The 72,089-nt window shown below is 40.6% G+C and overlaps 3 protein-coding genes across 4 annotated transcripts in view; 1 reads left to right on the top strand and 2 right to left on the bottom strand.

Moving 5' to 3' along the window:
* Positions 1-3,688, bottom strand: part of LOC115385656 (retinol dehydrogenase 12-like) — a 7,922-nt gene extending 4,234 nt beyond the window's left edge. Inside the window, exons 1-4 of the mRNA XM_030087729.1 lie at positions 3,578-3,688; positions 3,283-3,398; positions 1,452-1,607; positions 1,273-1,377 (exon numbers count right to left, since the gene is read on the bottom strand). Of these exons, the coding sequence (XP_029943589.1) occupies positions 1,273-1,377; positions 1,452-1,607; positions 3,283-3,398; positions 3,578-3,588 (388 nt within the window). The 5' untranslated portion in view covers positions 3,589-3,688. The remainder of the gene's footprint in view (positions 1-1,272; positions 1,378-1,451; positions 1,608-3,282; positions 3,399-3,577) is intronic.
* Positions 3,689-37,033: 33,345 nt separating this feature from the next.
* Positions 37,034-43,562, bottom strand: LOC115385649 (carbonic anhydrase 1). Its single transcript, XM_030087723.1, has 7 exons — positions 43,387-43,562; positions 42,924-43,121; positions 41,231-41,349; positions 40,676-40,768; positions 40,528-40,590; positions 40,284-40,439; positions 37,034-38,402 (listed from the first exon to the last, which is right to left on the bottom strand). Exons 1-7 carry the CDS (start codon positions 43,418-43,420, stop codon positions 38,283-38,285), a joined length of 783 nt encoding a protein of 260 aa, XP_029943583.1. The 5' UTR covers positions 43,421-43,562; the 3' UTR covers positions 37,034-38,282.
* A 2,268-nt stretch (positions 43,563-45,830) lies between these two features.
* Positions 45,831-50,040, top strand: LOC115385650 (ribosomal biogenesis factor-like). 2 transcript variants are annotated; one of them, XM_030087724.1, is made up of 4 exons: positions 45,831-45,952; positions 48,887-49,002; positions 49,109-49,225; positions 49,315-50,040. In XM_030087724.1, exons 2-4 carry the CDS (start codon positions 48,892-48,894, stop codon positions 49,381-49,383), a joined length of 297 nt encoding a protein of 98 aa, XP_029943584.1. In that variant the 5' UTR covers positions 45,831-45,952; positions 48,887-48,891; the 3' UTR covers positions 49,384-50,040. The 2 variants fall into 2 exon arrangements, with proteins under 2 accessions (XP_029943584.1, XP_029943585.1); XM_030087725.1 differs by having other exon boundaries at positions 45,924-45,943; positions 48,876-49,002.
* Positions 50,041-72,089: the final 22,049 nt, after the last annotated feature.

Genomic DNA, 72,089 nt, shown 5'->3' with positions numbered 1-72,089 from the left:
AAGTCAAAGGAATTGTCTGTAGACCTCCGAAACAGGATCGTGATGAGGCACAAGTCTGGGGAAGGGTACAGAAAAATTTCTGCTGCTTTGAAGGTCCCAATGAGCACAGTGGCCTCCATCATCCGTAAATGGAAGACATTTGGAACCACCAGGACTCTTCCTAGAGCCGGCCGGCCATCTAAACTGAGCAATCGGGGGAGAAGGGCCTTAGTCAGAGAGGTGACTAAGAACCCCATGGTCACTTTGTCACAGCTCCAGCGTTCCTCTGTGGAGAGAGGAAACCTTCCAGAAGGACAACCATCTCTGCAGCAATCCACAAATCAGGCCTGTTTGGTAGAGTGGCCAGACGGAAGCCACTTCTTAGTAAAAGGCACATGGCAGCCCGCCTGGAGTTTGCCAAAAGGCACCTGAAGGACTCTCAGACCATCAGCAAAAAAATTCTCTGGTCTGATGAGACAAAGATTGTACTCTTTGGTGTGAATGCTCGGCGTTTTGTTTGGAGGAAACCAGGCACTGCTCATCACCAGGCCAATACCATCCCTACAGTGAAGCATGGTGGCGGTAGCATCACACTGTGGGGATGTTTTTCAGCAGCAGGAACTTGGAAACTAGTCAAGATAGAGGGGAACATGAATGCAGCAATGTACAGAGACATCCTGGATGAAAACCTGCTCCAGAGCGCTCTTGACCTCAAACTGGGGCGGCGGTTCATCTTTCAGCAGGACAACGACCCAAAGCACACAGCCAAGATAGCAAAGAAGTGGCTTCAGGACAACTCTGTGAATCTCCTTGAGTGGCCCAGCCAGAGCCTGGACTTGAATCCAATTGAGCATCTCTGGAGAGATCTGAAAATGGCTGTGCACCGGCGCTCCCCATCCAACTTGATGGAGCTTGAGAGGTGTTGCAAAGAGGAATGGGCAAAACTGCCCAAAGATAGGTGTGCCAAGCTTGTGGCATCATTTTCAAAAGACTTGAGGCTGTAATTGCTGCCAAAGGTGCATCAACAAGTATTAAGCAAAGGCTGTGAATACTTATGTACATGTGGTCTCTCAGTTTTTTATTTTTAATAAATTTTCAAGAATCTCAAAAAAACTTTTTTCATGTTGTCATTATGGGGTGTTGTGTGTAGAATTTTTAGGGAAAAAATGAATTGAATCCAATTTGGTATAAGACTGTAATATAACAAAATGTGGAAAAGGTAACGCGCTGTGAATACTTTCCGGATGCACTGTACACACTGAAAGAATAATTGTTAACGATGATTTTACTGACCCAAGTGATTGACACCAATCTGCATCTCAAAGCCATCGGCGGTTTTCCCATAAGGACACACCATCACGCCGGCGTTGTTGATGAGGATGTTGAGTTTCGCCTCATCTGTAGAAGAACGAGGAAAAAACAATGTACAACTAATTTCCTGTTTATACTTCTTGAGGTTTAAATTATTTTACCTTGATTGATGCCTTCAGCAAATTCCCTGATGGACTTGGTGTCTGACAGGTCAAGCTTTTTGCAGAGGACGTTGTCGTTTCCGGAGCTCTCGATAATTTCCTTGACAGCTGCCTTCGCTTTCTCCATGTCCCGGCATGCTATGATGACCCTGGCTCCTGAACGAAATGGATCAACAGCAGTAATTTGTAACAGTAAAGCTTTAATACATACTGGCTATGTGTACGAATGCATGGACAATCTTTGTCAAGTACATTTGACCAAACTAGGAATTTAACAAAAACAGTTGGAGTTCTGGTGTGTGGGGGACAAAGAAGACACAAGCAGAGAGCATTCTACTCTTCAATCAGGAGATGTTAAGGACAGCAGTGTGCAGATCTGTAGGCTAACAGCACCCCCTCATGACAATATGTGTACATTACTGCATGCTGCACAATGACAAAAGACAAATATTCTGTAAGAAACTTTAGACAACAAATAACCTCAAAGTTCAAAGTCAAAGTCAGCTTTATTGTCAATTTCTTCACATGTACTTGACATACAAAGGAATCGAGATTACGTTTCTCACTATCCTTATGCGTTTAACATGGACAACAGTAAAAGTGCAAGTGCACAAGACAAATTCTAAGTTAATAAATAAATAAAATGCAGTAGCTAAAATTCAAATATAAATGTAAATATAACAGTGATAGTGATATTCTCCTATCCATCTATTTTCTAACCCGATTGTTCCTTCTCTGGGTAGCGGAGGGCTTAAGTCTGTGCTTCTGTGCTTCAACTTTAACGACTAAATAATAAGGTAAAACAGAACAAATTAACTTAATGGGATTAAAATCAACATTTGAATGTATTTCATGGATTAAATTAAGGAAACTAAAAGCCATAAAGATAGAACCTGAATTAACACATTAAAACACCATCAGTTGTGTGGAAGGGGAAGCAGCTGATTGCAAAATGATGTGTCGACAGTAAAATAGGATTACCAAACTTACTCTAGCAGAACAGTGATGGAAAAGGGTTAGTTAATGAGAGTAAAGAGCCCCACAAGTTAGGAGAGCAGAATTTTTTTCATGCACAAGGCGAATGAATTTTGCAGTGAAAAAAAGGTAATGCTACCGAACCACAACTTCTCAGGATTTGTTTATGTTTTTCTGTAAATAGATTTTAACAGTTCTGTTGTCCCCAAAACCTTTTCACTTTCCACTTGCAATGGAATGAAGTGGCCCAATATGTCTGATTTTGCAAGTCAAAATTAACATTGACGTCACAAGAATCAAGTGTAAATGTCTCATCCTGTTAAAATGTTGGCATTTCATACTGTTGTAAATCATGAAAAAAGTGTTGTAAGAAATGATTACTCATACATCTCCTCTTACCACATTTTGGGGAATAGAAATTCACTTCCTCTCAAATACACAGTTTTATCTTCTGTCTGGACTTCAATTGTGGTATTTAAACAACAGAATTCAACAGGACAAGTTAGGCAACTTTAATTTTTACCCATTACTCCAAAATGTCCTGATAGTCAGGCTTCTCAGTGGTTTTAATTGTGTTGAACTGGGATTACATGAACTAAGGTCTCCTTGGTATGAAGCCAGGGCTTGTGGTAAATCAAGAAAAGACAAGACCAAACTGATCAGATGGGACAAACAAGAGTTCAAGTGGTTCTTCGGATTTTTCTGGGTTCACTTTGTGTTTCATATCTGCTAATTCAGAAGAAGATAATAGTATTAAGTGGAGTGCTGGGCTGTACGCATCAGAAGTCATCATCACAGAGTGCAAGCCACCATGACGAGGCAGAAAAAGATAAACACACCGACAGGAGACACAGACCTCTCTTGGACAGGTCGATGGCTGTCTCCTTCCCGATGCCGGTGTTGGCTCCGGTGATCACCACGGTTTTACCGTCCAGCCTCTCCTCAGAGGACCAGGCTGCCCGGAACATATTACTGTAAGATTCAGAAACACGTGTCAACCAAAAAATACGGATGTTATAGAAACAAACAGTCTTAACGCACAAGAAAAAAAAACCCACGAGTTTGCACCAAAACAAACCAACCCTGTCACATAAAAGATGTCAAATAACAGTTTAAAATGTTTTATGAATAAACATATAAAGCTCTCTCACCTGAATGGCATCGCACCGAAAATGTATATCTAATATTCAGGGTAGAAGACAGTCTGGAGAAAAACATACAAGAATTAAAACTGATCTTCCGGAAATGTTTTTAAACCCACCGGACTGCAATCTTTTGATGGGCTTGACTCACAGCCAATCACGGCCAGCTGCGTCAGCTCACGGCACCGCTGATTGGCTGATATGCAATTTGATCCCGCCTTTGAATGTGAGTAAACTCAATTATGAGTACGGGATGGGCCAGAGGGGCGGGGACTCTTGGATTTGCGACAACAGGTTGGGCAACTTAAAAAAAAAAGAAAAAAAAAGAAAAGAGAAAAGATTACCATAATATCGAGCGCATTTTTGTGTATCATTGAAGAGCAATATATTTTTATTGATGACCATTTATTATTATGGGTCGGAGTTCTAGTGTCGGATAAAGGTGAATTTCCCCGAAATCAAGGGAGATTGCAGTTTATCATGCTACTATTTCTCCCTCTTGTTGAAGAAGGTTTAATGTCATAAATACTTAGACCAGCAAAAACAATATTCAAACGTGTATGAAAAAGTTGAATTAATTGATTTAATATACAAAGAAGTTGCAGTTTGAAAACAGTGGTCAACTCAGAAATGACAACATGGTGAACCGCAATCTTAATAAGCATAATTAACAGCCACCCATAAAAGCATATAGCTCTACAATGATTGAGCAATTTTGAAGGGAGTACAAACATTGAAAATAAAAACGTTGAGCTATATGATTTCTTCTGAGGTGAACTTGAATTGAATGTAAAATACACTACATTTAAAAGTCTCAGCTGCACTCCAGCTGCTGGTATACAGACCTGTTTAACACGTGTTGGCACACAAACAAGTTATGCAATTTATTTATTGCAGATAAAAAAAAACTCGTCACACACATGCAGCTTACAACTGTTCACCTTTGCACTCCAATCTGTGTCTGACACAGGGACTGATTAAATTTACCAAAGTGATTGACTCCAGTTTACATCTGAAAGCTGTAGGCAGTTTTCCCATAAGGACACACCATGTGTGGCTGAGGATGCTGAGTTTCGCATCTTGTCTGTACTTATTTGAGGTTTAAATGATTTTACCTTGACTGATATTCAGCAAATTCCCTTATGGGTTTTTTGTCTGATGGCCCAAGTTATTCTTTGTTTTCTTTCTTTCTTTCTTTCTTTTTTTTTTTTTTTTTTGCATTTTTTCATAATTAAAACTGAGTGGATGAATGGATGGATCATCCGACTGATCTTCACAAATACAGCAAAAATCACCAAACATGTAACTTGAAATTCAAATTCAGCTTTATTGTGCTTTTTAGAATGCAGCTCTCTGCACAGGGAATGAAATATCAAATCAAACTGAACTGCAGGTCAAAGTAGAACTGACAACCACTGATAGCAGTAGACAATAATTTCCAAGTGACCACGAGCTTTGGATATATATTTATCAATCATTTAGAATCACCAAATGTCCTCAAGTACATGAAGAAACAGGTGTACATGGAGAAAACCAATCATGCACATCCAGAACATGATATCTGCACTAACAAATACTAAGCAATAATTTGTATTTGTTTTGTATTGCTATCTAAATTTGACGCCACACCCAGCAAAGCAGTAAAATATAAAACCACTATCAGTGGCTTTATTCTACATGAACATGTCATCCTGCACAGTGCTGTGTGTGTTTGTCCATCAGGTGGCAGCATATCTCCATCTGGCAGCTGATCCCTGGGGCAGCTGATCCATCCTGTTTCCCTCTAAGGCCGGCCCTGTGTCACTGTGTTGTGTCTCTGGACAGATTAACACGTTGGTATTTGGGTAAATCTCGTCCTTGGCGTGAATTTCAGTCTTATTGACAAATCATTTGCAGTATCCCTGCTTATCCGCCAAGTCTCCCCAAAAGCTTATTATGAATGGCCCATTCATACATTGCAGACATTATTACAGCAGAAACAGTGAGTTTAAGCTGTGGACAGAAGGTCATTGGAACAGGAAACTTTGTGCCAGTCATCAGCTGATTGTGTGTAAGCAAACATTTCCTTCCCTTTTCTGTTGGATCAGTCAGCAAAGTACAGTGTGAGCGTGTTGTACGTTACTCATGTTGTCAGGACCAACTAGATCAGTCACATCTCCAATGTCTCCGAAGATAAAAAAAAAGCAGCAAGAAGGACTCCAGGAAAATGATGTAAAGTGTGTGCATACATTATGTGTGGATTATGATCAAGAGTAAAGGCGGACTGGGGTGTGTGCAAATGAATTACATGAACTGAGTGGAAGTCATTCATGTTTCAATTCAACATGTTAGACAATCAGCTTGATTACATCCCTTTGACTTGTTTATTTAACCATGTGAATGCAAGTCTGCAAGGAAATGTCTGTTGACGTGCTTTTGTATGATAACATGACTTTGTTGTGATGGTTGTGCAGTAAATAACTTCAGTGTAAACAAAAACAAAATATATACATCAGATGGTCCATCACTGAATTGTTTGAAGATATTTATGAATTGTTTTCCTTTATTTCTTGTTTTATCTTTGTGTAACAGTTGAATGCATGCACTTTTCAGTTATTTACCTTTATTTCTTGTGTGTTTTGTTGTTATTGACAGTGTACTGCTTTGCCATGAGACATAACAGTTTACCTAAGATGTTACCGGCGCCGCATTAGCAGCTTCCCAGCAGCCAAAGACAATGGAGAGGCAGGAGGATGCTCTGAATAAACTATGAGAACAATCCATTCGTTATAATGGGACTGTTAACTTCACTTTGGCACGCGGAAAGCAAGAGGATGCAAGATTTATTTTTATGTATGAGGCAAGAAGACATAAATAAACATCTGTAAGCAGAAGGAGATTCTCTTGAATTGATGAGGTGAACAACATCACTATTGTTCTTGACTGAAAAGTCATCGACCTGTTGATTTTAAAGAAGATAAGCTGATATAAAATGTACCTTTTGTGTGTGTAAAATGCAGTTAATAAGAGTGTAGTCACACTTTTTATTTACTCGTTCTTAAAAACATGGAAAAACAGTGTTTTCTAAGTTACTTGATATTCGTCAGTAAGATTTAAAACCATTGTTTCAAGTGCTTTTGATTAATTTGATCATTTTTACTTCTGATAGAAAGAACAAGGGAGATGATATGTTTCCTAAATGAAGGCCTAAGGTTGGTATTTTTAAAGGACGATGAGGTGAAGGAATTAATGGAACACTGGTGTTTTTACCAAACGACTGTAACTTGATACACAATAACATTAATGCACAAATATAATTCTTTCTACTGAAATGTAGACACTTTTGAAAAGCAAACCAAAAGTTTTTGTTCCCTATTCCTAGAGTAAAATTGAAATATTCTATTAACTCCAAAGAACAAAAAGCACATGCCATATATTTATTTCCACTGGTGAATTGACGTTGCTTAACTGCAATGACTCTTTTGTGCTACAGAGGGCGCTAAAAGGCGCTTTAGAAATTACAAGAAAATAATTTTCTCCCAACTCAACTAACCCTAACCTAACCCTTTGTTTCATAATGCAGCAACATTGTAGCTAAAACATGAGAAAATGTCTCCCATTACAATAAAATGTACGTAATGCAGCAAATGTTTTAAGGTAAATCAGAAATATGTCTGATCATAATTAAAAGTGTAGTCAAAACGAGTGCGTATTTGGTTGCTGTTTGATGTCAGCTTGACTCTTTAGTTTTTTTTCTGTCTGCTTCTGTTTCATCCTCTTCTCTCTTGCCTTCACATGCAGCTGAAAAGCCTCCACCTCTGAGTCTGAATTTCCAAAGGGAGTTTTTTTTTCCTTTCCACCGTCGCCTGCGCTGCTCATGTGGGATTGCTGGGTTTGAAGTGGTTGAAATGAACACACTCATTTAAAAACAGGAAGAAGAAAAAAGCAAGCATCAGTTGAGTGTAAAACTCAAAGTACTTTCATAGGAATATAAAGAAGTAACTGGTCAAACATCATTGTGAACAAGAAGAAATTTACTTGTCAATCATCGTGAAAGCTTTGAATCACGGATTCTTTTTTTTATGTGGAATAAAAACATTTAAGCTCAGCTTGGGAGGTTTTCAATGAATGAATGGAACCCTGTGATTTGGAGGATAATTATGTTAACAAGAGAACGAGTATGAATTCTCATTTTGTGTCCTTCAAAGCAGATCAGAGGCGAAGTTGGCAGCAGCCACAACCCCAATGTTTACATTATAACAGTATCTTTGTAAGGTCACGTCCCGCTGTCTCTCCTGACCCACACACGCAGGCGACCAGCAGTCTGGCTTCAAGATTCATCTACAAAACCTGGAATTATCTGAGGCTGTGAGTGGTGATAAACATCTCCAAGTGTCCCCATCTTTTGCCACCACCTTCAGTGTACAGACAACACTTTGCTGGCTCATCTTCTGTTTATCTGTTTAGTCTGGCCCTTTTTTTTTTTTTTTTTTTTTTTTTTTTTTTTTTGGCTGCACCCCCTCTCGCCTCTGTATTTGGTTTCTCACCCTCTCAGCCTCAATCGCCTCTCTGAGAGGGGGTTGCATAACACATAAGCGATGCCATTCATCTGTTCAAACCAGTCCTCCTTGCTGATCCAATCTCTAGCTTGTAATGGCCTTTTGACTGCAGCACCATTTCCCGAGATACCAATCTATACTTTGGTAATTAGTCTTTTTTTTTCTTCCTCTTTTTTTTACAAGGGAGGTTATACACCAGATGTTAGACTCCTTCATCAGCAGTCCTTTGCTGTTGACTGAAACACACTGCAACGTTTAACCGCAGTACAGGTCCCTTTGATTTGGGTTATTTTTCTCACTGGCTAATTTTCTCTGGAGAAATCAGACAAGTAAGGTCATGTTAAGGTTGTTCTGGTCTTGCTCAATTAGTCCTACGGGGAATGTTCAGCATTTCCTACCTCCTATATTTAAACTATACAACATGTTTGGGGTCAAAAGGAAAACAAAAACAAGTGTTATGTTATATAACAGCACTTATATTGGGACCTTATGCAGTGTTCTGTGTTCCCACACTGATCATATGTGGACCTGTAGACTATAATGTACTGTCAATCAAAAATTCAAAGCAAAACACAAAATCCATGTTTTTCCAGATCATATTATCATGTGTAATTACGTTAGTATTTTGTCAGCTGTGCTGAATATATTCGGGTTAAAGACAGTTCAGATCACACATCCATTCTTCCTGGAGGATAGAGTCCTCCTCCTATGTCACTCTTCTTGAGGCATCGTTATCCAAAGCTTCCTGATCTGAATCTAGAGGGGAAGAGCAGTGAGCACTTCAGGGTCCGCACATTATGAAGTTCACTGTTTGTGTTACATTATGTTAGGGGATAGAAATGAAACTATCTTCATTGAGTTGATGTGATTACATTCTAGTGGAATCAATTCTCTTTCTTGGTTACAAAATAAAAGTATGAGACAACAAATTTAGAAATATACAAACATACAAACAAACCAATCAAGTAAGGAAACAATAAATCAACCAAGCAACGAACATATTAACATGAGATTGATGCTCAGTTCAGAAAAATGTTTGGAACAGAGTCCTTCAAAAACTTTATGTCTGATTCAACTTTAAAGAAATATGACTGTCTGAAAAGCAAAAGATGTAATAAAATAATTATTATTCTGTTCTTTCACTCTGGAATTTCATAATGGACATACACTAAAACACATTTCTTATGCTGTCCTGCCCAAAGCCGTTGCACAGTAGTAAATGTCTTTCTTTTTATCCTGAGAATAACATTGGAGAATATCATCAATGGGCTGTACAATCAAAACACAATGTACGCACATCTATAGATGGACTTTCTTGATCAGCATCCGTTTCTACAACAATGAACTCCCTGCTTCAATAACAAGAGACAGTCTAAATATAAACAGTCTACCTCCAGCACACAAATGACACTGGTGTGGCTAATGTCCATTGTTTCTTAATGACTTTTCAAGCTGTTAGCAAGAACAGGAACACGACGACTGTGGTGATGCACGAGCCTTGGGTCTGTTTCCTTTTACTCATTCATTCACTGTTTTTTTTGAGTTTTCCTTTGTATAATCTTTTAACCTAAGTAAGTCAGTGGGAAGGTTTATTTATATGCAACCTTTCACAACAACTAAAGCAGTACAATAAAAACTGAAATAAGTTAAATTTGACTGAAGTTTACTCTTCAGATATTTGTGAAGCAACTTCAAAACGAAACAGATAAAGTTTGTCAAAGTTGTTAAATATTCAAAAAATGTGTCAAAAATTACAAATCTATACCCAGAACACACCTTTATCATGGAGTCTATTTGGAAAACAATAAGGTTTAACACTTGTAATGATATAACTCTTGAAACATGTATACTTTTATATCTTAGTAACAAAAATGTAATCAGCAAACTTTCCTTAAGTTTGATAAATAGGAACTTTTTCCATCACAGTTGCAAAAAGAATATTGATGGCGGATACCCCTTTAGAAGCTTTACACCCACAAACTCAGTTTATCTGCATTCCTCAGCACATCATGGGTGTAGTTTAACCACAAACAACTGACACTGTCGGCCACTTGGAAAAGAACAAACCTACTATCGTCTCATCTTGATCTGAATGCTGCGATGTCCCGTGCGGTCATCGTTACGCCCTCTTCACATCTCCCTTTAGCTGTTATCATGATGGCATCATGTGTGGCTGCAGCAGGACTCACGGCTCAAAGTCTGATGAGCTTTGTGTGTTTCATCTCTGCCTTGATGACATTACTGCTTTCCTCTCTGTGTCCATCAGAGAGATGTCTGGAAGGAAGGTGACTCTGTGGTGTGTGTAGGTCGTGTTGTCCTTTGAAGGTGAGCAGACAGTCATTAAGGCCCTGCCAGGAGGCCCAAGACACTGTGCTATTTATAGAACTGTCTGAAGGAATCAATACAGTAAGCGGAGTGTCAGCAGGCCTCTTTCAGAACAACAGTGACAGCTTCATGACATTTACAGCAACGTGAAACGCAATATCATCTTTTCATTATGCAATATGTACCGTATGTGGACATGAATCAAGAACAGACCTGTCATAAGGTGTTGTCATATAGAACATGATGTTATAATTTGTCTTTTCTTCCAACTTACAGACTTGACGGGTGGATTGGTTAAACTTTAATAGAAAGAAGAACTTCCTCTGACATCCACTGCTGACCGAGGAATAACCTTGTCAAACATTTTCCCATGTTCATATTTCACAATGACATGATTACCCTCAGTATCCGAGCTGCTTAAACTCCACACGGCCCAGGGAAAATTTCAAATACTAAAATACTGGGACACTTGAACCCTTTACAACAATTCTGAAAATCAGTGTTCTTCCACTGAGATCTTCTATTGCTTGATGATATTACCTCAGAAAGAGATCTGGTTGTTTTTTAGCGCTCTTCACACACCCTGTCTTCTCACATCGTTCCCTCATGACACATTTATCGTCCCTGTCGTACTGGATGCCGCCTTAGCCAAATACTGAACCTGCCTGTAATGTCATTGAACCATATATAGCTCATATATGATTTCACCCAACCTTTAACATACTGTATATTAACTCATTTGGATGGTAGTTTTATCAAAATCTCTTACTTTCACTGCATAGTGTCTGATAAATGAGAGAGACTGTAACCTGATAGTCCTCACCAATCTGACATGGAGCCCAAGTTCTCATGTGCAACGTCGCTGAGTATGGACTCCGTCCAGCGCTGAGCGCTCGGTGATCAGCAGGAATCTATCACAACGAGCCGCTCAGCAGCTGAACAACTGCTGCGACCGCAGACACGCGAAAACCCAAGGCTCGATCATCATCTGATCCCGGTGATCCTCTAGTGACCCGGGCAGCATTTTCCTCTCTGACAGTAGAAACTCAACCCCTATGAGCGCAAGTAAGTAGGCAACGACAACAAACCCCTGAATGAACGAGGGATCGAGAAGAATTTCACACAGTCATTATGCACATAATATGAACCCAACACTTTGACACCATCTGTGAATGAAGTGTCTGAGACAGTCCAAAAAAATCATTAAGTATTCCATCTGGTTATGGTTAAAAACAGTCACATGGGGAACCTCTTTCACCATTTTATCGAGCAGCTTACATGCTCTTGCGTATATTTAACTGAGGGTTTTTATAGGCTCTCTAAACCTAATATAACTTCACTGAGAGTCTGATTTATGCCCATTTTGTTTACTGTCTTCGTTATCCAGACGCCACCCGATGATTTGATTTGACATTTTTATTCCGTAATTTATCTGCTGAATGGGAAACACATTCAATGTTCATACATCTTTTCATTCTTATAACGCCTTCATAAAATGCAGGACTGTGCATATATTCATGTCCAAGTTAGTGTCAATATCAGCTAAGGCAGAAGAAAGTAGAGAAATGTAAATTAAATGTAGCTTTAAACAAGAAAATACGAGCTTGATCTATTTAAGATTTGTGCGGATTAAAGCTTAATATTGCACACATACTCATGTGGAAGCTGATCTACAATTGATACTAGGGATGCACGATATTGGATTTTTGCCGATATCCGATATGCCAATATATCGAAACTCCCTTTTGGTCGATACCGATACCGATAATCACAAGGTTTTTTTTTTTCACTGTAAAGAAAGCTAAGTCTCTCCTGTACTGGAATTTACATGTTACTCTTATTGTGACAGTCTTATTTATTTAAGAAACACACATAAAACAAGACAAAAAACATTTGTTTTCACCATAAATAATAAATGTATTATTTTTTCAAACTCAAGACATTCAGTGTTGAAATACAGAAAAATAATTTCTTTAGATCACATGAACTTTAAATGTACAATGCATATTTAAACATAACCAAGTTGCATTTGACTATAGAGCTTCTGTAACAACCCGGTGACAGACACAGAGCTCTGCAGTGTAAATAAATGAAGTGCTACATTTTATTTAAGGAGCTTTTTCAGATGGAAAACAATAATAATCCTAACTGAACAGTCGACTTGCAGGGAGCTTCCCTGAAATAATACTCACAAAGTGCTTTAACAAAAAACAAGCAGTGCAAAAATTGTATCTAGCTAGCTCAGACCTAAAATGCCAGTCCATTTCAGTATAAGGAATGAGGATAAAGAACAAAACCATTTCAGTTAATTTTTTTTTTTTTTGCGCACTATGGATGTCACCATGCGTGGCCAATTACTACGTCACCTTATCGGCTGTGCCGATATAAAATTTTCATATCTGCCGATACCGATAAACGTGTTTTTATCGCCGATATTGCCGATACCGATATTGTGCCGATAATACCGTGCGTCCCTAATTGATACATGAAGAAAGACACAAAAAATAACATGCAGTAGCCATTTATGTCGCCTTTATGAACATAGAAAATCAGGCACATTTTCAAAATTCCACAAAACATGGGGAGGAGTTTGAGTTCTTCACCAAATCTGAAAGTGTTTCCATTATTTCTGATGACTTCACTACATGGAAAACATTAAAAATGGGATCCATATCTGCTCATCCGTCAGCAGAGATGTCTCTGATAAAGTAGTGAGAGACATTTCCAGTGATTGATTAAATCACATATTGTGTCAGGATCTGTGTGTGTGCTTTGATTAAGAACAACAGCATTAATAAGAATAAGAATAAGAATAAGAATAAGAATAGGAATAAGAATAGTACAAGAGTAATCACAGCAGAGAATGAAATAGACATTGAGAGTTACTTAAATTGAAATTAAATACCAAAACAATAATTTGCGGGTTCAAGTCAAAGCATCAATTTACAAAGAAGAAAAAACAGACAAAATAATCTAATATTATTGAACCAGAATGGGGAATAAAAAAAATAAGAGGTTTTGAAAAGAACAAGTAAGTTAAGACTGAGCAACATCTTCTGCACTGATTTCAAATAATCTTAGTTATGAGTTTGATGCAGTGCACGTTTAGTCACTTCTTTCTACAAAACATTTACTGCAGACCATTTAAAGGCAGATTATGTGCCTCGACTTTTCGTCTTTTAGTGGGGCGATATCTTTACCCTGTTCCTGTAAAGGTGGAGTATCTAGTGTTCCTCCATGTTGGTGTATAATTATTTTGCTGTTACACATGTGCAGCCGAGCCATGCAGAGTACATCCTGTGCTTTCGGTGGGAAAGGTCATTTTGCAGTCACATACAGTTACGGAGGCATGAAGGCCCCTAAACACATAAGATAAAGAGCACGTTTGGGAAAAAAACAGAAAGCGTGATGGATGAGTGGCATAAAAAACAGTGAAAGTCCAGCTCTTTCATCCCGCAGTGCGCTCGCTCTGCTGACGCTCTCTGCTCTCTCACTCAGCCCAGCACAGGCCTCTCTGACAGACGGCGCCCAAAAATACACAAGGCGAGTCCAGATGATTCATTAGGAGCAACTGGATTGGGGACACAGTTTTATGTAACGCAAGTGGGTTACGTTACAGAACAAATGATGGTGAAGAATAAATCTGTGCCGCCTAATTGCTCCGGAGGCTCAGGAGGTTTTATATTCTCAGTGTAACCCACAACAGACTGCTGTGATGAAAAAAAAAAGAAGAAGAAGAAGAAGATTTTTTAAAAAGCACTGAGTCCAAAAAAATTTAAAAAAAAAGCCATGAAACAATGCCTGGTAATGACTTGAGTGGTTTCAATGTGGATTTGTTTTTATATTACATCTGGTCAGTGTTTGCTCAGTGACAGCAGCTCGATTGAGAAAACAATGGCGGTGGTCTGCACAAGCTCCTCGGGAGCGCTTTCAGGCAGTTCAGCACATTATGAGACTCCCTCTGTGGGTTAAATGAAATTCCACTGAACTCCACCCGGACACAGACTTGATTTCATCCGTTTTCCTTTCAGGGATTACATTACGTAAACTCCAGCATAATCCCAATTTGTATTTAAACTAGATTTCAGCCGCGATAAAAGATTTCAAGAACACTTACAAACGGAACGGAGTCGTAGAACAACTAGTTGAGCATAAATCATCATAGGTATTCCTCATTAATGTTGTATGCTAATTGTTTTTCTTAATAGTAGCAAAATCCTAAAACTTTACATATTTCCTAACAACAGTGGACTCCATTAGTAAGAGTTAGTAGAAATACTGGACCACAGTGTGTGCTACACATGTATAAACAGAGAAAACAAACTGTCACGCATGATTATAAAACACATTTTGTTTATACGTGCAGTTATTTAAAGTATTAATTCTGTATACACATGATGTCATTTTCTCCCAGAACTACTACAGTGAATGAATTCAGGAACATGAAGTTCTTCAGTGTTGCCATGCGGAGCACGTATCCGGTGCACAGTTTGGTCATTGTCAAAGGGGAGAAGTGGTCCACGGCCAGAGGAGAGCCGGGAGTTCTTTACTATTCACTGAACACATTCACCGAAAATGAGCTGCAGCACCAGAGTGACAGACAACTGGATCCTCAAAGGAGAGCTGAAGGCTGTGAGGGGAAGCTGGGAGCGTTCACATGCATCTCAATGAGGAAGCAACAAACCCAACTTCAGCGGAGATCTTTAGCCCTCTTTCTAATCCCAGCAACCAAAGTAAGGGAGAGAATAAGAAAGATCCATTCATGGACTATTGGCATTCAGTGCATGTCTTCAGGTCTGTGTCCTTCGGGGAATTTCAAGTTCGAGCAGCTACTCGACCCTCAAAATCCCAGAGGGAACCGCTATACGACTGTAATGGCCTTTCCCTTTCTCACAATTCCTTAATTTCCTAAGCAGATTGCTGACATTCTCACAAACATGGTATGTGAGCTGCGAGCTCTCCTAAGCTCCCCCAACATATAGGAAAAAAGCTGGATGAAGGCCAGCTCTGCATGCTGTTATTGCAATTCAGATTCGCTTGCACTTATCACAATTCCAAAACTCTGAAGAAACCATGATGGGAAGAGACTTGAAGACTGTGTAAATCTACTCTCCCATGGCTTGGAATACTTATCATTCATGTTACTTCCACCAGTAAAGAAAACTGGCAACTCAAGTTTCTCTGCTGCTTTAAAAACAGGAGACTTCTATAATAAAGCTGTAGATGTCGAAGAAAAAAAAAATCAAGACATTGCCGCAGTGATGTGGACTGAACGTTTTGGCAAGCGGAACAGAAGAACAGAAGAATGCTTCATTTGTCAGATGTACAATGAATGTACAGTGAAATTTGGTCTCTGCGTTCAACCCTTCCATGGGGAGCAGTTGGCCTCAACTATGCATTGCAGCTGGGGGTCAAAGGTCTTGCTCAGAGGTGGGATTCACAATCCCACAAACCTATATGCCTCCATTCCATGTCTTCTTGATATGGAACCTAGAAATAAGCACATCGTGGTTGATTTATCCATTGCAATGATTGATGTCACTCAGGAAATAAATCTGAAGCATATTTGATATCAATATTCAGATTAAGATTTAACTTAAAATGTAACATTTTGTTTTTGCATTGCAGCAGTGACTGCTCTGAAAATCTCAGCTTCACATCAAAAGGATGGTGATTTTCACATTAATTTATCAAACAAAAACAGTGTTACTGTATGCAAAATGTGACACTTCTGGATTCCAAGTCTGATCATTGGTTTTGTCAGTTGTCAGTCAACAGATGGCAAAACAAATGTGTAGAAAAGTTGCTGAAATCATTGTGCACCACGAAAGCCTGAAAAGACAGGCGCTGCATTCACAGCTTTTATCTTACATTATAAACGGAAAAGAAAACAGTAAAAGTGTCTTGCTGCAGGCGTCTTCTGTGCTTTCAGAGTACTCAGAGGGGATGGGCACCAAAGAGAGCTGGCCTTGTTTCTGAGCCTTGCTGTTGAGAGTCGTACAACAGTGTCATTTGAGGGGAGACTTGGCACATGTAGTGTGTGCCCTGCTTCCCCCTCACTAGTTATTTCTGGCTTCAAGCTACCCATCTGCCATCTGGGTTACTGGCGAGACAGTGTTTGACCTTAGAGCCAAACAACAGTCTGTGTATTTCTTCAAAAAAATTATTTGGACTCATGCGAAGGCAATAGTAGAAAAGGGCTGCGTTGTTTATTTTTATGTCTGTATTATAGAAATACTCGTATTACTTTCAATATTTCAATTAGAAGACCAGCCTCAAGTCAGAAAGCTACTTGTGATGAAATTAGGGTAATAATCTAAAAAAAATCTTGCCAACAAAGGAGCTTATTCTGAGTTAAATCCAATATTTTTTAAAATTTCATTTTCACAAAAGTAGGTTTTACAAATCGTGGCCATACTAGGTATCAGTATTATATATTATATATATTGCTGATGAGTAATGACTCTGAACAATAAAGAGAAAGGGATCACACTGATCACTGGGACATCAGAGGACTGGGAATAGATTATAGTGCTTTCAAACAGTTGCAGTGCTTGGATTATGCGTTTGGTTGTGTCCATTCGCTGTATTAAAATAAACAGCATTTGCTTGAAGTGACCTGTGATGCAGCTGGAACAATGATCATTAGTTGAATCTACAGCCAGAGACAATTAAAATACAACCAGAGCAAAGCGGAAACATGTATTAATCCATTTAAATCCATTGTCGCTTTATTTTATGTATTGTGGTATAGAGGTTATCACTGAGTCTCTGATTTGAGTTTTCTGACATGTGTCGGTTTTCTCTTCAATACTCCAGTTTCCTCCCACAGTTCAAAAACATGCATTTTAGGTTAAGTAGCAGAGATGGGATACTTGGACTCGAGACTCGGACTCGACTCGGACTCGAGTCACGATTTTATGACTTTTTGACTCGACTTGATAAAATCAAAAAAAGACTTGGACTTGCTTGGACTCTAAGCTCAGTGACTCTAGACTTGGACTTGACTCGAACCCTTTGACTCGACGAGTCACGTCAAGTCATAATAGTCATTTTAAAAGTGCGATGTATGAATCATTTTTATTTTTTATCGCTTCATTTCATGGGATCGCAGTGGCGAGGTGCGCCTGCAGCGGGAGCGCTTGTTTCGTGTCGCCTAGACCACGTGCAACGGGCGGAGTTCGTTCACTTCCGCATTGGCGGGAGCGCTCGTTTTCGACACCCGCGCATTCCAGGCGCATTCCAAACAACACAACAGGTCGGCCACGATTGTTTTTAATAAACTGGTTTCAACACTGCCCGCCTGGAATGCGCGCATAGGCGTCAGTTTAGGGGGAGACTTTTGCCAGGGGTGTTTTTTTGTCCACTACACACAAATCCTTCTCGTGTAGCCATTTTAACCCTGATTATTTTCAGTCGTATATAACATTCCGATGCTCCTGAACGCACCATCCGCAAGCATCAGAGACGCAAACAGACGTTCACGAGGATTAAAAAAAACAAAACAAAAAAGTGCGGCTGTTCTAAATGTGCGTCTGTTCCAGTGGAAGCTCCACACAGAGCAGCTCTGTCTTCTGCAGCACCTGTGGTGAGTTTGAAAACTTGGTTGCTAGTTTAACCCTGTGATTATCCCATGTTATAAACTTTATGCAAGAGGCGGTAGTCTGTTTTGAAATGTGGATATGCCCTGAAGAACTTTACTGTCAACATGCTAACAGCAACATTTTGAGGCTGTTTGGCCTCATTCTAGTCTCAGCTAATGTTCATCATCAACATACTTTTCGTCCCTAGGGGGCCTGTTGCTTTTGATTAAAAAGAAATGCGAGTTTTATTGAAAGATGTGAATAGGGATGAATTTCAGATTTTTATTTTTGAACTGTAATGAAGAAGAATGCATCAAAGATGCTTTATTTCATTAAGGAAACACAATTTATTTTAAGATAGGTTTAAATGTGCACACTTCAGTGAAGACTGTTTTTTTAAATCTGCCCCTTGGTTCACAGCTCACTGGACATTCAACATTGAACATAGAAAACAGAGCTAAACATACTCAGACACTGTCTTTTGTCCCCAACAGAACTGCAGCTGTGAGGACTGGAAGTCCTACAGGTCACCACCAGTCATCTTTTTTATAAAGACACCAGCAGAAAGGAGAACACTCGGGCAACAATAGCTGAAGTTATTGGCATGAGTGGTGAGTAAATTGTAACGATATAAAGTGCCTGATCAAACATTTTTACATGGAGATAGTCATGGAAACATAACCCCACACATGCGCTGAGCGCATGTCTGGTCAAAAGGCAGAGTGCTGTGGTGCAGCCGCACCGCATCAGGTGGGCGCTCCAGTAAGGCTGCGTGAGTGCTGCGACCTGCGCGGCGCAGCGCAGCAGAGCCGTTCCGCAGGATGTGGGCGCTCGGCGTCACACTGCTGAGCCTCTCCTGGGACATCGTGGAGCAGAGCCTCGTTTTCAGACGCCGTAGAGAACTGAGGCTGCTCTCTACTTCACAAGAGAACACTGAACCACCAGCAGGAGCCGGGCCAGGGTCTCCACTGGGACCTCCAGCAAGAACCAGGGTCTCCTGATCAGATAAGTACACTTTGCACTTCCATTGTAACTAGTAATCTGTAACCTGGGAGATAACCGGACTATTATTTTATTGTTTCTTTCTTTCTTTCTTTCTTTGTGCAGACGTCACCTCTTCAGTCACCAGTTCTGTCAGCTTTGTTCATTTCTGTTGAACTCTGCTCCTGGACAAATAAAATAATGGAAAACACTCCTGAGACTGATGGTTCTCTGTGTCTAACACACCTTGGATGTTCAGTAATGTTTGTTGTTGTGTCGATGGTGCAGTTAGTATTTTGATATATTTCTTTAATGGTGGCAGAGCATCTTTACCAGGTCAGAGACATGTCAGTATGTGTAGATCTGGTTCATTAGCTTGATCAGTCTAAAGCTATCTGAGGACGTCTGATGGTGATTCTTTGGATTAACAGACTGCCTCTTCTGATGTCGGTTGCTTTTCTTTTTGAAATGTTGAAATGTTGATTTGTGATTAGGTCTTTCCTCAGATTTTATAAATGAAAGAAGGAAACAGAGTGACTGGCCGTACGCAGGTTGTACAGGAGGCAGTAAACGCAGCACAGCAGAATTAAAACTTCCATGAAACACCAGAGAGAGAGGAAGAGGTCATACCATAACCTGGAATATCCACTCATGACAGAGTTTTGCTCCAATAATTAAAGCTAATAATAATAATAATGAGGATAATAAATTTTTCCAGCCTCCCAGCAACAAAGGTAAGACAATAAGGCTTCATGTTGTTCTTCCTCTGCTGATTCACCAGGTTTTTGTGACAAAGTTGACAGAGTCATCAGACAGACTGATCATTGGTGTTTCTGTTGTGGGCTGCCTAACTGTGTTTTTGTAATTTTTGCATTTACTCCTGGAGTTGCTTTGTGTAAAATGTTCGATTTGAGTGGAAATGGATGGTTAGGCTTGAAGCCAAGATTCGTCCAGTCACAGATATAATGTTCTGGTAACAGCATGTGTTCTAATGTAACTCCAACTGTCCTCCCGAGGTTTATTCTTTTATTCTGGAAATGCTTTGACCTTATTCCTATTTGTGATGAATATAGTTAAGTGGTTTGTTTCTGTGCTGTCCCTGAGCTGTAAATCCTGTTGACAAGTAGCTTATGTATCTGACATGTAGCTGATTTCAACATGAAGTTCAGCATTGTTGGGTTTGTAACTCATATAAAAGTTTGAGGCCAGAGGATTTTATTAAAAACATGACAATCATCTACAATGTGAAATAATTCTCTAAGCATCTCAATCAGTCAATCAATTTATTTTTGTATAGCCCAGTATCACAACAACAGTTGCCTCAGAGGGCTTCAAGGCAGCCACACCAAAAGTAAAATCAGTTATAGTCATCATCTCAAGCACTTCTCAAAAGCAGTGGTGACAGGTCATTGGGGGCAGGTGGAGCACAGCACCTTTATGTTGTGTTTGACAGATATGGTGAAAATACCCAATCTACAAGGTCGCTTCTCAAAAAGTATCGCTATCTCAGTCCAAAATTTCCTGAACAGTGCCTCCCCAGTTTTTTTTTTTTTTTTTTTTTTTTTTAATGACTTGTTTAGGACTCGAGGAAAAAAGTTTAGGACTTGGACTCGACTCGGGACTCGACTGTCTTGACTTGGGACTCGACTCAGGACTTGACTGTCAGGACTCGGGACTTGACTCGGGACTCGAGTGCAAAGACTTGAGACTCGACTTTGACTTGCAAAACAAGGACTTGGTCCCACCTCTGTTAAGTAGTGACTCCATATTTCCTGTAGGTGTATATGAGAAGGTGACTGTCTCTGTGATGAACTGGTGCATCCTGACGTGTCAGACGAGAGCTGCTCCAGACCAAACCACCCTACGTTACATGGATGAATGGTTAGAGTCAACATCGAGCGTTCATATTTTTTTATTGCTTGTACTATGCTTGTGTTTTTTCGTTCTCGCTTCACATTCACCGTAAAGTTATCAACTTTTATAGCTACAATAAGCTCATATCCTGTCGTATATCAAACCATTGCACCGTATCTTATCTGGTGGGAGGTGGGCATAACTGCTCACCACCTGCTCTGCACGTTAGTCATGGAGACTAATGCTCCTATGTTATGATCAGTATAGTAACACTGTTCTTTAATCAAGGTCATAGTTGACTGTTGGCCCTTCCTCAAACCAGCAATACTTCATCATACTGATGATCAAAAACGGCACGTTGAAGCTTCATTGGCCAATTCTAAGAGCAGATTTTAGAAGAAAGAAAAATCTGTGTCACATGGCTGTTTGGCTGCTTGGTCTATTATAAGAATCACAGATTTATTTCCCTTGATTTCACTTGGACGAGGGTTTTTACCTCATCCGTGTTTCAGCAATGTTTGACTGTGTCTGTGCCAATATGTTGACAATCTTTTTATTTTTTCTTGCCGTTTTTGAGCTTTCACCATGTGGGGAATACATTACACAACTATTTCAGTTCTCATTGTGTTTTTTTGAACTGTTCCACAAGAACACACACAGTGCACATGGATTCTGTTTTTCTTAGCGCAGTGAAATTTCAGTGTGACTCCTCTGTCTGAGCTTCTCTCTTTCTCTGTCTCCACGATACAATGTTTTTTTTTCCTGGCACAAGTAGACTTTAGGTGTATCTTTAGTGCCTCAACGCACTAATTTAGTAGCAAAATGTGGTATGTAGGCCATGTATCTTCTTTTTTTTATAGACTTTTTTCATGCACCATAACACATAATAAACTGACATCAAAGTGACCTGCAGTGTGGTTTTGATAATGAAATGACAGCAATAAACATCTATATAAACCAAAGATGAGATGTAGCAATGGAATGTGACAGGAATCTTTGTTGAGAATAAAAATCAGGTTTCCACTGCCCTTTATACTTCCTTTAGCATTTTAACAACTCTTGATAAGCCCTCATGTAATAAACATTTGACCACAGCGGTGTTATGAGTTCAGCTCGTGCCATACACACACTGTCGCAAAAGTTATTAAAGTCCTGGTGCATAAGAAACATACAAAGGGTGCACGGATGTAAACACAACATTGAACTGGAGGAGAAATATAATGAAGTATAGATCCCTGATGTGTTAGCCATCCATCCATTCACATGGGGTTGAAGTAACAATGCCGAGACACAGATATCCAGATGTCCTTGTCAGTAACTTCCTCCTGCTCCTTTGGGGGAATCCAAAGCTCCCCTCAAAACTGTGCTTTCAGTCTCATGTGATTTAAACACATTTTGAAAATGTCTAAAACATCAAGCCATATGCCTTCTTTCCCCTGATTTGATCAGATTGAGTCAGTCTGTGCCCCATCCTGAGCCAGGCAGATGAATCAGGCCTTTATAAATATTAACCAGAACACAGCAGGCTGTAAAAGGTGAAATCTCATTTAACCTGCATTTAATCCTCAGTACGCTTAAAGTCTCGCAGTGAAGGACTATAACTGTGTGTTTGCAGTGAGGCTTTGTGAAATAATGAGATCTGCTTTCTGAGGACAGATATTCAGAACAACCTTTGAGCAGAAGCAAGGGTGAGATACTCGCTGGCTCCACCTCTCTTTACAATTGCTTTCATTGTTTTGCTGAAGGAGCGCTGTAATGAATCCGAGCAATAAAGCCTCAGGTGAAAATCACCAGAGAATTAAGGCAATTAAAGCTGCTTTAATTATTGATAAAAGCAGACCTTTGTTCATTTCTAATCATCTCAAGCAAATGCTGGTATTGTGAGTAAATGAGGAAAGCACGCTGCAGTAATCTGTGTGAAGCTGAAAACAGAGTTGTGTTGTGACCAAAAATATTTGCCTCCTAAACAATCGTTTAACTTGTTGGGGGAAAAAACAAGTTTCCCTTATTTTTATTGGGTGCTTTTTATGTTTATGTCTCTTCAGTGACATACTGAAGGAAACAATGCTTGACTGTATGTCTGCACTGTATGGTCTGTGTCAGATGGCCATAAGTTTGTGTTTCCTGACAAACAGTTAGAGAAAGAAAATGACCAACAATAAATAGGTATATTGAGCTGGTCCAAACAATTAAATAAAATGGGTTGGTTCACTTTCATGCTTGTGGAGTTAGTTGCATTTTATGAAATCCATAAATCAGCCAGAAAATACAAAAAAATAAACAAGCGAAAGTATTTATTTATTTGCGCCTTTGTCCTGTGAACCTGTGACCTCTGATGCACACGCTCAGGTGCATGTCATCATTATCCTTGAATAACATCTTCTTTTTTTGACAAACCAAACCTGTTTCCTCTGCATTACAAAACATTTGTCCATCAGTTTGTGTTAAGATGTGGGTACCAGACAGACTGTGTGTGGTTACATAATGACGCCCCCCTCCCCCCCCCTACTCACACTTGCTCCACCTCACTGGGGAGGAAATGTGATGGCAATCATCTATAGCCTGTTCCTCTGTTTTTACTTCAAATGACAGAGGCATTGGTGTTTGCTTTGCCAACACTGAGATGCAGTGCGTATCTGGCTTTTGAACTGGACAGATAAGACGGACTGTTGTGGTGACAGCAGGAGTGCAGGTCAGAGAAATGTCTGCTAACATTAATAACACCGAACAAAATAGGCTACATGGCACGAAAAATGTGCACATAAATGAAATTCTATTTTTAGAAGACATCTGAGCCGTTGATGTTAATGAGGACCCCAAGCAGTGCATGTGTCAAAAAAAATAAAAAAATAAAAAAAAAACCAAGGCTCTGAAACCAGGTCAACAAGCTTCTGCTGCACACTGTGAGGAGCGGCGTCCCACATGGAGCACAGCGACGGAAAACAACAGCGAGCCCAACCAGTTTCCTGACGCCCCTGTGTATTGCAGCGCCGCAATTAACTACAATCAGCGCTATCTGCAGAGAGATCAAAACCAATCTTCAAAGCAGCAGAAGGGAAGCAGGCAGTTCTGCTGTTACATCACTGTGACGATACACCCAATTCCAGCATCCTAATGTTCAAGTGACACAAACTGTGTTGCAGCATCAACTCAGGCTCAGTAGAATGGATGAAATGAGCATCATGCTCTACATCACACAAAATCACAAATATGTTTACAAGTGTACTTATAAAGGCAAAGTTTTACAAAACTGTTTGACTATTGCTTTCCTGTGTTCAACTCATTTACATTACATGTCCCAACATTGAAAATTTTTTGGATGATTCCATGGGTAATTTATGATTTTAAAGAAATATGCCCAGTTGGTATAAGGCTGGATGCACTATTGTATATTGTTTTTTTTTGTTTTTTTTTTTTTTAAGAAATCACTTTAGAATCTTAAATGAATATCCTAGATTTGTTTCATAGTTGTCAGGAGGTATCCAAGTGTCAAAAATGTTAACTTTAAAAAGCTGTATTTTTAATGCTAAATAACCAAGTGCTTAGCCTATACCAAAATAAATAATGACATATTTCTACATGAGCCTGATATGCTGCAGCAGAAAATCCTGCAAAGGCACCACTAGTGTTCAGAATATTTCTCTTACATTCTTCAGTTTAATTTGATAGTATCATATGAGTGATCTCAAGACAAAACATTTCCACACAAGCAAGGAAGAACTCCCCTTTAACAGTGAGAAACCTTCGTCAAGTCAGACTCTGAGGTGGAGACTTTCTGCCCTTCCAGAGTGAGAAGGTAGAAAGAAAAGCAGAGGATGCGTGACGGAGATAAACTAGTAACAGTTTCTAAAAGCAAGACAATCTGCTTCCAGTGGTGTGCAAACACACTGCCTGACAACCGTTCGAAAGTTTCGAACTATATGCATGACTGTGTGAGTGAATGGGTGAATGTAACGCATTGTTTTGAGACTGTTAAATAGAAGTATATAGGTAAGTGCTTTAACTAAATATAGCAAAGCAAAAGTCCAAAAGGTCAAGTTTAGAAAGTAAAAACATCTGTCCTCATGTCAATGTGTCCTTGGGCAAGGCATTGAACCCCAAGATGGTTACTCCCAATGGATGGATTGAGCACCTTCTAAGGCAGCCGCCTTGATCACTGTGTGAATGGGTGAATGTGGTTGACAACGTAAAGTGCTTTGGGGTTGCTTAAATGGTTGAAAAGTTAAAAATAGAAAATGTACATCTTTCTTTTTTTCTTTTGGAGCGTGCTTTGTTCATCTCTGCTTTTCCCTCTTTCTCTCCTTCACACACATACAGCCAGGGTTACATCCAGCTGACTAGCCCAGAACCCTGAGGTGCTCCTCGTGTTGTGCTGTCTGTCAGAGCTGCAGTGAAGCTGTCGGTTTGCATCGTGCTGAAACGGCCTGCAGGCCGGGGACCGTGCTGGGTGACTTCAGCGGCATTCAGCTTTCGCTACGCTGCACAGACAGGCTGCCAAATCTCTTGTGCTGTGGTATTGCTTTACAACTGAGGCAGGGCCCGTGTTCTGACCTGCTGCAGATCGTATAAACATTTACTTTAACTGTGCGGGAGATAAATATTGGTACCGTAGAAGCATGGTAGCCAGTGTGGTGACAGTACTGACTTTGCAGTAGCACATATCTTCCTGGGAGCAGCTATGACTCAGCGCTGGGAAAATGCTACTTAAAATTATTCACATAATTATTCCTTCTGTCAAGTTACTTTTTTTACTTCAGGAATCTATTGAACCTCATCTTTGGTTCCACGTGGAACTTCTCCGTTTTTCACATAAATTTCCTTTGCAAATACCAAACTGTCAGTCCAATTCCTCCTGGGTGGCTCAAAAAAGATGTTATAATGTTGAGTTGAGGCTACCTATACATGTTATTAAATGAGCTTCAAGAAAAAAGATGAAACATCAGCATATGTATGACGTCTACTCATCACGTTTGTGGAAATGAACACATTAAGATAAAACCCTTTTCCCTCCAGTGTACTAATGATAGCATCTTGGTCATTGTGAATTTTTTTGGTATTTTTCCTGCTAAATGAACTTACAGTACAGTATGTTATCAGGGCAACTGTGCGTTATCAGAGAACTAACACTTGGTGCCAGAAGTCTGCGGTGGACTCGAGATAACCACGCCCCTCTGAAGAATCAGATATGACGGATTTCTTCTCATTTCCACAACTCTGGAAGAAAATAGTGTTAAAAACAGTGACTCAAATCAGCACAAGAGCCGAACTTCAGCTGTGAAAGTTTCACCTGTTGAGTTCTACTTTCAATCATTCAGCTATTATTGATTAACCACACAGAGGCTTGGAGCTGCGAGAACAGTTTGAGTGTATCTGATCTGACTGTATGTCAAAATATATGGATATGAAGGCAAATGAAACGACAGTTTTCCCACACATTTAAACTGTTTGACTGTGTTTTCTTTGGTAATGACAGTCAGAACATGTATAAAAGGTATTCTCACTTTTTGGAAAGAGGAAAGCCTGTGGATAAAGACAACTGTGATCAGTTTGAATGATGAACTTGACCCTCTGTCCTCCAATCTGCTTGGGGATCTGTGTGCAGGTAATTTATCAAAATATGTATCTCTACTGGTTTTTTAGAGGGAATTCACTGTGGCCACATGCTGGGCAGCAAATTTACAACTTCCTGAAGGGTTCAAGTGCGTGACAGTGACAATCAGAAAGAGCGACCGAGTGTCTGCATGAGGGTTTTGCTAATGATGCCGTCGATAAGCACAGATAGTGCAGCAGTGACGAGGGAGATGCTGATCAGAGCAATCTGGAATTGCAGAACATAGTTCAGATGATGGCTTTTGAGCAGAGTTGATTTTTCTGTCTTCTGTCTTCGTGCCTCAAACAGCAGAGTCACATGTCCCTTCATCTATCTTTGTTCAACTAAGAGTCATACTGTCTGTGATGAGTATGAGTCAAGGCAGAGGGCACCCTGTATCTCACATTAATGCTTATGGACAGTTTGAAGTCACCAATTGATCTCCAATGCATGTTTTTTGACTGTGGGAAGAAATTTAGAGTGCCGGGAGCAAATCCACAAAGTGAACGTGCGAACTCCACTTAGAAAGGCGTTCACGAGTCGAGACTGCCAAGCATGAAAGCTCTGTGGTTAACACTTCATATAAATACAGAGAGAGTGAGACGTGATCCTTGATCTGATACCATCATTTTGATTCTTTAGACTTTGTGTGTGTGTGTGTGTGTATTGAGATGTTAAAAATTACTGAAGCCATTTGGATGAGGGGTGAAACTTCTTCAGTTTGCCTCGATATGCCTTGTGCTGGGATGAATGAGATGAAGACATGTTCAATACTTTCAGTGTCATTGTAGTTAGTATTTGCAGATCAAGGATTATTTCATTTTCGTACTTCCTGCTAGTAGGTATAACTATTTCCTGTCTTAGATGTGGCTGGTGATGCTGCTTAAAACTCCTCTATTTCTACTTAGAACAGGCTTCTATGGGGTTCTCTGTGAAAAACAATAACTAGATTTGTTGATAGAAAACCATATGCTAAGCATTTCAACTTATTCAAAATTTTTCTATAATATTTCCTCACATCACATTGTTTCCACTAATAATTAGCACTATATAACATGATGGTTTCTTTTCCCTTTAAATGATGCTCACATCAACCAGGCTTCTAGTTCCTGAATGATTGTGCAGTTTTGGTTTAAACACTTGCGCAATTCTTCTAAGTAAAGGAGTACACACAGAACCACAAAGTTGCCTCGGTCAGATCAGCAGTAGAGTTTATGAATTCTGTTGAACAGCAAGTCTTCCTCCACCTGATCCACATATAAGGGATTACTGAAATGACCCCACATGTTTGAAATAATGTCCCAGCTGTGCTTCTGTCAGCAGCTCGATTTGTCACTGCTGGACTGTCAGTGGTCACTGGTTCATCTGGGGTTTGAAACATGTTGTCCCGAGTTCCGTGTGCTTCTTGTGTGTGTTACGAGTGCATCACCTGTCATGAGACCTCCAGAATCTCTGCCATCTCCTGCCTGTCTGAAAGATGATGAGGGTCTCCGCTGTCGCTCTTTATCACCTCATCACCCCATGTTGAAGCAGACATTTCCTTGCCTTCAGAGGCTCTCATTGAAGCTATTTAGGCTATGCTGGACTATCAAAGGCGTGATCTTTTCTATACGTGGCGTTTCACACTGAAGGAATTTCCTTTCCTGCATACATGGCGCCAGACAAGTTGCTCCCTTTGAAATGGGAAGGTTTCTTTGGAGCCATCAACTGTTGTTACGTTGTTTAGTCGAAGCAGCGATGTGGTGAAAGATTTTTTTCAGGGCCTCTCTTGGGCTTTTCTTTGTGCATATCTGAGGAGAACAATGCACAGCGTTTCACCACTAAATGACCTCTGTGTGTTTAGTAACGTCCACTTTCTGCAGACTTGAAAGAATATCTTACTGGTAATAAATCTTATTATATGAGTCCACTTATTTGTGTTTTACAGAGCAACACAATCCATTATGAAGGAATCGGCATTATGTCAGCATGGTTCCATAGTCTTGGTCCCACCACAAAGCTCTGCACATGCACTGTTTCCACAATTGTGGTTCATATTCAAATGTTTAATGCTGCTACAACCACCAAAGCTGTTTTTACCGTTCTTCTGTGCTATTTTAACGTTTTGTGTGAGTGATGCCTTTGAAAGTCACAGCTAACTGGGAATAAAGTGTGGCCAAAAATTATTAAAAGTATAAGAAATGCCTTGAAATTACAATAAAATATTCTCTAAGCTGCTGATGTAGTTTGACAGAGATAACATATGCATTAGATCTTAACCCAAAACCTGAAAAAAGAAAATAATGAAACACACCGCTGAGTTACCTGTAAAAACTGAGATTCAATTAAAGGGGCTGTGTCATGCAAAATTCACTTTTTGTATGTTTTAACCTTGTTATATAGTTATGTACTCACCAAAAACACCCCCAAAGCGTTTTTTACCTTCGTGCCTGCGTGTTTGAGCTTTCCTTGTTTTTCTGCTGCTCAGAGAGGCAGCCCCTCCCGGACCCGTGAAAACTCTCTGTTTTCCCATGTTGACGTCACACGGAGAAGATGGCTCCTCTGACCCCCCCTCCCGCAGGCGCTCGGCAATCAGCGTTGCCGCTTTTTGTATCTCCGATTGCGGAGATAAACTTTAACCATCGTCTGAAAGCAACAATCAAGCAAGAGCAAGAGTCTGAAGGGTCTGAAGGGTCTGCGCTTGGTGAGTTCCGAACAGGAAAAGACGTTTTCGCGTTTCTTTGTGTGTAGAGAAGCTAGAGCTAAAGAGCTAAAGCTAACCCTGAGAGAAGCTAATGCATGGTGTATTTGTTTTGAAGCGCTGATTGGTTGAAGTACGCTGTCAGTCAAAGTCCACAGGGGGAGAGGCGGGATTTTCAGTGAAACAGAGCGTTTTCTCTTCCGGGTTTCAGAATTAGCCCCAGAAAATCTTTAATTTCACAAAAAATGACTTTTCCTTAGCGCCAAAAATAAACTATTAGCATGTTAATGCCTATAATAGGGTTTGGACTAGCTAAAAAAGCATGATACAGCCCCTTTAATGTAGTGTAAGATCCACCCTTTAAAAGTTGTTATTGAGCATTTTATATCATGTGTCCTGTGACGTGCCAACCACCTGCCACCCTGAGTTAGATACATGGATATTCAAGAGTAATTCCTGGATGATGTTGCATAAATCAATAAACATCATAACATTTGCAGCTGAAACTGATTTGCAGTGTCCGTCCACAGCTGGGCCTCAGGACATAAACACACCAGTTATACTTGAGCACAATAAAACAAGACATGTTGATGTAGTGACCGATTCCTCTGTAAAATCTGCTTTTCAACAGTCGGAGGAAGGAGCTCTGTTGCACATGCTGCCACCTCTCTGCCGCACTTGCCCACCTGCCAGAGGCTGACAGGAGGTAACATGAGAGACGTGACCTACCGCAACGCCACAGGAAACTCTACTCTCATGGGTAATGAAAGCCAGCGAGCTCCACAGGGAGTGAGCACAGGAGCATGAAGAGAGCTCCGGCCCCGGTCTGGATTCATTTGACTGTGGACAGGAGCAATGAAAGAAGGAAATCCATGGATAACGCTTGAGGAAGAAGAACAAGAGCAGCCTATTCTTTATTTCAGCGTGAAAGATTGGGAATTAGAAGAAAGAAAAGAGAAGAAGGATTGAGAAAACTGAATGAGTGACTGTTGTTATTCATTCATCCATCTCAAGATATTTGCTTCCCTGTGACCAAAAGGCAAAAAGACAAAAAAGGGAAAGTTAAAAAAACAGAATGACAGACTGTTAAAGCTCCGGCTCGTTCTCACTAAGCAGGCTGGCCGCCCGGCGGCCTCGCTGGACAGGCTCTCTTATCAGCGTGGGCAGCGGAACAGGAGGAGGAGGCAGTGAAGTTCTGTCTAGGTGACCTAGATAATGTTATTCCTGGGCTGTTTAAGACGCGTGAGGCCGCCCACTAAGGTGACACACCCCTGCACTATCAACCCCCGCACTTTCTCTGTTATCAGTAGAAAATACCGACATGTTTGCCAGCAGATATCAACACAGGGGGCAAAGGGCTAAAAAGAGAACTTAATCAATACTTCTGGTTATGTCATATGTCTCTACCATGTTGTGCACGTTGGGGCCCATGATGACACAGAGAGGCTTTTCCCACACAGGACTGCATGAGCTTTCATGTGAGAGTTTTATTTCCAAAATGTAATACTTTCAGGAAACAATCCTGCATGCAAAAGACAATGAGAGAAAATCTTATCAACCCTCCAGCTCAGCACATTTCATGCTTGAGCGGTGTTGCATCTTGGTTATTCAGGTTGTGAGACACAACCAGTTCCTGTTTCTGGGTGGCATATTATTCAAAATAATCTTTTTTTTTAATCAGCCAATTATTTATTTTATGTGCCCTTTGGTCTCAGATGTTAAAGAGGAGAAGAAGTTACTGAGGAATTAGTTGGATATTTGCAACATTGCATCAAGAGATGAGTTTTCCCTCTAAGGTCTCAAGGCGGTCGGTTGGCTCTAATCCTAAAAAACTGATCATTTGTAGAAGTCCAGTTCTATTTGTCCCATTTGTCCCAACCTCAGTGCCACAGCAGACCGGTCTGAGTTGGTTTTGAACAGCAGGTGATACTTTCTCATTCTGTACTCATAATGCTGAATTTACATTCTGGGATACTTCACTACTCTCATTTTTAAATTTTCCATGTATCAAGTATTTTGTTCTATTTTTTGAATGGCTGGTTCATATAAAAAGGCAAAGATTTTCAATGGGTGATTGTAAATTGGCTGCATGTGGGGGTAAATGAGAGTCTCTCTACGGTAGTCCTGCTCGTCCTGGATTGTTGGTTTACTGACGGTGTTCAGCCAACGCACGAAGTGCACGGTCATCATTGTCCAGTCTCAGCATGACAGGAGTGATTAGTTAATAATACATAAACAGATGTTGGGCCTAATATGAAGGTCCATGTGTCTCCAATGAGCTGCAGCGTAATCGTTACAGATGCATGACCATGCATTTAACAGGGATTATCCCCTGATCTCATTAGAGCCGCAGTATGTAGACCTGTCAAACACAATATAGCATCTATGAAGAGCTTTCTATTGAGCATTTCATAAAAACATACAGTATGTCGAGCCAAACTGCTTTCTGTTTGAACATCAGGAATCGGTTTTAGCACAGTGGTGATGCTGTGAGAAAAAAGACAAACAGGCCATAGTTTGAAGGTGAATTTGGATTTTAGTGAACGGACAGGATTAAAAATGTCTATGTTTACGTGTGCTTCCTCGTGAGAACCCAAATACAGACAATCCACATTCTTAATATTTACATTTTTACTGTGTTTGTTGATGGAGGACATGTTTCTCTGACTTTTAGCCGTTCCAGTGGATCGCTGTTGACACAAGCAAATTGTCCATTTTCTCCAGAGTTCCCCTTTATTGTAATAAAATGAGATCTGAAATTATTTTTTGTGCTGTATTTGTATATTTTTCAAACGTTGAAACGTTTCATACATTTTTGAAAAGTTAATTTCTTTCTGCTTATATTACACCCTCACTGAAAACACCTGCTCTCTCCTGAGATTACACCCGGTCAATGTTCTTCAATGTTTTATTATTTTTGCACATCTGGGAAATAGAGTGAACACTACTAATGTAGTGTGTGAAAAGGATTACTGACTAGACGTGGTGTATGTTTAAATTAGATTTATCTATCCGGTTCGTTTCACTTCAAATTTAATACGTTAAATGATAAAATTAATCACCCTTTTGTCACCGTGGCTGTTATGTCATTCAAACACACGTCTCCTCAAGTGGCTGTTTACATAAAAGGGCAAAGAAGAGCGAAGCAGCAGGAAATTGCAGAGGAAATTTGCTGTCCGAGTGTTTACATTGAGTCATTCTTGCTCCCAGTTTGAGAAATGCTTAACGCTAACCGGGGGGGGGGGGGGGGGGGGGGGGGGGCGCTTCCTGACCGCTATCTTTGAACTGATGGCATCCAGATCCCCTCCGTGTGGGTATGACGATTTCTGCTACACAAAATGAACATGTTATTCAAATGATGTTTGCACCTTATCACTGAGGCCGTGTTGCTGGAGGTAACAGCAGCAAATAGTAGGAAATGACTTCGACTCACAGAAAGGTGCTGCAGCCGGCCCATTGAGATGAAGCAACAATGACACTACTTCTGTTTATGACTTGACAATCTTTTTCTCATCCTGTTTTGACCAAAAAAAAAAAAAGTACAACAAAAACATGTTCTTGCTGTAGGACTTTTGTCCTGAGTTCCAGGATAACAAATTGGCCTTAGTGTGGTTAGCACTGTTAGCGTTAGCTGTTGCAGGTTTTTAAAGTGTGATGTGTTTAAACTTTTCTCCAGAAGAATAATTTCATGCTATCACCAAAACACACTCCAATGACCGCATAAATTAGGATAAGTTGAATTTACTCTGCCAGTTGTATAAATGTGCCATTTCCACAGTTCAGATTGCTTCACCAAACTTCCATTATATCTAAGGAAAGCTGCTGAGCAATGTAATAATAAGAAAGTAATGTTTGTTTATTGATATTTGGCAACAGAAAACTGCATAGGCATTCTGTAAAGAGTTGATTAGCCATGAAAGAGAGAGTATCCATTAATCCATCATGAAGATCACTTCGTCTTTGGGTTACAATGACCTGGAACTGATCCCTGGTGCCTGTGAGCGAAGAAACACCATGGACACAAATTTTCGAGTCACCAACAAACGTCAGATGTTTTTTGACTGTTGAAGGAAGCAAAAGTACCCAGAGAAATCCCCACACAGAATGACTCCAACCACTCCACCAGTGTGAACGTCTGTGACCTATATTTAGTCATTCCCACCAACACACTTGCACATGTAAGCCAACCAGCAAGGTTTCACTTCACTGTGTCTTAATTCAGGAAATGAGTTGTACAGACTTCTTCTCATTGGGTGAGCTGTGAAGGTTTCCATGACATACTGCACGAACAAAGAAATGTGAACGCATAGTGACCTTTGACCTTTTCTCTACCCAACATTTATCTGCTCTTTTTTTGAGTGACAATGAACACATGCATAACATAACATGATATCTCTACCACACGACTGCAGCTGGGAGGAGGCATAAAAATAGGACACCTTGAGGATCACGGTGACCTTGACCTTTATTTGTTGAACAAACTACGGTGGTGGGACTAATCTCAAGATGGAAGAGGCCCCTTACAGAGAGGAGGTCCTGAAGTCAACTGTAGATAAATTTGGCAGTGAACACCACAGAAACCAGACCTGGCTGAATGGAGAGTGTTTGAAGAGAGTTCACACAGTCAGGCTTCCTGTTGGCCTCATCTCTGTCCTCAATCATCTTTTTCTAAATCTTTTTCTAAATGACAATAAAAGCAACAATCGGCAACTCCCATTGCATCATATTACATTAGGGCTCCCAAGATTTTACGAAATTCAGTGAAACTGTGTTTCTATATGAGGTCAACGGATCTATTTATTATTGGGAGATGCACATTGACAGAGAAATCTCATTTAACCTTTGAAAGACGTGGAGGTGCTGCGTCGGATCCATTGACCACACCGCGGGGTGAGCGTTTGGATGTGCTTCTGGTCCGACTCCTCCACCATCTCTTCTCACGGATTACAGACGAGTTTGTTCCTGTCTCCTTCACGTATCTCGTCCACCTGCCACGCTTGATTACGCAACAAGCTGCACCACTGGTCAGAAGCCTGAGGGGGGAAAATGTATGACATGTGGACTGTGGTGTATGTCCAATCTGGTATGTGCTGGCCTGATTTGTTTTCCCTCACCTCAGATGTTCAATAAACTGCATCTCAACAACAGCTTTATGCTAAAATCATGCCACATAAACATCGTAGCATTGACATTTCTGACCTTGGCGCCGTCTCACACTGCAGCCCCTCTCTGTGTTACAGTCTTCTTCATTTTCAGAGCTTTGTGTTGAAGGAAGTACAACATGCTAAGAGTGGCCACATCTGTAGTACATGACGGCGCCCTGCAGGACCTTTTCCCCTCACCCAGCTGTCACAACATCAAGCGAGATGAAAAGAGGCAACACAAAGGCACTCCTCCAGGGATAACAAGGAAGTGGGAGGCTGCACCGAAATGATGACAGGGGGTAGAGGTGATCAACACTGGTTATTTAAACTATTCAGCTTGGACAACGTTCTGTGTAAATAAATTTAATTGAGATTTTTTTATGCCCACTGATCTGAAAGGGTTGACATTTCCCAAGGAGCCCCTGCAGTCTCCCCAGTGTTTTCAGCTTGACATTTATTTCTCTGAACAGCGGGTCTGCCCGTGGAAGCAAAAGAGCTCCCTGAGCTTTCCAATGCCAAAAACAGCATCACCCAAACCTTTGGACGGACGTCAAAAAATCAAGTGTTCATTTCGTCTGATGTAGGATGCAGTTAGCCTGACTAGCTGTGCGCATTTTTCGAAAATAAATAATCGGTGAGTGTGGTTTTGCTCAGTAAGAGAACCGAGAGATGCAGCATTAATTGATTTTATATCATAATTCCTCTCATCAAAAAGCTTTCGATACTTTCACTAATTTGATATTACCTATACAGGATGACTCTCACACACATGCAGTACATATCTATATAAATGCACAGACACACATACGTATCTGTTGAGTCATACCCAGTTCAACATGTCTGAAAAGGAGTTGGAAGAATAAATAAAGCCAATTCAGAGTGTTTGGTTTCCTAATGCTTCTTTCCACTGACTTTGGAAATCTGAGAAGTTTTCAGGGTTGCAGAGTGGAAGGAATAAAAGACGCCTTTATGTTGGTATCTCGTGGGTAAACGTGGAGCAGCAGAGACCGGCCGGCTCCTCGTGTGATCTGACAACGTTCTCTTGAATTCCTTTATCTTTAAACAGAAAACAGCTCTATTTTTACCTGATAAAATGACATTGTTCGACTTTAATAACTTGGGGCGCAGATGAAAATCAGAATTAAAAAAGACTTACAGTATCTGATGACCAATGATCACCAAGACATCAGAAAACTGTCTGGTGTTCACAGTTTCATTGGTTTGTTATCAAGCATCACTGGTTTAGTGTTCATCACTGACCTTGGTTTAACTGGAAATAGAACTGCTCACTCTGCCTGTGCTGCTGACTGCATGTAGCCTTAAATAAACTTTTCCATTAAGATTCCTCTTTTGTTATAATGCAATGTGTTATCGATTCTGACTGTGTTAGTGAGCCAGGCTTTACACCAGTCGATCGCTCTCATTAGTATTGATATATTAGAGGACGCGTGTTACACTGGGGTGACTGAGGACAGCGGGGACTGTCCATGGCGACATGTCCAGGTGTTATGTGCTCCGTGTGGTGTTAACAACTGGTGTCAACAAAAACACACACAAACATTGGCATTAGGGGGAAGAAGACGATGAGAAACTGTGAGAAAAGCTCTGCTGACTGAAGTCTGGTTTCCTGTTGGGGTTTTATAAGAGTGGTGAGAAGTCAAGTGTTCCCAACCTCACCACAGACTGTGAAATACCGCTTCTGATTAAAAGTGTTGATACACAGTGGTGTGAAAAACCAGCCGAGGCCTGCACATCCATAGATCCCCATCTTGCACCATTTCATCTGTGAGTGATATCTCTTCATTACTTTTTGCAAAAAATGATATGTTTGATACTTATTTGCTCTGCATTTAAAAGTTAAATCTATTAGCGTATGTTTAATTGTACGTTTCATTGTCACTTTCACCGTCAAAGAAAACTTTCTTCAAGTGTAAAGATGCGCATTTCCAGCTCATATCAAGAGAGTGAACATTACCTCACATTCCTTTTTTCTCCGCTGCCGTCATTTGCACTACAGAAAATGTGTGTGAAGGTAAACAGGAACTGAGATAATAATCAGGTTCTTTTTTAAATCTATGATTAGAGTGACTTTTAAAATACAACGACCACAAATTTCAGAAGAACCTGACTGCTGATCTACTTTTGGAGAAGCTTACCTGAAATATATTCACTTGAAAATGAGATGTGAATTTGATGGTTTCCTGTCAACACAGAAAAGAAATGCAAGCAGACGTCCAAACTATGTTACCTTCAACCTAATGAAATGAGCAATGCAGGCCAGAAAACGCTTAAAATGTCGAACACAAAGTACGTATACAGCAGATTAGTTTTAGAAAAGCATTTCATTTGTGATTGTGCAACTATGATCCCAGTTGGATTTGGGGTGAAAACGCTGTAAGGATTTAGAGGAACAGCACGCCAAAAAAGACTTTAGTCCTACAGACTTACGTAATATGTGGAGCAGAGCGTATTAGGATGTGTTACTACCACTGTTACTCTCACTAACTTACTGAAGAGGAAGAGTGAAAGAACACACAACCCAGAAATCGCACGTTAGTCATAAAATATATTTATTTGACTAGTAAAACGTCCACTTCCAAAACAGAATGACAACACGTACTCCTGGGACGAAACTAACAGTGATTGGCATAAGGCGTTTTTAATTTTCACTTGAAATTCATTACAATCTCTCTGGAAATACATCTCATTTGTCATAAAACTGTCACATTTCAGAAATACAAGCAGTTTTCATTAAATTATTTTCATCTCATCCGCTGGCAGGTTCTTTCACCTCCTTTGGCTTTTTTGGCGAGTTAATTTCTTCCTTGGCTTTGCGTGTCAGCCGCTATGGCATCACGTACAACACGAGTGTGCGTTTGAAGCTTTAGCACTAGACATATTGATTGGTAAAAACTTCTTTTCATACATTACAATTCAATTCATCGGGGCATTGGGAGAAGTAAGAGCTTTTGGTTGTAAAACAGGAAGGAATCACAACTTAGTTTGCATAAGCTAAAAACAGACTCAGTTCGAAATAATAATAAAAACACAATTTGGGAAACATGAAAATGTTGACAACGAGCTGCAAAAACAGAAAAAAAAAGTCACATTCATGGTGAGCAGGAGCTCGCAGTAACAGCAGTGTGTGCGCGCACCCTTTGTTGATCTACACTGTTGTACAACTCGATCAATAAGCAGGTCAGTGCCTATAGGCATCACGTCTGCATGAGACTGAGCGTGCAATGTCGTGTGCGTGTGTCTGTGTGTGTGTGTGTGTGTCTGTGTGTGTGTGTCTGTCTGTGTGTGTGTGCCAGAGGGGGATTTTCTGAGTCAATCGGTTGTGATGGAGGCGGCTGCGGCGTTTCATTAAGCTGCTGCGATGCAGAGGCTGGCAGTCAGTCAGAGATTACAGACAGACTGGCAGTGGGAGAGGCCTGTGTGTGTGTGTGTGTGTGTGTGTGTGTGTGTGTGTGTGTGTGTGTGTGTGTGTGTGTGTTTGTGTGTGTGAGTGTGCCTCTTATTTGCACCTTACCCTACTCACAGATGGTGATATTTTTTCACCTCCCCCTGCCTGCCGCAGCGAGCCGGGGCTCTGTGCCGCCTCCTGCCTTGCACCAGAGCACCATTCTGACTGTAATTCATCCTGGTTTTTCCTCCTGGAGGTGTTGGTTGGACGGCCGCGCACACCGACGCAAAATCTTTAAAAACGACGACACTGGAATACTGGTAAACGTTTCACTGCCACCATGAAGTGTGAATCCTATAAAATAAATTATGACTGGTTTTCTTTGCTGGCATGTTACACATAGAAAAGGGTGCAAATTCATGCTCCATCTCATGGCTGCAATGAGTCACAGGAATTTCTTCTTCTTCCTCTTCTTTTTAAAACTGGACGGAGAGAGATATGTGTGCTTAGCAACTCACTGCAAGAGAGGTAATTCTGGGTGTTTCGCTAGAGGACGGGGGAAGGGAGGGAGAGAGGGCAACAGGGCAGAAAGGGCAAACCGGGGGGAGGGTTACTACTGGAAGGAAGCGCGGACGGCGCGGCCCTTGAGCGGCTGGGGCGGGCGGTAGTTGTCCATCATGCAGCATTCGGACTCGCCCTCTGCGGAGAAGAGCAGGCTGCGGAATTTGCCCATCTGCGAGAAGAGAGGAGATACGTCAGGCATTCGTCGCTCACGGTCACCTCCTGCGGCTGTCACTCACAAACCACAGCGCCGGTCCGCTCCACCGACAATCACACAAAAAAAATGTTGTTGTCATGGTAACCAACAAACCCAGCAATTGATGCTGCAGAAAAGCAATGGAACTGATGAACTCTTGCCCCAGGTATGCTACAAACAAAACAAACTGGACGTCTTTGGTCATGGTATCAAAACCAGTGTGCTTCGCACAGCTGAAGTCTGATCAGGTTTATGGAAAGGACGGGGAATTTAATGAGCGTTGATTCAAAAAGCAAGTTATTATGCAGGTTAATCCTGTGTACCTGGGCTATTTAGCAAAGCTTTAATCGACAATTGAAATGAACAATTTCTAACATGTTTGTTCTCATTTGAGAGAGAAACTGGTTAATTTTTAAAAACATATAAATATTACAGCTTTTATTTCTGGTCTTTGAAAGACATTTTGTATGAATTTGGTAAAATACTGTTTGTTTTAGCTGAACTGACTGGATGTTTTTTATGCACACAAAAAATAATTCGACTTATTCTTCTTGTACCCTCAGAAACAGAGGCTTCAGGATGACTTCCACTCTGTTATGGCACGGACAGTCACCCAACCACTGGCATCTTTGGCTGAGTCGGGTTCATTTATAGTGAAAGTTCAACTTTGGTGCAGTTTGTTAAACACGGCTTTGCCGTGTCAGACATCCCAGTGTGAGCTGGACTTGAACACTGTGGTACAGAGACGTTTTTTGTAATAATAAAAAAGAAAGTCGAGCTCAGTTTCTCTTTTCCTAACTAAGCCGTGGTTAATTTTTACTGGGTTCAATCCTAACCTATCCCAGAGCAAACCTTGAAATTCACCGTAGCTTCCGTCACGATAACAATGAACACTGGATATTGCATCAAAAGGGGACATCGGTCATTCCATCACCTCCTAATCTTTAATCAGATAAAGGTGCTCCTAAAAAGTTTCCTCACACTGTTTCTGACCAGACAGCCCAGAAACAACAAATCACACTCAGTGTCACATGGCCTGCTTCAGGATTTGTCATTAACCCTGGCTAATGAGTCAGTTGGTGGTAATTACGCTGTCTCAGTCACATAATGTACACACTGACTTTCTTGTCACAACTGAGACCAAATTGTCCAAGTGGTGGGTGTATCCTCTCACGATTATCTGATAAATAATTGTTTAAGTAATTACTTTCCGGCCAGTATGTTCAGTACCAACCCGGTGTGACACCAAGTCTAAAGGTCGAATCCACATGTCTCACATGTTTACTCGTGAGTTGTTACAGGCACCGCAGCCATGAAATAAACATTTGACCGGGTAGTGTTAATTTTCACATGGCCTGAGGACTCCAACCGCAAGGACTAACCTGAGTACAGGCAGTATAGATTGATGGGTGGAGTAGGAGTTAAATATCCATTTCAGTGGCAGCATTAGGTAAAATTTTTAGGAGTAACATAAATACAGGATTATGGGAATATTGTAATCTGAAATCACTCACTCATGCCTTTTCCCAGAATATGATATACAGGATTTGTGGGATGATAATTTCCTGTTGACTCACAATACTGTAAAACTCCGGTGAAGCAACAAACTTCTGTGTTTAACCTCATTCACTTCGAGGCCCTGGTGTGTTTTTGATGGTGGAATAAGTTGCAGTATTGTGTTTCCTCTTATCACAGAAGCTCTCTTCTTCACGTTTCAGCCTCGTCGCTAATCTGAACAATTAAGCCCTTGACTTAGATGGCCGTAACCGAGAGGATTTGCAGACGGGGCTATTCTAGGCCGCTGGCACTCAGCCAGTCTCTCTGCCACGGCTCAACGGGCCCTGTGAGGAGGCATACCTGCTCGCTGCTCACGCTGATTGGCTCCTTGCACACAATCCAGGTGACACTCTCCAGCAGAGGGGGCGTGGTCAGGGAGCCGTCGTATGTCCAGTAGTCAAGGCAACCGGGGAGCAAAGTCGCAGGGTCGAAGTTAGGGAAGGTGGTCTGCTTGCCCTGAAAGTGATACGAGAAGTGAGCAACCTGCTGTTGATTCAGATCTCATGAGAGAATATGAGAAACTGGGGTTGCCATGGAAACATACTTTGCACTTGATGGCACCAAACATGTCAAGAACCTTCTGGAGGTTTGCATTTGTGTCGCCAATCTGAAAGACGATAAAATAAATTCAGAGTTAATATGCCATGAGTTTTGTGTAACAGTGGATGAAGGGTGCAGCCATTCCTGCTTACCTTCAGGAAGACTCCAACCACAGCGAGCCCATCGGGCTGGCTGGCAGCTTCTCCGAAGCTTGCATATTTGGTGTTCCAGTGCACAAGATGGAGCTGGGAAGAGATTAGATATACAAATTCGCAGTGATCAACTCCCACAGCTTAAATACAATCTTTGCTGATATAACAGTTTTTATCATGACTCTATTGAGACTGAGATAAAAAAGGAAGAAAAGAAGGCCCGACTTCATGGCTGCTCGCAATAAAAAACAAAGCCTGGGAAGAAATACATTTCTGTCATCTTAGTTTTTTTGTAAGTTGGCCAGAAAAAAAGAAGAAAAGACGGGGAAATAAGCTCTATGACTACTGCTTTGTTTAATCTGGAAAAAAACAGGTTTATGCTTGGGCAATTGTGGTTAGATTTGTTTTTCACAATAGTTTTGCTGATGGGAAATGTTAAAGTTTTCTTAAACAAACATGAGTGATCTCTGATTTGTTTTTTTTCTCCTTTCTGCATGTCAACCTCAAACTGTCATAAACTACAACATTCACAACGACTTCCCGCGGCGTCCGTACCTCAGCAGGATACTTGGTCCCGGCCACAGTGTGCTCGGAGCCCTTGTCGTCAGAAGCTCCCCAGTGGAAATGAAACTGCTTGAGCCTGTAGGTCCCAGAGATCGGCCCATCTTTCAGACCTGAAGGACAAAAAGACGGAAAAACAAAACAAACATGATTGATGGCTTCAAGTCGGACAGGTAGAGGTGCAGGAAGTCGCAGTCGTTCGGTGACTTTCGCCTGGCTTGATGCCGCAGCACTGTTAAAAGATGCTTATCTCGGTCACAGGACAATAGTCTGAAGAGGCTCCTGAGCTGAACATACTGACGACTGCTCCACAAGCCGAAATACACCGGCGCTGTGGCACACTTCCCACTTCATGGGAGCAGACTCAGTTCCTGTTGTGTACGCTCTGGTCAGACTGAGGGCCGCATTCTGTCTGAAATAATGTCCAGGTATTGTTGACATCAAACCTCCGTCCACAGTGTTGCATAATACATCTATTTGGAGTGCAATAAGTCGTTTAACAGTAGCAGATAATCCAGTGCATTGGTCTATTTCTGGATTAATGCTAACACACCCACATGCACTTGTACACACACACGCGCGCACACATTCTAAAAAAGATAAGGCTGTTTCAGCCAAACAGGAAAAATTGAACATTCCTGAAAATCAACAGTGATGAACCAAGAAGGCTCATGCGCATGATGCATGCCATGATGAATGATCATGCACTGCAGGCGGTTCTTTATTTAGTGAGGCGGCTGAAAATAATCTCTTGAATTTACAAGGTGGGACAGGATGCTGCGTGACACATTCTGCTCAAAGTCTTAGCAAATATGCCTTTCATTTCTTTTGCGAGTCCTCCAAAAAACATAATCCAAGCGATTGTGTCATTATGTAACCACACATCGGATAAGCTACACGACAACCAACTGCAGAAATACGCACAACCCTAAATCTTACACACACATATACACATTAGGACACTGTTTCATCTGTTTTGGTATTAATGTAATCTCATTGCTTTTGAAATACAGTGGAACGAAATGAGGACAACAATCAGGGTGACTCCATTTTACAACAAGCTATTAAAATAAAGCAGTAACTCATTCCCATGCACCGGACATATTAATGGTTAACTGAGCTCTCGTGCATTTGCAGGGTAACCTTGATTTTTTTTGTCTGCTTTTGACCTCTCCGCCAGCAGAAAAGAGTTGGCGTGGGAAAGGTTTACCAGGGGTTACATTACCAATTCAATTACAATCTGGATGCTTTGTGTCTGGCGTTTCAATGGGACTCCTGCAGCCTATTCAGCAAACCTCTCAAACAGCAAGCTGATTTCATTCTTGAGCAGATCTGATTGTAAAAAAAAAAAAAGATTCTTTCATTAAAATAAAATGAATCTGAATGCATTGTCCACAAATGCCAGAATCCCTTAAGGCATCGATGAAACTGGGGCATGACTCACGCATCCATTTTAATATTAGCACCATATTAATACAGCCATGCGTTGAACCTGCTGCAGCATTTTGCAGGTTGCTGCACCATGCATATGATTAGCATTATGATGATGCTCTTTGTTTGCAAAACCTAGATCCACATACCCTCATCTGCTCTTTTGTCTGATATTGTGTGTAATTAAAACAAGGCGTTTCATGAAGGTTAAGGTTAACGCAGCACAGAATTCACACTGCATCAAAATGCCACTGACTTGAGCTGTCGTTGTCGTCTGAGAAGGACACTTGGAAGGAATGTCCGTTGTTGAGGATGTCCAGGCAGGTGGCGGGGTCGTACTTCAGGTTGAGCGGCTTCAGCCCAGAGTCGTATGATGCTGCGCCAGGTAGGATGTCAATGGGAGACTGACGGGGTCCATTGGCAATGGGGAAGTTATCGCACCATTTGTCGGGTCCTGCAAATTATATATTGACAACAGTGTTATTACTGATTTTATTTAAAAAAAAAAAAAAAAAAAAAAGCAAAATGCGCTCTTTGAGGTGAGATGGAGATGAATGCGCAGAATGAAAATAATGAAAAATCTCTGCAGAGATGCATGTGTGCAGTGTCCTCTCATTCATCCAGGCGGATTCTTTGTTGCAGTGCAAGCGCTTCACATTACCTCCCTGCGTGTAATGCATTGAAATTATGATGCCAGTGCGCTGCAATGAGCGCCTCACCGTTGTTTGCCGCGTATCCCCAGGCGTGAGACATTGCTACAGTTTAGATCTGAGTATTTGGAGCTGTAATCCCCTGAAGCCAGTCGTCCCCCAGCGCAGAGCAGCCAGTGTCCTCCACCTGACAGCTGCACAGCTTATATAGGCTCCCCTGTGTGCGGTGCGTCTGTCAGGCTGGTGTCGGCCACATGATGTCCGCGCAGTGACCGGGAGGAGTTTCAATCCGCCGCAACGCTGCAACACCGAGGATCGATCTCTCTCTCTCTCTCTCTCTCTCTCTCTCTCTCTCTCTCTCTCTCTCTCTCTCTCTCTCGTTTCACTTCTCACATTGGCAGCAGAGTAACGGTCTGAGTGCTTCATGCACATCATTCACCTCTCTTTTCTCGAATAAACTCCGAATATTGTTTCCCCAAAAACGCCATTTTAACTGCACACAACTTTTGCAGATTCCCCCATCCTAAAATGAATTTTAGAAAAAAAACAAAAAAAAAAAAAACAAAAAAAAAAAAACACGCAATTTCCGTCCTCGTTTAAGTGAAGGTACAGCTAAAATGGAAGTATGTAGGTTAAAACCATAGCTCAAGTGAACAGGCCTAAATTGGTCTTGAATTGTAACATAAAGAGTTTCATTAAAACATCACATATTTGGGCAGCTTACATGCGAATGACAAATACATTACAAATACCAGTTACAGTGAAAACAGTGTCACCAAATAAAATGCCATACCACAAATGAAAAGCATGGAAATTATTATTGTTATTATTACTGTAATAAAACTCTGGATATGAGAGCATAGATGTTTTATTGTATGGTGTACAGCTGAGCAAAACACAAGAGAAACTGAAAGTCCGTGGCTCATGTGACTGTTAGTGATGCAGTATGTAAATATCCGGTACTTAAAGATGAATTATAAGTTAGACAGTGTTCCCTGAGGATGGAAAAGACTAAATGCCTGGCATGTTACCCTACAGGCCATTTTACCTCACCTTCAAATCTGCATGTAAATAAAAAAAAAAAAAAAAAAGTAAATCAAGTTTTTCTTTTGAAGAAAATGGGAGTCCTAAAATGCACAGCTAAACATGTCAAACCTAAATGTATTAGAACAGTTTCTAGCATCGATAATTAAACACTAATCCAGTGCCTCTTTTCAAATTGTCCCTGAAAAGTTTCAACGAGTCCACTTCAGCTCTCAGAGCAATGACAGAACTTCTCTTCCACCGGCATGGTGTTAGTAGTAACTACTAATTAGTGGTGTTATGGCGACACCTGCTGGTATTTAGCAGCACTGCAAGACGTGCAGGCGAAAGGTCCTGCATCCGTTCGGTCACTGTCATGTGACTTCAATAAAAACAGTATTGTAACAGTAATGTTGGATTGGTACAGCTGAGCAAGTCACGAGGCACGCGCAACTGGTAGGCTTGCTTGTGTGTGGTTGTTTATCTTTTGTGAAGAGGTCGAAATATTAACTATAGTGTAATAAAGCTGTTTCAGTTTTAAGAATGCTAAAACAAACAAACAAATAAACAAATAAACAAATATATAAATAAATAAATAAATAAATATTAAGGGAATACTTTAAAATGAGATATCAATCTTAAGCAATAGACTGTGAAAAACGCTAAAACAAAGCATTTAAGAAAGACATAAAAGGGAGAAGAAATGAATAAAAGACTTTTTTACTATAAAAGTAATAAAGTGTGTGAAAGCTATTGTTTATTGGAAAGCCTGAGCAAATAATAGTTTTAAAACTCTAAGAGTTAAAAGAGTTTAAAACTCTCTCTTCTTGATCAGACTATAATTAAGGTCTGATTAAAAAGAAGTGAGTGTGTCAGTTTGTTGCACAGGTAAGGGAATGTGGTAAATAAAAGCTGCTTTTGGGCACCCTGAGATGAGAGCATTGGAGTTGGCGTTAAAAACTTGCAGGTTTAAATCCCTTGACCTCCATCAGCTCCCCTGAGTGTCACAATGTGGCTGCCAACCACATCCTAGAAAAAGGGCTGGCTACAGAAAAAGGATATTAATACAGTATGATTAACTAGTTTTCTTCTGACTCTGGGAACACTCTTAGTAAAGTAAATCTTAGATGTATCAGATGATCATACCATCATCTACTCAACGTTTACTGACATTTAAATACCAATGCCCCTCCAAAAGGAAATGGTTGAAGATATAAATTGCATCCCCATAAAAGCTGAAACAAAAAGAAAACGGGAAACACAACACATTGGACACACTGGATTTTGTTTGCCTCTTTCATGGGAATTTAATAATAACATAGTTAAGCTTTACGAGTCCTAACATGCTTCTTCTTTTACTTTCAGCACATCTAAAATCTCCAGAATAAACTAGACAAAGGCTTTGAGTGTGTCAGTTTGCTGTATCGTTACAATGAGACAGAAACAGACTGAATAAATGCATCCATGAATAAATACCTCTTTATTTTCAGGAGCGTGCGTTGGTCCGGAAAGGCGGCAGATGGCAGCAGAGAGCCGTCGCGTGTTCATGACGTCGAAGTCCGAGGACGGTAGTGGTTGTTGCAGCACGTGAAGATATAAACACACAGTAAAGGTCTGTACATGTTTTATGTGTATATTTCAAGGGTCAGGTGCTATTTTGAAATATTCTGTGTCTCTTAAAGAAGTGAGGTAGAACTGGGAGTTGGTTCGGAGGTTCGTGTTGACGGTGAGGCTGGCGGCTGGTTTATTTAACCAGACTGAGAAAGACCGTGCAGTTCAGTAGTGATCGATAACCTAATGCGACACATTTCAGTTTCATTAGGAGAATATGAAACCTCTAGAAAGAGGTTTAGCCTACTGTCAAGGAGATGAAGCAGCTTTTAGTTCATACGTCTGTTCTGAACACTCACTTACTTTATCAGACCTGAAGACAGCATGGTTTTCTCAAGTTTTCCAAAAAACAATAGATGTCACGTATTTTATTACTTTTATCAATAAGTCTTTTTCTTTATTCTACTTTCTATGACTTTCTTAATCACTTTGTTTTATTCCTTGGAAATCACAGTGAATTGCATTCTGTCAGAATAGTACTATATGATTGAATTTGAATGGCCTCGTCTTACATTAACGATGTATTCAAAGATTATTTATGATTTTTGTTTCATGCTTTTCCTATCCTGTCAGAAATTTAGATTCAAACTATTCAAAATGCTTTTTATTTACTGCTCATTCTGATGTTACCTTTGTGTTCTTTGCCACCACACTGCTGTAGGTGGTTTGAATTCGTTATTGTATCAGACACAGAAATACATACTAATAAAATTCTGTCATAAAGATTAAACTGAGAACCAGCAACAACAAAAGACACAAGTAGTGTGATCCTTGTAGAACTCTGACATATTGTGCATAAAAATGTCCAGAACTAGCAGCCAGCTTACAAGCATTAGAATTAAACAGGCCCCTATGCATTTTTTTTAAAGTTGACATTCTCAGCTCATCACATGTGGCAGATCAAAACTGAATGTGTTGAACTCCTAATTTAGTCCATCTCATGTCATTCACAAAGCCATTTCCCTGTAGAATTTCTTTTCCGTATACAACGCTACAAAAAAATACATCTCTATTGTAATGAAGCTTGAAAAAAGCAGCATGAAGCTGTGTAGTTCATAGAGAATTGTACAATTTACTCCAAAGATAAACAACTTCTCCATAAAAAAAAAAAAAGCTCCTGCCTTGGATTCATTTTGTCTTGTACCTTTCTCAAAAGCAATTCATTTTAGTTTGAGTGTCAGACAATGATTTTGCAATCAACTCTGCAAGTAATTGCCAATCGCTCACCACCTGAGCCACATAATTGCCATCGCTATGACAACAAGTAGTAAGATGTCTGCACACTCCCACAGTGGAACATTAAATATGCCCAGGAAAGCCTTTAGCTACGAAAGCACCAGTAGCCTGCAGCACAGACACCAGCAGAAGGAATCCACGGATTTCAGTTGTTTGTGTATGAAACTCTTTCATAGAGTTTTCTCAGTCCAAACCAGGATGCGTGATTTACTAGCTGTGCTGTGGAGGGATACAGGGCTTTTGGCTGTTTCTGTGGTTCTCACAGCCTCACTCTCTTGTTGAGAGTTAACGGGAGCAGGTGGTGGGGCGATCTGCTGCTGTGTGTTTTAGAATAACATCCTTGTTTTCCCCTCCAATCTGCAGGACTGAGGAGGCTTTTGTTTTTGTTTATGGTGCAAGAAAATCTGAAAAGGTCAGCGGCAAAACTGCAAAATGACTAAAATGATGAATTTACTGTTCTCTCATTTTTTTGCTTTTAAATTAGATTCGCTTGAACATTATTTTTAAACAAACTGATCAACGAAAGCATGATCACTTTCAGAACATGTTTACATCTATATTGCGGCTGGAATATTTAATTCAGCAGTTCAACGTTTTGTCCTGTAATGTTCTGCTGTGTGACAAGCAGCAATATGGGTCGACTTAAGAATTTCAGCAGCTGGCGGAAAGAAGTCTCGGTCAGGTCATCTCCAAAACTGCAGCTTTTGTGGGGCGTTCCTGTTGTCAGCAGTTTCTATCAAAACACGGTCTAAAAGCGTTCAGGGCCATGGGGCGGGGGACATGTGGGGAGTCGTGGTTCCTTCCAACAAGCTGGTTCTGCCAGAAATATGTCACAATATTCAGAACATCACTGTTCACTGACTCTTCCTCCCATGTTTGTGACTCGCTGTGTGCTTTGTGGCAGGAACAAGGCTGGAAATCAGTTGGGAGGGAGAGATGAGTCCTGAAATCATGATAGTTTCAGATAACTAACCAAACTGTTCAATACTATGAAATAAAAATGTATTCCTAACAATTTAAAATCAAACTGAGGTATTTTCATAAGAAAAAATACAATTAAATATGCATTTTTTTCACCACCTCTGAGGCGATCTAGCAAGTACTGACCCCCTGCAGAGGCTGTTTTTTTTCTTTTTCTTTTTTGTTTCCAAATCAATGCGTAATGTGATGCCATGCATGTGGATTTAATGTGTTTTCATAAGCTGAAAACTCACTAGCAGCCTAAAAAAAAAAGCAGAACAAAGTCCAAACGGTTGCAGGAATCCCTCTGAACGCCGCTTCTCAAGCAGGTCACGTCCTGAGTTTGGTCCATTTGGAGCTATTTGGTTCATGCTGCTTTAAAACTTCAATCGGACTTCAAATGAACCGCTCTCCACTCTGTTTGGAAACAAGCCAAGAGGCGCTTTTCAAACGGTTTTGGACTGCTGGTATAAAACAAAATGAACGCTCAGATGGTGCACTTCTATAAATGGACCACAATAACGGAGCCGTTACAGCAGAGTTTGTTTAAATCAGACCAAACGTGACAGGTGTGAGCAGATCCTCGGCGTTGGCGGCGAGACGAGAACGAGGATTAATCTGCCTTTGACAGTTTTCAGACTGATCACAGCAACTCGTAAACAAAGTCTGAAACAAGCCCCAAGGTACTGAAATGAGAAATCTCATCGAGAATGTGTGTGTTTACTGTTTCCCTCTATAGGCAACATGGCAAAAAACAAACAGAAAGGGAAAAAACAGAAGAATGTCTTTCAAGTGGCAAACAAGCACCTGAAGAGCAAGAACAAAGCCAAACCAGTCACTACGACACTCAAACACGTGAGATCTCTGTAGTGTCTTTTACTCGAGTGGTGTGTGTTCATCATGTTCCTTTTCCTGTTTGCTGCTTCTGCTCGAGCGCTGCTTTTTTTTTTTGACTTGACAGATCAGTGCCGGGAAGAAGGAGAAGGTGGAGAGCTTAAATCAAATCTTCACAGAAGTCCAGAGGGATGTTAAGAGCATTTCGAAATCTGTCGCTCCCGAGCCAAAGAAACAAATCCAGGTAGAAGAGGAAACATTTAAACCCTTATTAAAACTCTATTGTTTTAGCTTCGATTGAACCTTCTAACAAACATTTGTTTGGGATTCCAGGTTCCCAAAGAGCCGCCAAAGGAATCTGTAAATGTTGACAGCGCCGCTCAGCTCTTCTCTCAGCTATAATGGACCAAGAATCAACGATGACAATATTGACTGAACATTTTCCATCATTTGCACTGCAAAGGGGAGCATCACAGGAAGTTGCAGTGTTTGTGTGAAACTAATGTATTGTGGGCAATTTGAAGATCCCATGAAATGGAAAATACACTTTGTCTGCATCCATCTACCGTCCGATCGCTGTTGAGTCATCTCTTGATCCGTGCTAAATAATTTTCAAACAGCCGATAGAGCTGCAGCATCACGAGCTCCAGGTAACTCTGAGTACGGCACACTGAGTTCGATTGCCAGCTGAAAACGCAAATCAATCCTCCAACCAACTTTGTGCATCGGTGGCCCCGAACCACTGAAAAGAGGTTTTTGACGACAGTGTATTGAACATTTATTTATGTATAAATGTTGGTTTTCTGCTACATCAACTAATAATTATTTAACTGATTCACCTGCTGATCAGTTGTATTATGAAAGGGAGGCTCGTTTATTAAAAGGGGAATTGCTCAAGGAGATGTGACTCATAGCCACATCTTTGAGCAGGTGGAGGATGTGATCGATGATTATAAAAATTTGTCAATTAACCAACGACCATTTCTTTCAGTTCACCACTTCCTCTGTTGAAAAACTCTTTGTTTCGGATATACTTCCTTTAGCAAAAGAATAAATACTTTCACCAGAATTTCATGAACTCGAGCACTTCATTTTTCCTGTTCTTTGAATTTGTTTTCCTTTTCAGTTTCAAGGTTCTCACACCTTTTTTTTCCTCTTTCGGTGCTTCGAATTTAGTGCAAATGAAGTCAGAGGACATCATTCTGACTGCTGCTTGTAAAAATGAGAATATTTTTGCCTTGGAGAGTTTTGCAACCCGTGGCTTCCTTTTCAAATGTGAAAATACAAGAACAAAAAGGAAGAAAAAAAAAACACCATCAGAAAACATTGCATTTCAGCAGAATTTCAAATATCCTCCTTTCATTGAAGGAATCTGGTATAAAAACATCCTGCAACAAAAATGTCCTATATGTGAAGAGCTTGTAGCGCGCTGTGTTCGGCAGTTGCACAGTTGGACTGGTTTCTATCGTCCGTCGCTGTGTGTTCATGCTCTGTTTCAGCGCTTCACGCTGTCATTTCTGTCAGAAGGGCACCGGCAGATGAAGTATGGATTTTTTGGCTGCACTTGTGAGAAGTGGGCTGTTATCAGTATGCTGCTGCCTCGTCCCGCTGCAGCAGCTTGACATCGGAGGTCACGGGTGTGCCGGTGTCCGGCTGATTGCTTGTCTCCACTGCGACCTCTGACTGAGTTAGTTGGTCAATAAATCTGGAGCAAGGTGAGAGCATGAGTGAGGCAGGTAAACAAACAAATGCCTGGCTGTGTTGGCATAAATAAGTCAACAGATGGGGATGTAAAGGTAAGAATTCTAATAAAAGTTACTCATTCTCCTGTTTCATCATTTGTGATGCCTATTCTAATTAAAAACCTGACAATTTTAGACGCTTTTGCACTAAAAAAGGAAAGTCTTTTGAGCTTATTATTTAAATACAGATTTGAGATGGTGCCTCCATTATGCTCCAGGTGGCAGCAGTGAGTCAGTTTGCTGTTGTTACCAAAAACTTCAACACTCCTCACATTTATTGTTCTTTTTAATGTCGTCTTAGCATGAAGCTGTCCTCTCCCTCGTCTTTTTTTCACAAAGAGGATTTACCTGACTGATTTGTTTGTTACTTGGTGGATTGTTGATTGTTTTTCGGTTGTTTTTGACTCTTTCAGTCTCTAGATGTTGTAGGTTTTTATCTGGCCTGGCCAATTTGAGTTTCGGTGTGACTGTATTTGTCTCTGAAAAGAGTTTGACACACTTGTACTGAAGCATCTTCAAATATTTCTCTGTACAACTCTTTCGGGATGTTTTTTTTTTTTTTGAAAAAAAAGAAGAAAATTCAGCACTGATAACAGTTCCAGGCCGAAATGCGAAGGGAGCTGAACAAATAGAACACATTTGCTCTGAAATGACTTCAACTGATGCCTTTTGGGCAGAAAAAATCATTTCCATTACAGATGAAAAGGTTTTCAGTTGGAAATGATTGGCGAGGATAGCGTGGCAGATGCACTGCTAAGGTGTCAGGCTGCTCGCAGGTGCTTCCCACTGTGATCCAGATGGCTGCACACTACACACCCCCGGGGAAACACACACACACACACACACACACACACACAGACTGGCTCTCCTTCAATGTAATCTACATGAGCTGGTGGGGGGTCCTTGGTAGGTGAGAGGACGAGGGGCTGAATGTGGACATTTGCTGCACCACAGAGTGCTGTTAGCCACTTTTGTTGCTGGAAGTCATGAAAAATTGTCTGCTTTGAAACCAAAATCCTTTGATCCAATTTTCAAACTTAAAAACCATCAATCACATGAAGAGCTTGGCTCAGTTTTTCTCTCTGGGCCACATGTCACATTGGCTTAAGGACAGACAGCGCTAATGATAGTGTTTTATAATTAGATCAAAGCAGTAAAGTTCTTTTTTCCAATAAGTTTTATCTATTGTGTCCTTATGAGGGATTAAGAAAAATCACCAGGAGACATTTGACTGAAGCTTATTAGACAGTTACTTAATGAATGTAATGGAAAGTGACGTTAGAAACAAGGGGAGTCGGCGGCGTCCACAAGATGGTGCTCTGGATGGGTTTATCAATATGCACAGTGACAAGAGTGGAAGTGGATCTGGAGGTGTGAGTGTGTTCCAGACACAGACAGCGAGGAAGCAGAGGAGGGAAGAGGTCGGCTCGCTGAATGCCAATAAGAAGCTGAAGGCCTATTTGCAGGATGTCATTGCCGCCACACAGCTGGGTTTTTCACTCTGACAGGACCAGCAGCAAAAGGTTACAGCACCTGCTCTTCTCCCAGTGACAGAAATAAGAATCACCCAGTTTGTCCATGCGGAGACGGAGACAGACACAGCATGTAGGCCTGTGTGTGTTTGTATGTGTATGTGTGTGTGTTGCCCGTCTTGCGTTTCCTCATGATTAGCTTTCACTTTGTGTGGCAGTGGCCGCCACAACCTCAGCATCTCTCTCCCAGAGCTGTTGATGGTGATAATCTTGTCTTTTAAATTTCCACTGATCTCACTTATTCAAAGTAGGAATGAAAACTACGAGGCGTCAAGGACATTCTGTACATCATTAGTTTTAAATCCCAGATCACAAGGGCTTCAAATAATTGTCTTATTCGCTTATAAAAGGTTAGAATGAAAAAATAAGCTCTTGATATGTTTCTTCTTCAAATAATTTGCCAATCTTAAAAGTGACAAAAATGTGTAAAACCAGAACGGACACTTTATACATCTGCTAGATAAGACAGACTGTAGAGAACTGAAGTCATTTATTTTCCAGCAAGAAAGTAGAGCGACTGCTAAAAGACACACACAGACGCAGGGGATCAGCGGTCCTTCTATCATTGTCCACCAGAAATTTTGTCGAACAAAGTCACAGAAAAAGGGACAAACTGTGGGCTTGAGCTTTTAAGCAGCATTAATGGGTGAAAAAAATCTCATAAATCAGCTTTAAACCTGAACACAGTGATACACCAAGAACACCCTCTATTGGAGCACATTTTGTTATTGACTTGTCAGTGATAAACAACTCCCCTTCAAAACTGCATCCCTCTCCTCACTCGTTTGAGTCTCCCTTTAATGCCTTTGAAGGCATTTTGCCAACAAGTCAGACAGCCAAGATTCAAATTATGATTAAAGTTTGCCTTTCAGACCAGGATTCAGCGGAGCAACATCTCACTGTGTAACCAAATATTCTCCTCACGCTCGTGTGCCTGCAGACTTATCTCATGTGAATCTGTCGGCTTTGCTCCGGTCTCCCACGCTGAAGAGGGTTTTCTTTTTTTGGCTGATACAACACCCTTGGTGTGATCTACTCTTTGATTGAGAGACTGTACCTCCAAATTTAAGATTAAAACCTTGCCCAAGAAACACCACTATGCCCACTGACAGACAGGATAAGACTGACATTGTTATTTTATTCATGTTGGATTTTTAGATCAGGAAATATTGGAGAAATGGGTAGCACTTATACAGACTAGCTTCCCTTCTTTTACAGTGTAGTTTCCTCGATTTTGTAGGTGACTGTCGGCATGTACATGTTATTCCGTGGAACCTGAGGAGTAACTTACACTTGTGTAGGAGAGTGTAAGTGCTGTTTTCTTACAGTGTAGTTTGACGTGTCTTAATGTGTAGTTTCCTAAACTGTGGAGGTAACTCTCATAAATGTAGCATGACATTTTGCGGACTCTATGGGGTACTTACGCTTGTGTCTTAAAGTGTAAGTCCTGGAGTCTTATACCCCTTTCCCACTGCAACTAGCAGGTCGACCCGTGTTTTCGACCCGCTAACAATCGCCATTTAGACTCCTTCCCACTGCCTGCAGACCCAGGTCTAATCGCCTGCTGGCGAGCTGCGGCGCTACGTTTTCCTGCGCTGATGGTGTCCCACGTTGATGACAACATCAGTACAACTCTCCTCTTCCCCACCGATCAGGAGAAGCTCTCTGGTCCAATGCTGGGTCATGTTGACGAAGGATATCTCACGCTGTGTCCAGAAACAACTAACGCACTAACGTAGCCGCGCTGCGTCGACGTCATCATGTAAGTTCTCGGATGTGTCCCTCCCACTAAAAGCCAATAGAAAGCTGACCCGCTAAAAACCCGGGTCGATTGCAGGGTTGAACGACTGTAGAATAATTTTATAATATTCTTTACATCATGCTTATTATATTATGTTATTTACTATTGTTCATGTAATGCATGTCTCTGGTAGTTATAGTATGCTAGTAGACACAGGTGTAGAAAAGACATGTATCCTTTTTCTGTTCGCCAGCCTGCCATGTTTCATTTTTACGGCAGCCTCTTGGCAGCTGGATAGTTTGTTTTTTTTTAAAGTTAAGACTACAGGTCCATTTTCTCTCTGTCTCCCTCTGGTGTAAATGAGGCTCATTGGACAAGAAATGTAACACTATGATTTGTTGCACAACACCTGGCATTTGGAAAGACTTGATGGAGACTTGATGGAGGCTGAGAGGGCCTCCCAAGGGGTCACGGACATTGACCTTTGTGGGGAGGGGGGAAGAGTCAACTGAGAAGCAACGAATGGTTTTGAGTGATTGTGTTTTGACGAAGAATCAATTGAGAAGCAACAAACTCTCAAGAAATAGTATAAATAGATGGAGCGGAGAGCGATCGACGCGTCAGTTCTTTTGGTCGGTCTGGCTGCCGGAGGGTATTTTGGGAATAAAATCCTTCTTTTTGCATTCTGACTCTGACTCTGCCTGATTTTTTCGAGGAGAACTACGGTTGAAGACTTCAAGAACCAGGAGTGGATATAACTGAGGATTTTACGTTTTTTCTGGAATATATGTTTGTGGGGTTTTTTGCACCGTGACTGGCCTAGGATACTTTTTAAATAAAATTCCACGACACGACCCGGGTTGAAATGCCGATTAAACCCTTTCCCACTGCCATGAGGAGCTGATTGTTAGCATGTTTAAACAGGTTTTTTTGGCCAGTGGGAAAGGGGTATTACACTGTAGTTTCCCATGTTTTACCGTGTACTACAAAACAGTGTAATTTCCCTGACCATATACTTTTACTGTACAACCTTGATGTGCCACTTCCTCTTCAGAATCACCATGGACTCCTACAGATTGTGTAGACCAATGATAAACTGAAATACTGTAACATATTGATGAGTATGATAATGACAACACATGCAGACATACAAAACATGTTTATTTATTTATTAATATCTTTATTTTTCAGAGACACCAATTCACCTTTTAAGTTACCCAGCCCTTAAAGGGATACTTCAACATTTTGGCAAATTGGCCCATTTAGCACAATTCCTTTGTCATTTCGAACAGCATACTTACTTTTTTTTTGTGAGGGCGATCTTTTGGTTATTCAGAGGTGAGTCGAAAAGGTTTTCGGGACGGACACAATGGAAGTGGGCGGTATTTTTGCTTCCCCTCGTCAAACTCATCAAATACACAACCCAACAACCCCAAAACACTTTGGTGGACACTTTATAATCTGCACATTTCAATCCGTTAAAATAAGGTTTTGATACACACACATGTGCAGTGCTCCGCAGAAGGATATACCGGAGCACAGCAGTAGCAGCCATAGACTCAGCCGCTGTGTGCCGGTATATCCTTCTGCGGAGCACTATGCTTGTGCAGATCTGTGTGTATCAAAACCTTATTTTAACGGATTGAAAAGAAAACACGTCTTTTAAAATGTTTTATGACCATTCGGATTTACTTCATGTGCTAATACGCCATCCCCTAGACCACTGGAAGGAGTATTTTGTTCACTTTCGTCAGTCTGGCTCTGTCTCCTCTTCACTTCCAGCAGTTGAGCTAAGCTAACTACGATGCTAACAGCTGGGATCCATCCACTGGACGCACAGACACAAAAAAGGTATTTATGAGCTTATCTCACTTTGTGAATGATAGGGATAGGGCGTGGATCCAAAATCTTTGGAGTATTCCTTTAAGCACTAAATGGTTTGATGAGAATTTTATATTTTTAAGTCATTCACCATTGCAGGAGCACCAATCAAAGCCAGCACCAAAATTGTTCACTTGAAAATATAGAAATCGGAGGTTGGCCTTGCTAATGCCGACACTAAGCGCATCCCACAACCTGTAACTCCATCACAACCAGATGTCCAGACAAACAAGCCCAAGCCTCTGCAGCTCTATTTTCCATCTGCAGCAAACCACCAGAGCGTCAAGCAACTGCAAGCTGTTTGTCTCGAAGGGAGCGAAATGGGCTTTACACTTGAGGGAACATGGCACACAGAGTAGCCTCTTCTTAATAGGATCCCAGGCACGTTGCTGAAATCACCGGTGAGGTCCCACCTGCAGGTAACGCGGGCCGCCGTGAGACGGCGGGACAGGAGACGGAGGACCGGTGAGGATGGCTCAGAGCAGATCTGTATAGAGGAGAGCACACTCTCCTCAGTGCAGTGGAGAGAGGAGGGAGTTTTATGGTACACCTGTCACACTCATGAACAAAGTACATCTGCTCATCCCCTCCTCCATCAGATGTCACCGTCTCAAAACACACACAAGACACACACACACGCACACACACTCATTTCTGTGTCTCTGTCACAATATTTCTTGTTTTTTTACAGAGGGTCACGGTGTTGTTGGGGCAGAAAGGTCTTCAGAGCTGTGCTGTCTGGACCAATCCTGGGTAGAGTCACAGGATAAAGAAGCCAAGACCCGCACTAACATGAGAACTTTATTGTTCAAAATGGGCTTCAATCATTGTCTACCCTGCCTGGACCAGGACCCATGGAACTAGATTCAGGGTTTAACCTGTGTGTCCAGGCCAGGCTCACCCTGAAAAAAATAACATAAGGCTGTCATACCTGCAGAGTCAGAACATGGCTTTCCACTCACAGGTGTGAAGAGAAGTTTATGACTTAAAGAGCTGCTTCTATAAATATGAGCAGACCTCAGCTCCACAGTCCTGACCACTTTACACCATACGTGAGTTTATACCAGGGAGCTAAAACCTTTCCCTGCCAGCACTGGAGAAGGAGCAGTGCACACTTTTCAAGCGTTCCCAAAGCATGAGAAGTGATGGACAATCACAGACACAGTCACTGCAAACAGGGAGAAGATGCAAACTCAGAGAGGAGGGTGCCTCACAGTATGTGGTTCCAATAAAATGCTACAATAATTTTAAGCCTTTGATACAAGTTTATTTCAAGATACAGAAAAAATTTTTTAAGTAACACTGAATATGACAGTGTTTAAAAAATGAATGTTGAGATTCAAGGACTTTGGGGTAGCACTTTATAATACGGCCCGCGTCTTACAGAGTAACTTCCCTTCTCTTACAGTGTAGTTTCCTCAACTGTGAAGGTAACTGTCGGACATGTATAAGTTATTTCGCGGAACCCGACGAGTACTTACACTTGTGTCTGACAGCGTAAGTGCGGTTGTCTTACAGTGTAGTTTGATGTGTCTTAATAGGTAATTTCCTAAAGTGTGGGGGTAACTTTCATAAATGTAGCATGACATTTTACAGACTCTTATGGGGTACTTACGTACGTGTTTACAGTGTAAGTTCTGAAGTCTTACACGGTAGTTTCCTGTGTTTTACCATATAGATACTTGTCAAGACAGTGTAATTTTCCTGAACATATGTGTTGCTCCCGTAGTCCCCGGCAATGAAGATCCACAGGATGGATTTTTAATAGATAGATTTTATTTTCGATTCTGAACAAGATTCATGACGTCTCCTCAGCTTCAACTGCTCTCCGACACTCTCAATGTGTAGTTCAAAGACGCTCGTTTTTCTGTGAGGCATTCAATGACATTCAGTGCCTCCAGAAACAATAAAATAAAATAAAATAAAAACACAGGATATGAATTAAACAAATATGGGGTGCCTACGAACAGCAAAAAACATTAACAATGGTTCACCCACTCTCGAAATAGCAAAAACTGTTCATATCTCTCACATATGCTTTTACTGTACAACCTTGATGTGCCACTTCCTCCTAAGAATCACCATGGACCCCTACAGATTGTGTGACCAATGACAAACTGAAATACTGTAACGTACTGATTAAAATGTGTTTCACATAATAATGACAAGACATGCAGACGTGCAAAACATCTTTATTTAATGTCTTCATTTTTCAGATACACCAATTCACCTTTTAAAGTTACCCAGCCCTGAAGATCACCCCTGTCTTTCCTTACTGTCTAACTATCCGGTACTTCCACTGCAACTACCGAGTACTTATCCGGTACTTCCACTGCAACTACCGAGTACTTACCTGTAACTACTGCTCAACAACAGGGAACCGGGCCGTATTCTAAAGCGAACACTTGTGTTCTTCACTTACTGTGCAACTACCGAGTACTTACCTGTAACTACTGCTCAACGACAGGGAACCGGGCCGTATTCTAAAGCGAACACTTGTGTTCTTCACTTACTGTGCAACTACCGAGTACTTACCTGTAACTACTGCTCAACGACAGGGAACCGGGCCGTATTCTAAAGCGAACACTTGTTGGCTTCACTTACTGTGCAACTACCGAGTACTTACCTGTAACTACTGCTCAACAACAGGGAACCGGGCCGTATTCTAAAGCGAACACTTGTTGGCTTCACTTACTGTGCAACTACCGAGTACTTACCTGTAACTACTGCTCAACAACAGGGAACCGGGCCGTATTCTAAAGCGAACACTTGTTGGCTTCACTTACTGTGCAACTACCGAGTACTTACCTGTAACTACTGCTCAACGACAGGGAACCGGGCCGTATTCTAAAGCGAACACTTGTGGGCTTCACTTACTGTGCAACTACCGAGTACTTACCTGTAACTACTGCTCAACAACAGGGAACCGGGCCGTATTCTAAAGCGAACACTTGTTGGCTTCACTTACTGTGCAACTACTGAGTACTATGCCAGTAACTACCTTCCCTACCTATGCAGGTACCGGGTACTTACACTCAAAGTACCCAAGACTTACCTGTACGGGTTCTGTGATATTGCTTCCATTATTAAAGACATTTATTTTCAAAATAACCAATTCACAACTCAGAGTAAAATAATCAAAACATGATGCACTATTGATAACTTTTACTTTTAAGAAAAAATATTATATTTATTTAAACTAACAATTGGAAACTACTACAAAAGCTAAACCACTATATAAATAATATTCAACTACTATATATGAAAGTACTGCTAATTTTCACAAAAAACATTGTTGTGCCCAATTCAACAAAATAAAAGTGCCACACAAACTCCACTAAAACATAGAAAATTACAACTGCAACAATAGTTTTTCATTCACACAGATAGTCTACTTCTTAGACCTTTTCTTTTTTGATTTCTGCTTTTTCTTCTTTTTTTTTCTTGGGCTTCTTCTTCTTGGCTCCTTCTTCTTCTTCCTTTCATCCTCTGATGAGAAAGATATTGACGACGATCTAGTTGAGATGTCTTTTAGTTTTGCTGTTGTGAGTAGAAAAAAACAATACATCTTAATTAATGTCATCAATGTATTACAGCTTGATCAATGACCACATCACATGTTTAAGGCTTACAAGTATGTGTGCTTCTGTTACATCCTGTAAAGGGATAGTTAAGGAAAAACACAGACACGCTGCTTCTTGAGTCATATCCAAAGTATCTTTATAATGACTTAAGTCAAATTTAAACTATACAGTCTGAGTGTTTTCTATGGATTGACATTTTACATCTGCTAAAATTTACATATACCGTACTGAAAATATCAATTTTAGTCATGTATAGCTGTCATAACCAAAGTAATATCAGCATTTTACCCATAAAATATAAACACAGAAGCATTAAACACATTTTCTTATCAAATATGTACTCATCAAATGCTTAACAGTTCACAGCAAAATTATAAGCATTGCTCAGAACGCTGCTTGTGCCGCCAAGCAGTCAGCAAGGAATCTACAATGAGTGTGACGTTCACTTTGACTCTGAAAGTTACTGCAGACACCAGTATCTCACTTTCCACGTTACTCCTAAAAAACAGAAAACATAAATACTTCTACACATGCATGATGCATTATCATGACGCTTCTTACCTGTAAAGGGGATAATAAAGGAAAAACACAGACACGCTGCTCCTTGAGTCATATCCGGTGGAATCATGGATGAACGGAAGCAGCGCGCTTCCCTCCACAGTTGAGCTCAGACATAAACAATCAAACCCCGATCATTGCGCACAGAAACAACTTTCAAAGAAAAAAACTTGTTGAAACTTCAATTGCTTGAATTCATGAAAGTACCTGGTTAAAAATAACACTTCATCAAAGGTTGAAAAAGATTAAGGTAAAAATCATCGTGATCTGTTGATTGAGTTATCTGTCTTGTTTTACTCTGGTCTCCCATTCAAACAAGCACAGTGTTCAGCCAAACAGGGATAATCTGTGTTTCAGCATAATTTAATGTGTGAGATAATTTGGAAAGATGTATTCGGTTCCTATTTAATGATGTTTTCTGCAGTGTTTCCGTTTCCACAATTTTATTTCTTTGAAAGTTATTTTTTTGTGTGTTTAATGATCGGGGTTTGATTGCTCATGTCTGAGCTGAACTGTGGAAAGAAACGTGCTGCTTCGTTCATCAGCAGCGTGTCTGTGTTTTTCCTTTATTATCCCCTTTACAGGTAAGAAGCGTCATGATAATGCATCATGCATGTGTAGAAGTATTTATGTTTTCTGTTTTTTAAGAGAAACGTGGAAAGTGAGATACTGGTGTCTGCAGTAACTTTCAGAGTCAAAGTGAACGTCACACTCATTGTAGATTCCTTGCTGACTGCTTGGCGGCACAAGCAGCGTTCTGAGCAATGCTTATAATTTTGCTGTGAACTGTTAAGCATTTGATGAGTACATATTTGATAAGAAAATGTGTTTAATGCTTCTGTGTTTATATTTTATGGGTAAAATGCTGATATTACTTTGGTTATGACAGCTATACATGACTAAAATTGATATTTTCAGTACGGTATATGTAAATTTTAGCAGATGTAAAATGTCAATCCATAGAAAACACTCAGACTGTATAGTTTAAATTTGACTTAAGTCATTATAAAGATACTTTGGATATGACTCAAGAAGCAGCGTGTCTGTGTTTTTCCTTAACTATCCCTTTACAGGATGTAACAGAAGCACACATACTTGTAAGCCTTAAACATGTGATGTGGTCATTGATCAAGCTGTAATACATTGATGACATTAATTAAGATGTATTGTTTTTTTCTACTCACAACAGCAAAACCAAAAGACATCTCAACTAGATCATCGTCAATATCTTTCTCATCAGAGGATGAAAGGAAGAAGAAGAAGGAGCCAAGAAGAAGAAGCCCAAGAAAAAAAAGAAGAAAAAGCAGAAATCAAAAAAGAAAAGGTCTAAGAAGTAGACTATCTATGTGAATGAAAAACTATTGTTGCAGTTGTAATTTTCTATGTTTTAGTGGAGTTTGTGTGGCACTTTTATTTTGTTGAATTGGGCACAACAATGTTTTTTGTGAAAATTAGCAGTACTTTCATATATAGTAGTTGAATATTATTTATATAGTGGTTTAGCTTTTGTAGTAGTTTCCAATTGTTAGTTTAAATAAATATAATATTTTTTCTTAAAAGTAAAAGTTATCAATAGTGCATCATGTTTTGATTATTTTACTCTGAGTTGTGAATTGGTTATTTTGAAAATAAATGTCTTTAATAATGGAAGCAATATCACAGAACCCGTACAGGTAAGTCTTGGGTACTTTGAGTGTAAGTACCCGGTACCTGCATAGGTAGGGAAGGTAGTTACTGGCATAGTACTCAGTAGTTGCACAGTAAGTGAAGCCAACAAGTGTTCGCTTTAGAATACGGCCCGGTTCCCTGTCGTTGAGCAGTAGTTACAGGTAAGTACTCGGTAGTTGCACAGTAAGTGAAGCCAACAAGTGTTCGCTTTAGAATACGGCCCGGTTCCCTGTCGTTGAGCAGTAGTTACAGGTAAGTACTCGGTAGTTGCACAGTAAGTGAAGCCAACAAGTGTTCGCTTTAGAATACGGCCCGGTTCCCTGTCGTTGAGCAGTAGTTACAGGTAAGTACTCGGTAGTTGCACAGTAAGTGAAGAACACAAGTGTTCGCTTTAGAATACGGCCCGGTTCCCTGTCGTTGAGCAGTAGTTACAGGTAAGTACTCGGTAGTTGCACAGTAAGTGAAGAACACAAGTGTTCGCTTTAGAATACGGCCCGGTTCCCTGTCGTTGAGCAGTAGTTACAGGTAAGTACTCAGTAGTTGCACAGTAAGTGAAGAACACAAGTGTTCGCTTTAGAATACGGCCCGGTTCCCTGTTGTTGAGCAGTAGTTACAGGTAAGTACTCGGTAGTTGCACAGTAAGTGAAGAACACAAGTGTTCGCTTTAGAATACTGCCCGGTTCCCTGTTGTTGAGCAGTAGTTACAGGTAAGTACTCGGTAGTTGCACAGTAAGTGAAGAACACAAGTGTTCGCTTTAGAATACGGCCCGGTTCCCTGTTGTTGAGCAGTAGTTACAGGTAAGTACTCGGTAGTTGCACAGTAAGTGAAGAACACAAGTGTTCGCTTTAGAATACGGCCCGGTTCCCTGTCGTTGAGCAGTAGTTACAGGTAAGTACTCGGTAGTTGCACAGTAAGTGAAGAACACAAGTGTTCGCTTTAGAATACGGCCCGGTTCCCTGTCGTTGAGCAGTAGTTACAGGTAAGTACTCGGTAGTTGCACAGTAAGTGAAGAACACAAGTGTTCGCTTTAGAATACGGCCCGGTTCCCTGTTGTTGAGCAGTAGTTACAGGTAAGTACTCGGTAGTTGCAGTGGAAGTACCGGATAAGTACTCGGTAGTTGCAGTGGAAGTACCGGATAGTTAGACAGTAAGGAAAGACAGGGGTGATCTTCAGGGCTGGGTAACTTTAAAAGGTGAATTGGTGTATCTGAAAAATGAAGACATTAAATAAAGATGTTTTGCACGTCTGCATGTCTTGTCATTATTATGTGAAACACATTTTAATCAGTACGTTACAGTATTTCAGTTTGTCATTGGTCACACAATCTGTAGGGGTCCATGGTGATTCTTAGGAGGAAGTGGCACATCAAGGTTGTACAGTAAAAGCATATGTGAGAGATATGAACAGTTTTTGCTATTTCGAGAGTGGGTGAACCATTGTTAATGTTTTTTGCTGTTCGTAGGCACCCCATATTTGTTTAATTCATATCCTGTGTTTTTATTTTATTTTATTTTATTGTTTCTGGAGGCACTGAATGTCATTGAATGCCTCACAGAAAAACGAGCGTCTTTGAACTACACATTGAGAGTGTCGGAGAGCAGTTGAAGCTGAGGAGACGTCATGAATCTTGTTCGGAATCGAAAATAAAATCTATCTATTAAAAATCCATCCTGTGGATCTTCATTGCCGGGGACTACGGGAGCAACACATATGTTCAGGAAAATTACACTGTCTTGACAAGTATCTATATGGTAAAACACAGGAAACTACCGTGTAAGACTTCAGAACTTACACTGTAAACACGTACGTAAGTACCCCATAAGAGTCTGTAAAATGTCATGCTACATTTATGAAAGTTACCCCCACACTTTAGGAAATTACCTATTAAGACACATCAAACTACACTGTAAGACAACCGCACTTACGCTGTCAGACACAAGTGTAAGTACTCGTCGGGTTCCGCGAAATAACTTATACATGTCCGACAGTTACCTTCACAGTTGAGGAAACTACACTGTAAGAGAAGGGAAGTTACTCTGTAAGACGCGGGCCGTATTATAAAGTGCTACCGACTTTGGTATATTTAAAAAAGTTGTTTGTGTGAGAAAATGTTGTTGAATAGTTTTTGTCACTTTGGTGTTTGGAGGATGTTCTTTCCCGGAAAGTTTCCTTTCAGATTGAATTATCTGGTACAGCTGCATAGCTGCTGTTTACCGTTTCGTGCACGGCTAAACAAACCTTGTCGTGAATGTGCTAAATTCCCAGATCATCTGCAAAAAACCTGCAGGCAGCAACCAAAGGAAGGATACTCCTGCTTCTCTGAACAAATGCCGCAGAGTTTCCCCTCAGAGTGCTGAGTCCCAGCTGCTGGATCTTCACTGGCAGGCTGGTAGCAACAGCACTGCAGGCAATGGATGATTGTAAATAAGCATCTGAAGGTGTGGGATAATAATACATGCTCAGAAAACCTCCCTTGGTGTGTGGAGGAAAACATTTTCCTTTCACCACCAATTGTCCTCAAACAAAACAAAAGACACCACTTGCAGTTTGTGTTTGTGTTGGAATCAGTCAGCAGAAATATCCACTCGCTCCATTTGCTTAATATTTCTTTTGTTCGTCATCTCAAGCAAATTGGCTTTGACCTAAAATCCCTCCTAACTGGCCAGAAGCGCTGAGACAGAGAGTGAAACTCAGCCTCTTTTCAATCTCACCGTCTCAGTGGCAAACTCACAAACAACCTGTAGTCAGCAGAAAATTAACGAGTTGTACGAAGGGCAAGGACAAAAAAAGATGTTATTCATACATTTTCAGTACAGCAGAGGAGTGCAATGAGGGAGTCGCATCTTCAGGAGAGAGAAGGACGGACGTGAAGTGCTTGTGGATGAGAGGAGTCTCTGTGGCAGAACAGGAGCCTCTGCAGTTCCACAGGTCAGCGTCCAGGAGGTGGAAGTTTTCAGAGCCGTTTAGGAGAATTCACTATAGATTAAAGAAGTACAGTTTTACTCACTATATAAAATAACATATGATTAAAGAAGCAGTGGGTTGCATGGTTTCACATTTTGTAACTATTTATTCTCCTGTTTTAATTGTCTTTTAATTACTCTTTTTTTCCAGTGTCTTGTTCTGTTTGTGTGATTTTAATGTCATTTCATGTGTTTCTTTCTCTTTGTGAAGCACTTTTCACTGCTTTGTGTATGAATGGTGCTATTCACATAAACTGTCCTTGTCTTATAAAAAAGAGGACCTAAGACCTCCAGATACTTAAATAATATTCAAAGTTGACTCAAAGATGTCACATTTCTTAATACATTCAAAGTATGAATGAGCAGGAAGTTCAGCTGTATAACAAAATCATACAGCTTAAGACACACTTTCAGATGGCCTTCTTTATGCCTCAACCAGTAGTATCAAAATAAATAAAAAATCTCTGGCTAGGAATTATGATAGAAATAACAGAACGTCTACATAGAGAATTAAGATCCAACAACAACTCTCCTCTAAAATCTTATAAATAATAAAAACATATATTTTTAAATAGATATATTAAAAGGATGTTCTGAGTAACAGTAATAAAATGTGCCTTGCTCCTTTCATTTCAGTGTAATGAAATAATAATAAGAAGAATGATGAACCTCATTAAAATACCATTTAAACACATTAAATATACGTATTTGTCAATCTTTTGTTTTGTTTTTTTCTATGCCATGTTTTTCAGAGAGCACTGTGCCCTCCATTTGTGCTGTAAATTGGAAACAGCTCCTCTGCTTTGACATTTTGTGGGCGCATTAGAAGTGATGCAGCTCCGAGCCTCTGATGTCTGCTGCCTCTGTTTGTGATACAGCGAAGCCTCTTTGGGATCACATCACACGCAACACGCTACCCTAATATTCTCTGCACCATTTCGAATGCATGTTCAATTGTTGCTCGTTAAACAATAGAATAGAAATTTTACTGACGCTATGAAACTCTCAGAATACCCTGGGCAGGCTGTGAAAAGTGCCTGGAGAAAAGAGGATGCTGGGATATCTTTTGATAAGATATGCTTTGTACCAATCACATTACTGTTTTGTGTGATCATGATGATTCAAACAGTAATCCTTCACCATAGAAAATCTGAGTAAAGGTCCACAAGTGTGAATTACCCTTGAAAAATAAAGCCGTCACCTTCAGAATGAAAGCAAAGCAGGTGAACAGAGAGCAGCTCAGAAGAAGAAGCCTATGTAACTGAGCGACTTTCAATTATATCTCCCCCCGTAAAACAAAAAAACGCTGTTATAAAAATTAGATTGTTCCTATAAGAAAACTAAAAAGGGAGTGCAAACTGTTGATGGAGATTCAGCACTGAGAAACATATTTGCTGGCACACAAAATTAGCTTCATACAAAATAGGAATCATTTCACATAAAGGACACATTTTCCTTTTTACCGAAATGATTTTTTTAGTCCTTCTGTTGCTTTTGTTTCACAGAAGTGCCAGGTGAAGCCAGGCATCTATACGCTGAGTGGTAAATCTGTGCTGGCTGAATGCCTCCATGAGTGAGTTTTCAAATCCTGTCTCTCTGCTCGGTGTTTAGGCCTCTTCAGAGCCTGACGGTGTTTTGAACCGCAGCGAGCGGAGGGAAGATGATGACAGCTGGGCTCACCTCACCCCGGGGAGCCCAGTAGCCCTGAGGTGTTGTGAAGAAATGGATTTCAGCGACGCGGCTGTGCGCCGAGAAGACAAAAAGCGGAGGAAGGTGATGGCACAAAGTGGTAAACATCACAGGACCAAATGGAAGGAGCAGGTGAAAATCTGAAGGGAAGCAGAAAATAAGGGGAGCGGGACTTTTCAGATCAATATGTGAGGAACGAAAAAGAGGGAAAACAATAAGGGGCTGTGAAGCACATTTAGGCTGAATGTTTCAAACAACATGGCAGATACTATTCACATTACAGATTCCTTTTATTTTCTAACTCATCTTCAATGTCAAAATTTAGAAGTGATTTCTTAAGAATGATCAGAACAAACAATGTATCTCATCTCCAGCTGAGACATTCTGGTACAGTTTTGGAGTAATTATATAATTTATCATAACATTTGTATTTCTACTTTTGTGCTACATTTTTTTGTATGAAATTTGCTCTACAGATAAAGCTTGTTGGATGATTCAGATTCACTACTTCTGACTCTCCTTTGATTGTCTCAACTGACTCCGGAGAGAAATACTAATCACTTCATCCGTGGCTTTTAATGCTCAGGATGAATTGAAGTGTAAAAGGTTAAACCTTCCATTGAGGCAAAACAAATCAGGGTGCAGTTGAACTGGGAATTTTCCAGCAGGAAGAGGATCCAGACAGGCCCAGAAGTGGAGCAGACCTCAACACGGTGGCAGTTTTGGTAAAAGTAAAGCAATGAACTTGTACAAAATGCATATATTTCATCTTAACTTTCCTCGTACTCATATACACAAATTACAGCACTCGCTCTGGCATGTTAACTGTGCATTAATGGTTGTTTAATATCTAAACAGAAACTAAGAAGCAGCCGTAAAGAAAATTTAAGAACATCACTCCTGAGTGATGTTTTGAATAACAGTTATTGAAAGTGAACAACAGCTGCTGTTACCCTGTAATAATTTATTTTTTTTTGTCACTATTCCAAAGAAATATCACAAAGTGACTTTGTGATGTTTTCAGTCTTGTTGCTCAGTGTAACACAGAAAAGAGCTACACGCTTTCATCCATTTCAACTACATATTCTGAAATACAAATCTGTGTTTGTTTTTGCCTGTTATTTGCAGCAAATCTGCTGTTAAAGTTTGTTAGGTTTTTGGTAAACAGTAATCTGTATCTCTAGATCTGGTTTAGATCTTTTATGTTTTTCACGTAATTGTGTGGCATCTCGGTAATAAAAATCTGGATTATATTTGTGTGTTTCCACTGATTCTCTTAGACAAGACTGTAATTGAGCTGTTCAACACAAAACACACACCATCTCAGCATTCATGTCTCGGAAAGTATAAAACACAAACAAACGCAGGGTGATTTGTGTCTGTGAATCAACACTCATTGTTGCGTTTACTTGGAAAAAACAACAGACAAACAACTGCTGTACATCTGCTCTGTTTATGCCTCCAGCATCCGACTGGTAATACACACTCCACAAATGAAATGTGCGAGATTATATCTGGGAGAAAACAATGGTATATATGATTATGGTGTTTGGTTAATAGCAACACTGAATAATGGTTCAGAACTGGCCCTCTATTTTGTATAGAAACACACAGTAACTCAAACACCGATGTAAGGAAATTACTACTTTCAAAATGCGGAGCTCTAATTATTCCCACACGCTGCAGTAATCATAGCTTCAGCTGGAGTGAAACAGTATCACAGCAAAATGTCTGATCCAGGTTAAAGACATGCGAAGTGAAACAACATTTACTAGAACAATACCTCACGTGACGGTTTTGACTTTCAGGCGCCTGCAGCACAGAAAACAAATTAAAGGACGAAATAAAACAGTCAGTTTGCCTTTTAGCTTCAGCATCGAGCAGAAACAGGCACGTAAAACCACTTCATAGCAAACCAGAATAAAGAAAAAATTGAATAAATCTTGTGACATTGTTATTTGCAAATCCTTATTAACCTTGTCTGCTTCCTTTTTGACTTTCCTCGTGTTGTTGAGTTTTGTCTTCCCACACTCCTCTCAGTGCAGCTCTGTCTCCCACATTTCCCCCACCTGTCGTGTCAAACCTTAAACTCCATTTTTTTCCCCTTCCCACTACTCTGTGTATTACAATTATGTGTATCCAAGCACTTGTGGTATGAAATAAATGCATATATACCCTAAAGTGTGCTCACTTCATCCAAAATAGAGCGTCTCTGAACAGAAAAGTCTATTTCAACAAGCTCTAAATGTTCATTCACCAGAAAAAAGTTGGTACACAGAAGACGCCCAACAACTCAAACATCATACTTCTATTATTTGCTTGAGAACAACTTACCCAGGAAAAATCATTTCCAAAGAGTCTGACTCACAGCAGAAGGATCTTTAACTCTCTAATTCACTGTAATATTTGCACACTGGATGAAGGACTTTTTTATTGGGTGAAAGGTGCTAATAAAGAGGGGTTTAGCATTCCGTTTCAGAGCTGCTCCCATAAATTTTGGGGTTAAATTACCACAGCAACAGGACTTCGTTCTTCATTCTTTAACTGTGCAATCTTGTCAACAAATGTAACAACAATGACAGAAAGAAGTTTTAGCGCTGCCTGCCTGAAAAAGCGGTCCGTCTGTGGTCCTCCGAGTCGCAGCAGAAGGTTGTTTTCTCCCCATACAGTACAAGACTCATCAATGCACGCACACTGTACTTCCACAATTCTGCCCTCAGAAGGCAGTCTAAGTAATGAACTGTGCAAAAACCCATCTGTGTTCCATTTTCAATTTGGCACATCTGCAGCGCTATTAGTGATATCACAAGCACATTTGTATGCGGTGTGATTTGAAACGTAGGATCTTTTTCCTGGCGCACAACTCACTGATATGTAGAGGCACAAGATTGGATTCAGGATAAAGTAAAATGTGATGTAATGTTTTCATAAGTGGGGCATTTAGAAGCCATTTCATGGTGAGTGAAACGCTTGAAAAACAAAAAAACTATTAATTTTCAATTTGTAAATGTGCTCCAAATGGCTCCTGTCATTATCAGAGGAAAACTCCACCATATAAAGTATAAAAATTATGCAGATATTATGACCTTTTTGTCTTTGGAGACAGAAAAAGTTTTTTATTTGAGGCAGAAGAAAGAAGTAAACAGGAAAACTCAGCGTTTTCAGCACCACTGACACAAAGCAAAGGCCACCAGACATGAGGGATTTGGAACGTAGAAATATTTAAATAAACAAATGACAAGTCACTGGAAAGCATCAGAAACAACCACACACCAATTAACATGTAACTTCAAGACAGGGTAAAATCTATGGCTTGTTGGTCAACCGCATCTAATCTGCTGGGACCAACAAAAACTTTTCCACTCCTCGACATTGATTTGTTTTCCTCCAACCAGATCAAGTGCTGTTAAGTTTGATCACCAGTGAGGACAGAAAATCAATTCTTCATGTAAAAAAGAAAAAGAAAAATAAGCACGTCTTTGCCAGTGGAGCAGGGGTGTTCGGGTGACAGATACAGTCCAGTTCGGTCACGATGGAACCAGAACAGTCAAATGTGAAGAAATCTTGAATCTAACGGAAACAATGTTCGTAACTTTTAGTGTAAAAGGATAAGTCCTGAAAATTTTATAATTTAATACACTTTTACAACACCTATTATGAACAACTGAAAATGTCTTTTATTATGTGTGCGGTTTGAAAGCCCACCTGCCAGAGTTTCTGTTTAAGCCTCTGTGTGTCGCTTCCCAGGATCCCAGAGATCCACTGTGCGCGTTTTCACTCCGTCTCCACATCCCAGTTTTATTCTCTTTTCTTGAAAGATATGGAGTAAATGAGCATTCTGACATATGAAGCTGGAGGAAATGGCCTACAGTAACCTTGCTTTTGTTTATTGTGTGTCAAAAGTCACCGTAAACCAATCGATAAAGGCGTAACAAATAAATGCTCACGTTTCCCCTGTTAAATTCCATAACAAACAGCATCATCTGAGGGTGCAGGTCCCTCAGTGCTAAGTCTGTATAGAAGATGGATAAATGGAGCGATGGATGGACCGGTGGAGTACAGACTGTTTTTGGGAAAACAGAGACGATGCTGTGGAGAGTCGTCATGACGATCAGGGGAAAAAAAGATGTGGTGAATTTAGAGACGTGACTGCCTTATCACTTCACAATGAGCGCCATTTGGCGGTGTGCAGGTAGAAATGCTTTCAGCAATATTTACTTTTGACTGTGATAATGAAGGAAAACACTGACGTGAGAAAAGGAAACCAAAACAAGCCGGATCCGAATGTGAATCCGTCCCTCAAAGCAACATCTTTCATGATACATGTACGACACTCCTAATACCTACAGCAGTGACTGATGAAACTTTAAAGTAGTGGTTAAATAGCACATACAGGCGAAGGAACAGGCCCACCCTCACTTTGAAGGAACACGTGCTGTGGTTTTTAAGTAGACATCATCTCATTTTAGAGGCAATCTTGTCAATCGATTTCTTCACCAGGTGTTTTTGCAAACATGGCACCGCAGAGTTAGGAGCTGAAAACAAACCTCATTATTCCCTGTGATATTGTGAAGCAATTGCAGGTGTGTTTGTTTTGGGACCAGGAGGGCAATGTGAGCATTTGACCTGCAGCTTCCAATAAATCCAGCCGCCGGGGTTTAATCCCAGCTCATTTAAAACCGTCTTCTTCTCTCCATGAAAACAAAAGCAAGCGCGCCGCATAGTCAGCCCTGAATTGATCACACTCCATCCCTTCATTTAAAAAGTAATTAAATCACACCGGTATTCCAGTCATTCTCATCAACCTGGAGGTCATCTCCCGGATCCCTCCTCCCTGGTTGGATTCTCCGGAGCTCACTCCATCACCGTCCCATAAAGTCCTCCATATTACCCCGAGCAGCTGTTTGGGAAAATCAAATTATGCATGGAGATCATTTAAATTCCGCAGCCACCCTCAGTGTAACTCATGATTTATTGATACTTTGGAGCAGACGTTAATATTGTCGTTATGATTAAGACTCATCTGGCTCAGTTTATGATCGGCACCCATTCTCCTGTCTTTATTATCTGCCCTTGGTTCTGCAGGCAGGTTAATCTTCTGCCGGGGCTCCACTGATTGTCAGACATTTGAAGTTTGTACAGTGGTAGTTCCCTTGTTATGCCTAACCTTTCCAAAGGTTGCAGCGTTCCATCTGACATTTCAGAAACAGCCCATTTGCTTTGAGAGCACGCCGTCACTGAATAAAATACGGGCTTTCTTTCATCTGCAGCGAGACCTGCAACATGAGACACAACGTGCAATGTCTTTCTATACAGTCACTTCCATCAGCAAGGGTATTTGGTCATTTATGTTGTTTGATGATTAAATACTGAATTCCGGGTTTGTAAAAGATGCTATTGTCATCAGCAATTGAAAAATATCTGTCTCAAGGAGAGAACATATTCTGTTGTCTATCCAGCTATATTTTATGTTGTGAGACTGTATTTCCCCACTTCACAGGAGTTTTCAATGACTCCTTTACAGACAGTTTCTCACTGATTTTATTCAGGTTGCCTTTTCAAAAGAACTCTGTACATCATATTCAGTAAAGCTTCTGCCTCAGTGACAAAAGGAGAACGAAACACAGGCGCTTGGAAACAGACGAACAGCCTGACAAACCTGCAGTGATCACTTTACATCGAATGTTCAGTGATGGCAAGTATTTGAGGATTTTCTGTTGACGACCACTGATACTAACTAGTTACTCT

Source organism: Salarias fasciatus, unplaced genomic scaffold (assembly GCF_902148845.1).
Source record: "Salarias fasciatus unplaced genomic scaffold, fSalaFa1.1, whole genome shotgun sequence".
Lineage (NCBI taxonomy): Eukaryota > Metazoa > Chordata > Actinopteri > Blenniiformes > Blenniidae > Salarias > Salarias fasciatus.
Note: the sequence above shows the minus strand (reverse complement) of the source record. Positions and strands in the feature narration are given on the sequence as shown.

Excerpts from the sequence above, each read along its gene's own strand:
- LOC115385649 (XM_030087723.1), bottom strand. The coding sequence starts at position 43,420 with ATGTCTCACGCCTGGGGATACGCGGCAAACAACG. Across the intron at positions 40,591-40,675 it reads TGGTTGGAGTCTTCCTGAAG|ATTGGCGACACAAATGCAAA; the intron begins GTAAGCAGGAAT and ends ATCGTCTTTCAG. Across the intron at positions 40,440-40,527 it reads TTGGTGCCATCAAGTGCAAA|GGCAAGCAGACCACCTTCCC; the intron begins GTATGTTTCCAT and ends TATCACTTTCAG.
- LOC115385650 (XM_030087724.1), top strand. The coding sequence starts at position 48,892 with ATGGCAAAAAACAAACAGAAAGGGAAAAAACAGAAGAATGTCTTTCAA. Across the intron at positions 49,003-49,108 it reads TCACTACGACACTCAAACAC|ATCAGTGCCGGGAAGAAGGA; the intron begins GTGAGATCTCTG and ends TTGACTTGACAG. Across the intron at positions 49,226-49,314 it reads AGCCAAAGAAACAAATCCAG|GTTCCCAAAGAGCCGCCAAA; the intron begins GTAGAAGAGGAA and ends TTGGGATTCCAG.